A 63,928-nucleotide genomic window follows, 5' to 3' on the forward strand; every position below is an offset into this window, starting at 1 on the left:
GAAATGAAAAATGGTCCCTTATCTAAAAATACATTTCAGCCCGACGAAGATATACGGACCAACATACGGTCCGTATGTTTTATACGGTCCGTATGTTGGACCGTATATCTGGTCCAGTGAATCATGACTCTACGGGACTGGATCTACGGTTGGACATACGGTCCATAGATTTTATACGGCCGTATGTCCGGCCGTAGGTTGTCCGATTTTCCGAGAATCGTTTCGTCGACTCGTTTGATCTCCGATCCTTATGGAACCTTCTTAACACTTGTTCCTTACTTCAATACCATTCTAAGGGACGTTATAACTCTTCCTCAAAGGGTCATTAAGACATCATTAACTTAATACTCGTAATTCTTATCCGATACCCAACATATGACTCGCTTCTCTTAACAACTTTCTTTCCTTAACTCGGATGTCTTTGGAAATCTTAATTAGGATCGTCAAATACTATTTCTTACTTGCCCAAACCTCGTATACATCATACCCTCACCTTTGGAAGCGTTAAACCAATTACGAGGAGCAAAGCAAACATGTTGGGACAACAAGCACTCCAAGTGTCACCCGCATCAACTCCTGTTTTCGAATCTTCATCCCTAAAACGAAAAAGATCTCCTAACGATGCATTGGAGGGAGGAAGCAGTATTGCTGAAAAGATTAAGAAGACACTATCCCTACTTGATCTCTCTTGATTCAAGAACTCTGCCATGAAGGAAGATAATGATACTTCAAACGACAGATCCTCTCCACTCACACCACATGAAGTAAGACAATCAAAGATCAACTTATGCGACAATCCATGCTATTCTCCAACATCCCCAACAGTCATGCAAACGATAGTAACTAATGCTATGGAGGGTACACTAGCAAACTTGACAAAGGTGATTAACGGCTTGGCCAAGCATGTGCAAAATCAAGACGTTCAGATTGAAAAGTTGATGGATGGCTTAATGGAAGGAGAATCCAGCCACACACCTAGGAAGGGTCTCGAAGCACAAGAGACTTTGCGCAAAAGAAGCGCCGCCCACCAAGGAAAACCAATTTTTTCTAAAGGGATGATCCCACTTGACCGACTAAAGAAATTCATCGAAGGGACTATTAAGGAAAAATGCGATGTTACTGTCAACTCTTCTTTTATTTACGCAAAGCCGTACACTACAAGAATTGATAGCTTCAAGATGCCAGTCGTTATCAACTTCCTAAATTTAGCAGTTTGAGGGAAAAGGAAATCCAAAGCAGCATGTTGCACATTTTGTTGAAACATATAACAACACTGGGACTTCTGAAGACTATCTTGTCAAGCAGTTCATTCGCTTCAAACGGAATGCCTTTGACTGGTACATTGATCTTGAGCCTAATTCTATTGATAATTTAGAGCAACTGGAGCAGGAATTCCTCAATTGATTTTATAGCATAAGGAGTACTGTGAGCATGGTGGAACTTACAAGCACTCGCTAGAAGAAGGACAAACCAGTTATCGATTTCATCAATCAATGGAGAAATGCAAGTCTAAACTGCAAAGATATGCTCAACGAAGCTTCTAGGATAGAGATGTGCATCCAAGGAATTCACAGGGAACTTTGCTACATCTTGCAAGAATTCAAGCCAAAGTCCTTTGAAGAACTAGCTACTCGTACTCATGACATGGAGTTGAGACTGTCTTTCGCACAAAATCAAGTAATGCTTATCTAGGACCCTCACAAAGGAAAGGACAAGTAAGAACCAAAGAGATGGAGCAAGTTCGTTCCCAAGAGTGACAACAAAATACTCATGGACGTCAATGTCTCGCCTGTAAAGTTTACTACAAAGGTGCGCAAGAAGCAAAGTATGAAAGAAACTTTCTTTCAAGACAACACAAGCCGAAAGTCGGCCTTGAAGGAGATGCAAGTGAGAGAATACCCCTTCCTGGATTCTGATGTCCCTGAAATTTTTGATGAACTACTTGAACTAAAACTCATTCAGTTACCAGTGATGAAATGATCCAATGAAGCTAGAAGAACAAACGACCCAAACTATTAAAAGGATCATCAGCTTATGGGTCATCCTCTTGAGAAGTTCTTTGTCTTCACGGACAAAGTTATGCAGTTGGCTAATGAAAGAAAGATTCCACTTGATGATGAGAAGGCAAGTTCAAATAAAGTCTTTATCACCTTTGATTCTCTCGATCCGATCCAAAAATGCAGCTTTGAATAACATGAATAAGGATCATTGGAGGAAGATAAAACTCAAGTTAGTGAAGTCGATGATGAAGGTTGGATTCTGGTGACTAGGCGGAGATGCTAAAAAATAAGTCCACAAAAAGAATCATCTAAACAACCCACTAGGAAGAGGATGGTTAGAAAACCAAGGAAGCAAAAATCAATTGAGCATCTGAAGAAAGCGAAATTAGAGGTGAACTACCAACAGGAACCATGACGTCCCATGACGTTGGAGGAATTCCTACCAATTTGGTTCTGTACTAAGACTGCTCGAGACAATATCGAGATGTCATGCTTCAATACCGATGAAGAAGAAGCAAAGAATGAAAGCCTATCAACGTTTTCTCCATCTTCATCTGAAAAGCCAGCTGAATCTTCTTTCCAAGAAGTACACACATGTGATGCAAAAATCACATTCACGGATGACGATCTTCTACTTAGCTAAATTCTACACAATCGTCCTTTATATATGGTAGGCCATGCACTCGAAAAGAGGATAAATAGAATATTTATAGATAATAGATATGGAGTTAGCATTCTTCCTATTCGCATAATGAAGGAACTTGGCATCACAATAAAAGAACTTTCTAAAAGTCGTTTGATGATATAAGGATTCAATCAAGAGGGACAAATGGCCGGCCATAGGTGCTATCAAATTAGATATCATCATAGAAGATTTGCAATCAAGTGCATGGATGCATGTCATCGATGCAAAGACTTCATACAATATGTTGCTCGGCAGGCCATGGACACAAGAACAAAGTTGTCCCATCCTCCTACTATCAATGTTTGAAGAATCTCAAAGGAAGCATCGAAAAGAAGATAGCTGCTGATGATAAGGCATTTACTAAAGCTGAGTCACACGTCGTCTATTGAAAGTTCTACTTGAAGACTACATTTGAAGGAAGTAAAAGTTAACGATAACGTAATGACCAAGAGTGATAAGATCGGAACTAAAAGAGCTGAGGCAGCTGTTGGAAAAGTCAAAGCTGGTACTTAGGTGCCGTAATCCAGTCCGATTAAAGGTAGCATCGTGTCTTTGAAGAAGAAGGTAACTCCCATGCTCCGCTATTCCAAACGTGAAGAAAAAGGAAGGTTAATCATCCGACAATCAAGGAAATGTGCTAGGGGGATAACTCTTCCTATCAGATGAATTGATGCGATAAATTTGTCCTCAAAGCTGCTTGGAGATTTTGTGGCTTAGAATCCTCTGCAAAATATGGCACTCCTAACGAAACGTACGAATGAAGGCTTTGATCCAAATGCCTACAAACTATTCGTAAAGGCTGGGTACAACCCTAACTAGCCATCAAAGTTAGGGATATTTCCATCATGAGCTACCATGATGCAATTACGTGAAGGTTTGGGATACAAAAAACCTCTGCTAGTTAGCATCTCGATAAGAAGGGCAAGTGCCAACTACATCACTGTGAAAGATGAGTCCGCTGCTTCTAACAAAAGGCCTTCAGTGTTTGATCGACTAGGAAAGTCAACTGTAAAAACTTCTGTATTTGAGAGGTTAGGGCCATTGAAGATGAATAATACGAACAAGTTCCAAATAAATTCTCAAAGCGTAAAAACGCCCGCTTCGCCTATGTAACAACCCATTAGGTCGTTTTTATGATTTTACCTAATTTTTCCCAAACGACCCTTCCCTTAGATTTAGTTTGGCATTTTTAACTTGCGGAGATGGGTAGCATGATTATCGAGGCAATCAGATTAGTGTTGAAACGAAAAATCATAGTTTTGAGTTCTTAAGTTTAGTTTTGGGAAGAACTTTGACCAATAGTTGACTTTTGGGCAAATGTGTCCAAAATCAAATTCTAATAGTTCCGTTAGGTTTGGAACGTGATTTTTGAATTGCTAGAATAGTTGGTTTGGGTCCTGAGGCATTCGGGTGTATTTTGAGTCATTGGTTGGGATTATGAGAATTTATGATTTTAGAGTTGACCTTGTTCAACTCCAGGTCAAGACGACCTCTTTTGGAAATTCCGAGTGCGCGAGTAATTTCGTAGCATAATTTATGACTGAAATGCATATTTGGTTTGTATTTGGGAGTTCCGGGTGAGTTTCCGGTGTCAAAACCTATTCTGGAGAACACAAGAAAAATCTGGTGTTCAATTGTTGGTTTCCTTTTTTTGCGTTCGTGAAGAAAGGACCGCGATCATGAGTTGACCAAGGTGGTCAATGCAATCGCTGGTCCACTGTCGCATTCGCGAAGGGGAAAGGGTATAGCGGGGTCGAGCTCAGGCAGCGCGATCACAATGCCCATGTCGCGTTCAGGATTGTGGGGTCGGGTTAGGGCCGCGATCGTGAGCCTTGTCATGCATTTGCGAATAAGGGACGGGCTATGTCACGCCCCGAACCATGGCCTAGGTGTAACACGGTATGCGGTGCCTAACTGCATGTGACCGAGCGAACCCATAGGCTGGCTGAATCAACATGTGATATCAAAACATACTAAAATAAGTAAATAAGACTAACACATGTTGATCTACTAAAAATTCTAGCTGAAATATATTAAAATGCGAAAATACTGTTTAAGTCTAAAACATCTGAAATAAATGCCAATCAAGGCTAACACATTCAAGTCTGCTAATATCTGACTGACTGGACCATGTCTATGAAGCCTTTAAAGAATACTCGAAAGATAACTGTCTAAAATTGGAAAGACTGAAAGTTGAATAACGTCCCTAAGGAACTGGGCTCACCAATCGCTGATACGGGCACATCTTAACTAGCTGGATCGTCAACCTGCATATCGACATGCAGGCCTTCAAGCAATAAAAAGGGACATCAGTATTTGAATTGCACTGGTATGTAAAGCAACTGAAAGAAAGAAATATAGGTACTGAAACTGAAATTGATAACTCTAACTGAACTAAACAGCAAGGTAAGGATCTGAAGTACTCCCTGTTCTGAATGAAGAATAACCTGTATAACTATAACTATAAAATGTGGCCTAGGGCCCAAATAATGTACACAGAACTGTGGCCTCAAGATCAAGCAATACGTATGAGTAAACTGTGACCTAGGGCCCAAAAATTCAAATACAGGTGTTCAACGTTAAACAATTCATGATACTGAGACTGAGATATAACTGATAGCATGATAGCCAATAACTGATTATACACTAACTGAGACTTATGTGATGTCAATACACAAGTCCATAATGATTATGCACTAAGTTCATGATATTCAAAATGATAACCATGAACGAATTATGAAACTATATCCCTAGAAGATAGAAGTTCTACAACTATTCATGAAACTAGGGCTAAACTATATGCTGAGGCAATTTACTGATAAGTATGATGAACGAGGCATAGGGAGAATCATAAACATTCCCTAACGTAGATAGTTAGCCTTACATACCTGTATATGCTCCAAAACTTATAACTCCTCGTCTGAACTTTGAGAATAATCCCAAAACTTGTGTTTTAAACCTTAAACGTGGGTTTTCTTGAAAACCTTCGCTAGCTTAAGAATAATGATTAACTAATTAGGTTACGTAGCTATATGCTATAAGTGACTTGGAATGCTTAGAGGGTCTGCGTTCTAGGGTTCTTGAAATTGTTAAAATTGCTTTTCTAAACTAAAGTGCTGTATTTATACTGTTCACAGTCGAGTAAGTTGACGGTGCAACTCGACGGTGTCGTCTAGCTACTTGATGGTCTGAGTGCCCAGAGCACATCGACGGTTCGTCGACGTGTCGACGGTCCGTCGATGCAATCTTACTGTTGCAGTTTGAGAGAAGTACAGAGAGTTGACAATTGCAGTGCAACTCGATGGTGCACTTTGACAGGCCGTCGATGCACATCGACAGTCCGTCTTTCTAACCATCAAATTTCACTGTAGCATTGAGTCTGGTTTTTTTCCCCCGATTTAACTCTCTCTTTTGGTTCCCGAGGGTCCCTGAGTCATAGAGGCGGCTTAGTTTAAAGGTACGAGCTGTTACAATAGCTAGTGACCGCTGAGATATGTGCACACTAACTGACATAAACACATGAATGTTGAACTGAAAGGGATGAACTGAATTATCTACTGAACTGAATAACTACTGAACTGGCTGAATACTGGAAACGTGGAAACTATAGAAGGAAGGTTTGAAAAGGAAAGGTAAATTACCTTCAACGTTTTCTGTTGACTCTTCTAAGAGATGAGGATATCTGGACTTCATGTCCTCTTCGGCTTCGCATGTAGCTTCTTCAACTTTCTAATTTCTCCATAGTACCTTTACTGAGGCAATTTCTTTCGTTCGCAACTTATGAACCTGTCGATCTAGAATTGCCACTGGAACTTGTTCATAAGTCAAACTATCATTGACCGTTATGCTATCAGTCGGGACAACTAACGATGGGTCTCCCACACACTTTCTCAACATGGACACATGAAACACTGGATGCACAGAAATCAAGTCTTATGGCAACTCAAGCTAATAAGCCACTTGACTAACCCTTCGCAGGATACTGTACGGTCCATTATAGCAAGGACTAAGCTTCCGCTTCTTTCCAAATCTCATGACACCCTTCATAGGTGAGACCTTAAGAAACAGCCAATCATTAACTTGGAACTCTAAATCCCTTCGCATCATATCCATGTAAGACTTCTGACGGCTCTAGGCCATTTTAAAACACTCCTGAATTAACTTGATTTTCTTCATAGACTGATAGACCAAGTTTGGTCCTAACAACTCTGCTTTACCAACCTCAAACCACCCAATAGGTGATCTACACATTCGCCCATAAAGAGCTTCAAACGGTGCCATCCCAATACTAGCATGGTAGCTGTTATTGTAAGCAATCTCAATAAGAAGCAAGTGATCATCCCAATTACCTTTGAAATCAAGGATACATGCCCTCAACATGTCCTCAAGGGTCTTCCTGGCGCGCTCTACCTGGCGATCTGTCTGAGGGTGAAAAGCTGTACTGAGATTAACTTTTGTACCCAATCCTTTTTGAAAGGATCTCCAAAATTTTGTTATGAACTGGGCACCACGATCTGAAATAATAAACATTGGGGTCCCATGAAGTCTGACAATTTCATGAATATATAACTTGGCATAGTCCTCTATTGAATCTGTGGTCTTAACTGGCAAGAGGTGCGCTGACTTCGTAAGTCTGTACACAATCACCCAAATCGAGTCATGCCTCCTAGCTGAATGAGGTAGACCTGTTATGAAATCCATGTTTATCATCTCCCACTTCCAAACGGGAATATCAATAATCTGAGCCAAGCCACCAAGCCTCCGGTGTTTGGCTTTTACTTGCCGACAATTCGGACACTTAGCTGCAAAATCTGCTACGTTCTTTTTCATGTCGTTCCACCAATAAATCTCCTTAAGATTATGATACATTTTTGTGGAACCTGGGTGAATGGAAAACCTGGAATGTTGAGCTTCTGACATAATTCGCTCTCTGAGCTCATCTACATCTGGAACGCATAATCTGCCTCGGTATCTCAAGGTACCGTCATCTCCCCCTTGTTCAAAAGCCGTCATCTTATACTTGTGAATCCCCTCTTTGAGCTACAACAAGTAGGGATCATTATACTGCTTCTCTTTAACTTCAACGACTAAGAAGGAAAGGGCTCTATTATGAAAAACCACATTGCCATCCTCGGAGTCCAAAAGTCGAACTCCAAGACTAGCCAAATAGTGAACTTCATTGATCATAAATCTCTTATCTGTATCAACGTGAGCTAAAATTCCCATGGAACGCTGACTAAGAGCATCGACTACTACATTTGCCTTCTCTGGATGATAGAGAATATCCACATCATAGTCCTTAAGCAATTCGAGCTATCTTCTCTGCCTAAGATTCAACTCTTTTTGCTTGAAAATATACTGTAGGCTTTTATAATCGGTGAAAATATCCACATGCACTCCATACAAGTAGTGACGTCATATCTTAAGTGCCAAAACCACAGCTGCTAATTCTAGATCATAAGTCGGATAATTCTTTTCATGAGCCTTAAGCTGTCTAGATGCATAAGCCACAACTTTACCATGCTGCATTAAAACACATCCGAGACCAATTCCCGAAGCATCACAATAAACTACGAACCCTTCAGTTCCTTCTGGTAGTGTCAAAACTAGAGCAGAAGTTAATCTTTTCTTTGACCCCTTAAAACTCTGTTCACATGAATCTGACCATTAAAATTTAGCTCTCTTCTGAGTCAACTTAGTGAACGGAGCTGAGATAGAGGAAAATCACTCCACGAATCGCCTATAATTACCCAAGAAGCTTCTGATATCTGATGCTGAGGTGGGTCTGGGTCAATTCATAACAGCGACAACTTTATGAAAATTAACTTTAACGCCTTCGCCTGAAATGACATGGCCTAAGAATGCCACTGACTTTAGCGAAAACTCGCACTTTGAGAATTTTGCATAAAGGTCGCGATCCTTGAGTGACTGCAATACTATTCTGAGATGCTCTGCATGGTCAGCCTCACTACGGGAATATACCGTAATATCGTCAATAAATACAATGATGAATAAATTGAGATAAGGCTTGAAAACCCTGTTCATAAGATCCATGAAAGCTGTTGGCGCGTTCGTCAATCCGAAGGACATGACAAGAAATTCAAAATGACCATAGCGGGTTCTGAAAGCAGGTTTAGGAATATCAACTTCTTTAACCTTTAACTGATGGTAGCCTGATCTAGGTCATGTCTTAAAACTGAGCACCTTGAAGTTGATCAAATAAGTCCTCTATTCTGGGAAGTGGATACTTGTTCTTAATGGTGACCTTGTTCAACTGGCGATAGTCTATACACATACGCAAAATATTTCTTTCGAACTAACAAGACCGGTGCGCCCCAAGGTGAGACACTTGGCCTTATAAGCCCCTTGTCAAGAAGATCTTTTAACTGAACTATGAATTTTTTTAACTCTATCGAGGCCATTCTATACGGTGGAATAGATATCAGTTTAGTGCCGGAAAGTAGGTCAATCCCAAAGTCTAACTTCCCTATCAGGAGGAACTCTAGGTAGATCATCTGGTAAGACTTTTGGAAACTCACTGACAACCAGTACTGACTGGAGAGTCAGAGTCTGGCATCTGCATCCCTGACTCATACTAAGTGGTAAATACACCCCTTGGCAATCATCTTTCTGGCTCTAAGATAGGAAATAAATCTACCCTTAGGTACTGTTGAATTACCCTTCCATTCTATAAGTTCATGCGGAAAATCAAAGGTTACTATTTTGATTCTATAACCCACTGAGGTATAACAAGACTCTAACCAATTCATACCTATAATTAAATCAAAGTCTACTATCTCTAATTCTACTAAGTCTGCTATGGTACTGCGGCGGTAGATTAACACTGGACAACCCCTATAGATACGTCTAGCTATAACTGATTCTCCAATTGGTGTGGCTACTTCAAAGGGTTCTTGCAACTTTTTGGGTTCTATCCCAAATTTCTTAGCAATATAAGGGGTTACATAAGATAGAGTTGATCCTGAGTCCATAAGAGCAAAAACATTGAAGGTGAAGACTGTTAGCATACCTGTGACAATATCGCCACGAGTCGCTGTATCCTGACGTCCTGACAGTGCATACAGACGGTTATGACCATCGCCCGTATTTCCAGACATTGCTTCCCTATGCCCTTGCTGGGCTTGGGAATTTCAAGGAGCTGCTGAATTAGTGGATTGAACTACATTACCTCTGGTATTCTGTCTTGCTGATGGACAATCCCGCAGAAAGTGACCTGGCTGACCATACCCAAAACAACCATCCATGTCTGAACAACATACTCATGTGTGCTTCTTACCACAAGTGTTGCAAGTAGGGTGTTAGAAACCACGGTCGGTCACGCTATCTTGTGATTGTGAGCCTGCTATTCTGAAGTTTTGGCCTTTCTGATTAAACTTGGGCCTCTGAGATGGAGCACTAGCTATAGAAGGAGCAGGTCCTGATGACCTATTCTTAAAGAACTGTCGGTTTCTACCTCCTTGAGATCCTCCCTGATTGAAATTACCAGTAGACTTGGCTCTTTTGTTGAATTCTCTACCTTTCTGCTTCTGCAGGGCTTCTTCTTCCTTCAACCTCATCTCGTTACTTTGCACAAATGACAGTATATTGGAAATAGTCATCTTTTCATTTTGAGCGGCTGTATTGGCATCCCTATGCAATTTCGATTTAAGACCAAGTACAAACCTTCTAACCACGGCTCTCATATCAGGAACTATGTGAGGAGCATGTCTGGACAATGACACAAACTTGAGATAGTAGTCTTGAATAGTCATGTCATTCTGCCTTAGATTCTCAAACTCAATGGCCTTTGCTTCCCTGACTTCGATTTGCATGAAGTGCTTAATAAAAGCGTCTGCAAGTTCATCTCAAGTAGCAGGAAGTACATACTCCCCTCGGGACTGTTCCCATGTCTTATACCAAATATGGGCCATATCTTGTAGCTGGAAAGCTCCAAATTCCACTGCCTATGTATCATTAGCATGCATCATATGAAATACTTTCTGGAGTCCATCAATGAAATTCTGTGGGTCCTCATCCTTCTTAGACCCTGTGAATACTGGCGGCTTCATCCGTAGAAACTGCTGAGTCTTAGAGCTGTTCGACCCATTACTAGCACCTGGGCTAGGCGCCGTTTCTTGTCGCTGGGTGCCAAAATATGAGTGAGCAGCTGAATAGCTCCTCTAACATCCACGTCCGAAGCATTAAGAGGTGTAGCCGTAGCATTAGCTAGGGCGGCCATCTGAGCCTGAGTGTTCTCTTCTGTAGTTGTATCAACGGTAACCCTCTGGCTGGTAACTGTATTCGTCTTGTTGTACTTTCTTTTCAGATCCATTTTTGAAATACGTAATTCCTAAAAGTACTGCTCTAACTGCATGAACTAGAGTATGAAAGAAATGAAACATATCCTGAATGTCTTGGTGGTCAACTGTTTGTATGTGTGGGGCCCTCACACATATAAAGGCGACCCCACTAGATATAGCTTCATAGACTCTCTAAGACACTCGAACCTAGGGCTCAAATACCAAGCTCTGTCACTCCCCGAACTATGACTTAGGCGTAATACGAAACTCGATGGCTAACTTCATGTGACCAAGCAAACTCATAGGCTGGCTGAATCAACATGTGATATCAAAACATGCTAAGATTTGGAAATAAGACTAACACATGCTGATCTACTAAAAAGTCTGCCTGAAATATATTAAAATGCAAAAATATTGTTTAAGTCTAAAACATCTTAAGTAAATGCCAATCAAGGCTAACACATCAAAGTCTGCTAATATTTGACTGACTAGAACATGTCTATGAAGCCTCTAAAGAATACTGGAAAGATAACTGACTAAAACTGGAAAGACTGAAAGCCGGATAATGCCCTGGAGGAACTGGGGCTCACCAATCACTGATACGAGCATGTCCTAACTAACTGGATCGTCAACCTGTATATCGTTGCTTTCATCACGAGATGTAGGCCCTCAAGCAATAAAAAGGGACATCAGTATTTGAATTGCACTGGTATGTAAAGCAACTGAAAGAAAGAAATATAGGTACTGAAACTGAAACTGATAACTGTAACTGAACTAAACAGGAACGTAAGGATCTGAAGTACTCCCTGTTCTGAATGAAGAATCACCTGTATAACTGTAAATATAAACTGTGGACTAGGGCCCAAATAATGTGCACAAAACTGTAGCCTCAGGCCCAAGCAATATGTATGCGTAAACTGTGGCCTAGGGCCTAAAAATATAGATATAGGTGTTCAACATTAAACAATTCATGATACTGAGACTGAGATATAGCTGATAGTATGATAACTGTTTCTGATTATGGAACTTAAGACAATAACTGATTACTGAGACTCATGTGATGTCAATACACAAGTCCATAATGATTATGTACTAAGTTCATGATATTCAAAATGATAACCATGAATGAATTATGAAACTATATCCCTAGAAGATAGATGTTCTACAACTATTCATGAAACTAGGGCTAAACTATATTCTAAGGAAATTTACTGATAAGTATGATGAACGAGGCATAGGGAGAATCATAAACATTCCCTAACATAGATAGTTAGCCTCACAACCTGTATGGGCTCTAAAACTTGTAACTACTGGTCTGAACTTCGAGAATAATCCCAAAACTTGTGTCTTAAACCTTAAACGTGGGTTTTCTTGAAAACCCTAGGTTACGAACAATGATTAACTAATTAGGTTACATAGCTATATGCTAGAATTGACTTGGAAGGGCTTGGAATGCTTACCTTGTAACCTTGCACTGTTTGGGAGAGAAGGTCTGCGTTCTCGGGTTCTTGAAATTGTGAAAACTGCTTTTCTAAACTAAAGTGTTGTATTTATATTGTTCGTAGTCGGGTAAGTTGACGGCGCAACTCGGCGGTCTGAGTGACACAGTACATCGACGGTCGATATGTCGACAGTCCATCAATGTAACCGTACTGTTGCAGTTTGAGAGAAGTTCAGAGTATTGACAATTGTAGTGTAACTCGCGGTGCACTTTGACAGACCATCGATGCACATCGACGATCCGTCTTTCTTACTGTCAAATTTCGCTGTAGTACTGAGTTTTTTTCTTTCTCGACTTAACTCTCCCTTTTGGTTCCCGGGGGTCCCTGAGTCATAGATGCGACTTAGTTTAAAGGTATGATGTGTTATAGGCTGAAACTGTGATTTATATTCCAACTTGGGGATTAAACCCCATTTTCATATAATTCAAGTTCTAGAGCTCAGTTTTGGGAGAAATCAAGTGATAAGTTCAAGATTCATCTTGGGGTAAGTTTCTAACCACCTTCTAAGTATTTAGCCATGATTCCATCCATTAATTACTAATTCCATTCATGATTTAGGATTGTAGAATAAGGGATTTCCAAAGTTTGAGTTTAGGGATTTCCAAAGTTTGGGTTTAAGGGAAATCAATGAAACTGAAGGATCATTTGTGATTAGATAAATTTAAGTTAAATTTCCAGTTTTACCCTTGGCGCTCGGGTTTGGTTATTTTGGGTTCATTTTTAGGTTTCGAACTAACGTGTAGCAATATAGGCATTGTTAGATTCACGTGACTTTTTGAAGTACTATCTGGACTATGTTGAAATCGGTTTCACGATAAAATTACCTTTTTGACCTTCGGGGTTCGAGATGGGATTTTAGGTTGACTTTTTGGACCCGAATCCTTTTATGACATTATGGGTGTCCTTAGAATCATGTGTTAACATAGAATTCATATTTTGATAGACTTTGCTCGTTCGGAGGTGCTCCAAAATGGGAAGGCTCAGGTTTGAGTCTTCGTGGCTCCCGCTCGGCTTTCTAGGTAGGTTACGATTTACTCTTTTAGACTCCGATTGGAGAGAGTATTTAGTTCATAAAGATTGAAGGGGTATTGGGCGTCAAAGGGGGTCCCACCTTATTGTTTGTGGTGAACACTTGGTGGGTACCAATGTATTTGTTCGGGAAATTATTGCAAAGTAGATTCTTGTGGTGGGAAAGCATGATTAAGCCTATAGGCATTGGTTGTTGTGATAAATCCACTTAGGTTGGTACGGTTGTTGCTTATTTGGGCTATGATGGCCATGTTTGACTATTATGTGTACAATCTGATCCATTTGTGTTCACCACTCTATATTTGGTTTAAATCATGAAAATAGCATCATTCTTAACCATGAGTTGATATTATGTGCTTCGTGATGCATGCATGCTCATTCTGTATTTCATGACTTTGTTGGTATATGTTACTATGCGTATTGTACTCATCCATGCATACATGTATATTATATTCATTGGAGTGAGGCATCATATAAGATACGATATGGTCTGACGAGACCGAGAAAAAGGTAAGATTGATGTGTTTAAGCCTGAAGGAAAATTGTTCCAGTATGATGGTAAAAGTCGCGCGAATATGATATGATAAGATATGGTTCTCACCCAGTCTGAGGATACATGCCCGATGGAGTGGCGAGGAATATGGACCTCACGAGTTCCCATAAGTCATGACTAGACGGAATGACCACTAGCATCTGTGTACCGGGAAGTGTTATTGGCCAGTGCATATCTTTGCATTCTTGCATTTATCATGTCTTATTTCAACATGTTTTTCTTATCTGTTAATACTTCAAAAGTACTTACATGAGATATAACCGCCGAGTCTTATAAATGTTATGTGTTCAGTCTTTACGTGCTATGTGTGTATTTTCAATCATTGTTGGCCTATGATACCTATAGGGTATTAGTGGTTTTACTCATACTACACTTCTGCACTTTTTCTGGTGCAGATACCGAACCTTGTTCGAGTTCGAGACCTCATGGCTGATCCCGGGGCACAACATCTAAGAGTTTCAGGGTGAGCTACATGGCTGACTCGTGGCCTCTGGACTTCTTCTCTTTATTTACTTTTTGTCCTTTTCCCACAGACAATGTTATTTATCCTTTGGACCTATATCAAACTTATTAGCGTTTTTGTGCCATTTAGATCATGTTTTGGGTTGTAAAGACTAAATTACATTTTTGCACTTGCTTTTGTTTATATTTAGACTATTGGATAATGTTTGGAGCATTTATTTTTCGCTTTCCTTATAAATGATTTAACAAGTTGGGGATGGTTCCCCTACCGGTGGGACAATTTAGGTACCATCATAGCCCGTGAATTGGGTCGTAACAGCCTAGAACCTAGAGGGATTTTCGAAATTTGATTCTTTCTAGAATGAGGCGACAAACAAAACTTGTAGTTTTATGTGGGGAGGTACTAAAACCAAAGTGTCACACTGTAGTTTATACTAAGGAGTGTGACAAAGACGAGATAACTAAAAGAAAAGTGTAGGCTCTGCATATCATGTTACTACACAAAGTGATCAAGATAACTCATTTTAGATGGAGGTTGTCGAGATCCTGGAGGAATTTACTGGTGTTATCACATATATTTTAGTGAAAGAGATCCTCTAGATGAGATGCTAGAGAGGCTCCGCCAGAACTTGAAGAAGGGGTGGAGACCACGATAGACTCCTTGAACGAAGTTAATCTTGGTATTGATAAAGACCCAAGTCCCAGCTACCTAAGTGCTTTTCTATCAGTTGATGAAGAACATACTTACATGGAGATACTCAAAGAATATAGGTGTTGAAGGCTGCACTCTTACCAAATAGTATATGAGGGACCTGGTTGTGCACCAGTTCCCTTATGTAATGCAGTATGTAAAGAAGGCATGATTTTACCGTGGAAAACTCCTTGCTCAAGGGATTAAAAATCACGACCTACCCCAATAGGATTTCAACTCCACTACACGAGCATCTCATGTTACAACTCTATCGTAAGCTAGGAATTAACTCCCATAATCCCTTACCCTTACAATAACGCTTATGCAACCCTCACTCTTGACTACCCGTAGCCAAGCACACTAATACACCTAGACTTACCCCAGCCTAGTGTACTTTTCACCACAGTGACTAATTCTAGCCACACACTAATACAACTAAGCTAACTCTAACCTAGTGTACCACTCAAAAGCTTATGAAAGCAACATTGAGAATTTAAGACACCTATAAACAACTTCTTTTTGGAAGAGTAGTATAGGTTTGCAGTTTAAGCACCAACGAACAAAGACTTACAACAACATAAAGAACTTAGACTAAATTTACATCTAGATCAGGTTCTTCAGTTTTACAAGTGAATTGTTCTTGAGAGAACTTGAGAACTTCTGACGGCAAAGATTTGCTTGAATTTAGGTTAGGTTTTCAAGTCTACTCAATATGTTGCCATCATGTTGTATATATAGGAGGAGCATGTGAGATGGATAGAGACCACTTATTCACTTTGATATAAAGCATGGTCCAACTCACAGTTGTACTTGTGTGCAATGAGTGGATCGGCTTTACAGCTATGTCTGCTGACAATGCAAGGTGCACAGAGGGCAGATTACAGACCAGGTCTCTGTCTGGTTTTGAAACAGTTTGACAATCATCAAAACACGAATGCACTTAGGACTATCAATTTCCTATTTTTTGATGATGAAAAACTCATAGACTGATGTTCCCTCTAAGAACTAGCTTCCCACTTGTTCCCTCTGCGAAGCAGACCATCATTATTAAGGCACCTGCAACATGTTAGCAACGTAATACCTTTTTCAACTGGAAGACAAACATTGCCACAATATCATTACATATCAATCTTCCAGTTCTCCCCCTTTGTTCAGCACAATTCTTCGACATGTATTCCTCCTTTCAGCTCACTGTCTTCCCCCCTTACAATTCTACTTGCAGTGATAGTTCATTGCCTTATAATATCTTTGCCCTTTTGGCATCATTAAAAAGATTTAAGCACAGCCAGCAAGAAGTTTCGATATATTAACTCATAGCCACAGGGGTAACATAAGCATGAGTAAGATAGAGAAAAGCAAGCTAGCAATAATTCACAGGAACACAACAATATGCCCATAGAAAGATCAGCACAAGAGCTGATAGCAATCAATTCAGTGTACACAAATGATATTTAAACTGCAAATCTGCCAAAATTCAGAAAAATGTGACTTCAATTTTTATGCAAAAGGGATAGGGGCTCGGAAGGATTTTCTGGACAGTGTAGAGACTTGAAGAGGTTGAGCAAGTATAGGTCAATTGCTATGGCTTGACGATCCTTTATAATCTCATCTCATCTAATCCCTCTCTGTCCGTAGCTTCTCAATTTCTTCTTCTAGCTTGAAACCTGGTTCGGTTGGTCAGTCAGCCAGTTGGGCTTTTAGAAGGGCATTTTCCACCTTAAGTTGTTTGATCTCTGCATTTGCCGCTTCTTGAGCTTCAATTAGAATTGAGAAAGAGGATAGACTTCCAGCACTTGGTCCTTGTGGCACAAACTCACATTTTTTTAGGGTGTCCAGAGAGAACACATGGTCCTTAGTTCCCAAGGAGGCTCTACCACTTCTTACATTAAAGTGCGCAAGTATTTTCATTAAGAAACGTCCATATCGAAGACCAGGTCTGCTACGGTGACCGTAGATCATCCCTCCATCTTTACCAAAATGCCCTTGCTGACAAACTTGAAGGCTCATTGATGCTGATGCGTAAGCTCACTCTTTCAGAAACCAGTTGTTGCAAACCCTGCAGCTTGAACAATGTCTTTCTGGGATTCTAGAGATCTCTTATCTGCTACAACTCTCAGTCTCGCTGTCTTTACTCCCAAGATTTTTCCTAAGTGTCAACTTAGTGCGCACACACTCTGTCAGATTTACTGTTAGGGCTAAAGTATTATCAGAGCAGAGCAGATTCATATAGAATTCAACCACTTCTGCTTCATATAAACATGGTGGTGGTTAAGTAAAAAGATAGCTCCGCTCCTGGAATTTCACCACTTCCATCAAAACCTTCATTTCTGGCTCCTCTCTTAATCTTCGCATTTAAAAACTCTCCCAAGGAGAACCTTTTAATTTTGTAGGTTCTTTTTACTACTTCTCCTCTTGGAGGAATCTGGTGTTTGTGCTTCGACGGTTTGAGGAAGAGAATAGAGGGCAGGATGAGAAGGATGTCTTTTAAACAGGCTGAGAATAGAGGGCAGGATGAGAAAGATGTCTTTTAGTTGATGCTTTTGGAATAGGTGTAATAGAGGACAAGTAATTTGTTTAAGTGACGATTTGGCACAGATACTATTTTGAAAGATCTTGGAAGAGGAAAGAACCTATACTTTATTTGGCAATCGTACAATTTAAATACATTTATGAGTACTGAAAGGATTACTGACCTGAGATATAGATACTGAGTCTCTGGATGGTAATATGAATGTATGAACAATCACTGTAAACTGTGCATAATTGCTTGTGCTTAAGTTCTCCCGATCCTCCCATGTATGTATACCTGTAACGGTACAAAAATGGGTTAGATATAGCCAAAAAACACTTGCCAGCGATGTACCTAGCCTCCTTTTGTCACGACCCATTTTACTAGGACGTGCGGCACCTATCATTCCTACCGCAATAGGCGAACCCTTATCCCAATATAACCAATTTAAGTAACGGCGGAAGAATTAAATATAGAATAAGTCTCAAATCATCCATATAAGATAAAGTGCGAAAATACTAAATACAATCCCATAGATCTGGTCTGGTTATACAAGAGCACTAACTACATACTACGAGTCTAAAAGATGATAAATCCTCAAAATACAACTGTCTCGAAATAAGAGTAAGACAAGTAAGTAAAAGAGAGAACATCCGGGCAGCGGCCGTCGTCGTGCTCACCCTGGAATGACTCTATAGCAACCTCGTCAATCATTCCCGAGGGAAAAGAGTGGAACCTGTCTCATATTCTGCATCCATAAAAGAATGCAGTAAGTGCAGGTCAGTACAAACAACAGTACTGGTAGGCATCATCGGCCGACTAAGCATAGTTAACATAATTCAGAAAATAAAGCAGATAAGCAAATAAACCAGCCAAGCATGAGACAATATAATTGTAACCGAGTATCCGTCATCACCTATGTAAGCATCTAAACCCAAATAGGCCAAGTCTGAGTATATTCGATCCAATCCAATCCAATCACCACAATAGAATTATCACAATCCAATCATCACAACAAAATCATCACAATCCAATCATCACAATATCTCAATCAGTCATAATGCAATGTAGTGCAATAATGGTATGAATGCGATGCCATGCCATGCAAATGATAAATACACATGTACTCCGGACGGAAATATCGACGTCTCGGTAGCATAATTCAGCGTGACTCGCGAAGTCTAAGTGCCACCCGTCCCGGATCTTTGCCCAACAGACAGACGGGACCCTGGCTAATTGCTCACAAGGGGAGTCTCACCGGCACCACCCTGGGGGACCCTCGGAGTCCATGTACTAACAACAATTTTGGGATAACATCGGAATCGACCATGCAACAACGATGCCCGAATATAACCATCGGACATCGGCCTCCTCACAATCACTCAAAAAGAGTTTGTCAAATATCAGTTTCACAAATCAACGATTCCGGAATTGAACCTATGACATCGGCCTTCTCATAATCATTCAAGTAAAAGAGTTCATCAAATATCACTTTCATATAAACAACGATTCCGGAATGGATCTTCGGACATCGGCCTTTTCATAATCACTCAAGTAAAAGAGTTTATCAAAATATCAGTTTCGCTCAATCAACGATACCGGATCATCACTGGGTATCGGCCATGCATGAATAATATGAGAAATGCGTGCAATGCATATGTCAAATATCAACAATCAGGTTTAATATCACAAGTACCACAACGAGGTACGCCAACAGCGCATCACATCGCAATACCAACAATAGGTGTGCCAATATATATCAAGTCAAGTACCAACAGTGGGTACGCCAACATATATCAATAACTCAAGTACCAACAGTGGGTACGCCAACATATATCAAGTCAAGTACCAACAGTGGGTACGCAACATATATCAATAACTCAAGTACCAACAATGGGTACGCCAACATATATCGGGCACAAATACTAAAAACAGGTATGTCAATTCTATCTAAACAGAATTTGTCAATTCTATCTAAACATAATTTGTCAATTCTATCTAAACAGAATTCGATATCTACCAACTACTCATGGCATCAAGCCAACACAATTGAACAATCAAGCACACATAACGGGGTGGCTAGTCCCAACACATATCAGGGCCCAACCTAAGGCAATATCCATCCCAACTTCATACCCGAAGGTTCATATGCTGTCTCTGACATTATAATCTAAATATATGATTCGCTATACGAAGTCTCACCAAAGGTAAGCCATAACCTACCTGGATTGCCGAACCGCAACACCAACAACTCACTCCTTTGCCTTGCCCTTCCACTGAACCTTAGAACCAAATTAGTCTAAGCATAATTGAATTCTATATTAGAAATTATGAAGAATGATACTAATATGCTAATATTTCAATTCGGTCAATTCTAACCCTATAAATTGGGGAAACGGGCCCACAAAGGCAAAACGGGAGTTTCACGGGCAAAATACCAAATTACGTACTAGATGATCATAACTCAACCTCTAATTGCTAAATTAACTCATAGATTTACCCAATTTCGAATTTGAAGTAAAACCCCCAATTTGGGTATAAACCCTAACCCTTTGATTCAAGAATTCAACACTAATAATGGGAGATATATGATTAACAACCTTAGATACATCATAATCTAGCATAAACCCAATCAATTTCATCATTAATAAGCCTAGATAGAAAATCCATCAAAACCCACTTTCATGAAAAACCCTAATTTCTTACTTTAGAAATCATGGATTAAAGCTTAAACTAAGGGAATGAATCAAAAGAAAATACTTAGATTATGGTTAGACCTTACCCATGGAAGAAACTTGAAGAACATCCTTGAATTCTCCCAAACCCAAGCTTTCAAGATGAGAGAAACCAAAACAACATTAAATAGCAAAAATTCCCAGCTGTTCTGCCTCGTTTCTGGTGCCAAACGATCTTAAAACTTGCTTTTGATGCCTCCAATGGATTCCTTGTGAAATTCCAGTCAAGTTAGGCTTTTGAATCACCTCATTTGGCCTTCAAATGAGTGAGATATGGCTGTTTCAATTTTTGGAAGAACTCAAAAACTTAAAGAACGATCTCAGTGGTAATTTCGTAATTTTCATCAAAACACACCAGAAAATCTGCACATCAAATTTTTAGTAAAATGCCCATATCTCCCTTATACGATGGCGAAACGCGTCGATTCTTGTTGCTCCAGTTCTAAAATTACGATACGGATCTAACGGTTCAATCAAAACACAAATCAAAGCTCGTTAGCTCATTATGGTACCCTTTTTGCTCAAAACGACGTCGAAACCAAAAATGAACACCATACAACCCAAACACATCCGGAACTCATCGGAATCTAACCAAAATTTGTGGACAAGTCAAAAATCATCATACGAACCTGCTCGAACACTCAAAACATCCAAACGGGACCGTCTTGACCCGATGTTGACCGTGGTCAACTCCAAATCATACCAAAAGCTAGTTTCTCAACCAACCACCCAAATCACACCCGAACCTCTCGGGAATCGAACCAACAACTCGACTAAGCCATAAATGACATTCTAGACCTAATGGAACTGTCGAAATTCGATTACGGGCATGTTTACCCAAAAGTCAACTTTTGGTCAAACTTCTCAAACTTAAGCCTTCAAAATTCCAAAACTTAGATTTTCTTCTTCGATATTCATCCGATCACCTCGGGAATGGAGTCATCCATCCCTACAAGTCATAAACATCACAACAAAGCTAACAGAAACATCAAATCTCGAATCCATGTCTAATTTTTCCTGTGACCATCTTTTCACCATAAATAGTCATATTAAACATTAACCGACTTAATTGCCAAAAACCAACCAGACGAACTCTAAAATTAGCGCTGTCAATTTCCACAGATCATAACTAATATTTCAAATCTAACAGAATCTTCAGATTGACAATTAAAGCACGTTTTCCCAAAGTAAACAATTTATCCAAATAATTGAATGCCGAAATTTTCAAAGTGAAACCTTCTCTCGAAGTGAACCAAATGATATTCGTTTGACTTCAAATTTGTCTAGCAAGTCAAAATAATCATAGCGGAGCTTTTGGAATAGACGACACACAAACTAGAGTACCGGTTCTCAAAACGACTGACTGGGTCGTTACACCTTTATAGCCATTGAGAGATCCCTTCCTGCTCAACAAAAATAACCAAAAAAAAAAAAAAAAAAAAAAACTCATCTCCAAACGACACCCATCATGCTATAAGGGATTTTAAAAGGGACCTTTTGGCCTCAGTTTTGCATCTTGGAGCTGTCCCGATTTATCAATTCATGTTGACTGCTCCTTCTATCTCCCACCCCTTTAGACGATGTCAGTAGTTGGATTTGGGAACCCAAACTAGCTTGGGCCCTTTGTAGTATTAGAAAGGATGGATTAAAGTTCTTCTGGACCACTCGGGCAGCATGTTCCTTTTCTTACTTCGAGATCTTTTTTTTTAAGGACCTGTTCCTTTCTTTCTCGTTCCTTTTTTGACAAGGTTTCTTTTTGATTGAACAGCTTCAGTCCTTGTTTCAAAGACTTCTCGGTGGTGATCAGCTTTTCCACTGTGTGTATGCCCAATTTTTCATACTGAAAAGATGATTGTTGTGAAGATTGTAGGGCGCTTTCTCCTCCACAAAGCTAGGCCCTCTTTTGCTGTTTCCATTAGTCTCATTTCTGGAAGTAAATTCATTAGACAACCGGATCCATTTGAGAGTTTTATCAAGATCGAAACTTAACCCTTTCTAAGTCGTTCTTGAGCTGCTCATTCTTTTTAGTTTCAGCAGAGAGGTTCAACTTTAATTTCTTCAGCTCCTCTTCATGCTCTGAGAAGGTCTTGCTTGCTTCTCCTCTTCTTTTGAAGGAGATTTCCTCATCTTTTCTCACTTGACCTTCGAATAAGATATTTTGTTGGTTTGTCTCATGAACTTGATTCTTCATATATTTAGCTAACATATGCAAGTCCTCCCTATCCAGTTCTATTTCATCAAGTGTAAGATTTAACTCCTGTGTCTCTGCGATCAAGGCGTGATACGCATTAGTCAACATGCCTGATAGTGACAGAGTTTACTTTGAGAGTAAATTTTCAAATTTCTCTTTATATCGAAGAAATTTACCTCTTTGTTCTCATCATCATCATCATCCGTGTCAGATTCAGCCATGAGTTCAAGTTCTGACTTATGCTCAGTTGTTCCATAATCAATTACCATCATGGACAATTCTTCTTTGTCATTTTCACTCTCAGGATCACTTGAGGAGTCTCCCCAGGCTGCAAGTTCTTACTTCATAATATCATTAGCGGGCTCTTTCCTTCTTAAACTCCGGTCGGGGACCTGATCCCTCTTTGCAGTCCTGTCATAACTGTCCTGCTTATTTTGAGGATAGTCTTTCATGAAATGATCAGGTTTCCCACATATATGACAGCAATAGTCATTTCTCTTGAAGTTTCTACTAAAGCCTCCTGTTCTGGGAAAATATCCACTTCTTTTGATCATTTTGTGAAATCTCTATGTGAGATAGGCCATTTCTTACTCTTCATCACTTGAGTCTCCTCTTGCAGTTTTGAAAACTAGGCTCTTTTCCTTCTTCACCTAATTCTTTTTTGCCTTCTTCATGATTATCTTTATTTTACGAGTCTTAAGGTTCCCAATAATCTCATCGACTGTCAATTTGTTGAGATCCTTAGCCTCACAGATAACATTTACCTTGCTATCCCAGGAATCAGGTAATACACTAAGCAATTTTCTTACCAGCTTAGTGGTTGTGATGACTTCTCCGAGAGAGTGGACCTCATTGATTATGGAGGTGAATCTAGTGTGCATCTCATGAATAGATTTACTCTCTTTCATTTTGAATATCTCGTACTCTGTGGTGAGCATGTCAATCTTGAAATTTTTTACCTAAGTTATTCCTTCATGGGCAGTTTGAAGAGCTTCCCGTATCTCTTTGGCTGATGAACAAGCTGAGACTCGATTGTACTCATCCGGTCCTATTCCACACACGAGAATCTTCTTAGCTTTATTATTTTTTTAACTGTTTTTTCTGCCAACTTCGTTGTATTCCTTTCTCGTTTTGACGGTGGCCTTTTTACCGTCTTCACTTGTGTGAACTGGAATGAAGGGACCATCACATATGACATCCCAAAGCTCTAAGTCTTCAGTCATGATGAAATCATGCATCCTAGTCTTCCACCGCCCATAGTACTTTCCATTAAATCTGGGAGGTCTGGTGAAAGACTGTCCTTCTTCCATATTTGGTAGGGCTGCCATTTTTCAGATTCTTTCTAGTTATTAACCTTTTAGAAAGAACCCGCTCTGACACCACTTGTTGTCGGTTGTGCGCTCACCAAAAAATATATGAGGGACTTGGTTGTGTACCAGTTCCCTTATGCAATGCAGCAAGTAAATAAGGCACGATTTTACTGTGAAAAACTCCTTGCTCAGGGGATTAAAAATCACGACCTACCTTAGCAGGATTTCAACTCCATTACACGAGCAACTCAGGTTACAACTCTATCGTAAGCTAGGAATTAACTCCCATAAACCTTTACCCTTACGATAATGCTTATGAAACCCTCACTCTTGACTACCCCTGGCCAAGCACACTAATACACCTAGACTTACTCCAGCCTAGTGTTACCACTCAAAGGCACCCTTTGAGACTTTCACCGCAGTGACTAACTCTAGCCACATACTAATATAACTAAGCTAACTCTAGCCTAGTGTACCACTCAAGAGCTTATGGAAGCAACCTTGAGAATTTAAGACATCTACAAACAACTTCTTTTTGGAAGAGTAGGTTTACAGTTTAAGCACCAACGAACAAAGACTTACAACAATATAAAGAACTTAGACTAAATCTGCGTCTGGATCAGGTTCTTCAGTTTTGCAAATGGCTTGTTCTTAAGAGAACTTGTGGCGGCAAAGATTTGCTCGATTTTAGATTTGGTTTTCAAGTCTACTCAATATGTTGCCATCATGTTGTATATTTAGTAGGATCATGTGGGATGGATAGAGACCACTTATTCACTTTAACCTAAAGCATAGGCCAACTCACAACTGTACTTGTGTGTAGTAAGTGGCTCGGCTTTATAGCTATCTCTGCCGACAATGCAAGGTGCACAAAGAACAGATTACAGACCGGGTCTATGTCTGGTTTTGAAACATTTTGAAAATCATCAAAATACAAATGCACTTGGGACTATCAATAGGGATGTTTTTTCTTAGAGTTATAAAGAGATGCCTGGATCAGATCTCAAAGTAGCAGTCCATCATCAGGCAGTCAAGAATGGTGCTCATCTTGTTAAGCAGGCTCAGAGGCACTTCCTACCAGAGTTGGTACTCTTGATTGAAATTGAAGTCAACAAACTCATTGAGGTTGAATTTGTTTGTGAAGTTAAATACCCTACGTGGATTTCGAGTATCGTTCCCGTGAAGAAGAAAACTTGCCAAAATCTAGTATTGTTGACTTTAGGGATCTCAACAACGCATGCCCTAAAGATAATTTCCCGCTTTGCATCCAAGCGTTGATGGCTGATGCTACCACTAGTTATGACGTAATGTCTTTCATGGACGCTTCATCCAACTATAACCAAATTCACATGGCATAAAAATAAAATAAAATGAAGAGCTTACTGCATTTTGTACAACCAAGGGTATTTATTGTTGCATTAGAAAACTTCTTAATTAACAACACAAACATTTGCTTATGGTTGATTAATTGATTCTAGGACTTTTAAATAGACAAAAGAATAAAAAAGGAAAAGACATTCTAAAAGATTTTCAGGTTTCTTTGAGGAGTCAAAATAGGATTTTGGCTCATGGGAGAAAACCTCTCAGGAAATTGGTATAAAAGTTATATGAGGAAAAGGTAAAGGAAGAACTTTACCTTTGAAATATTTGTGGCTTCCTATCAAGTCCTTAATGCATTTCAAGTGTGTTACAAAATTTTGTAATTCCCTTGTATCAAAATCAAATTTTGTGGATACCTATGGATGTCGTTCTATGAATCGTCCTGGTGGAACAAAATTATTTGTGTGCGAAGGGAAGCTTTTTATGTTGTTGAGCAAAAGGAAGATGGAAACTCCTCCCTTATCCCTATAGAGAATTTTTGATAAACTCTACGATCGCCCTGGCACTACTTGTTGGAGAATGTCAACGATTTGTTTTGCTTCTGGAAGTTCCTAGTGCAACTGGTTGCAATTTGAAATCCCAGTACAAGAGAAGTGAGATTTCTTCCGCATCTAGATTTAGATGTCTCTCAGAATAATTGCTACTATTTGCTAGGTTATGAACCAGAAGAAAAAGAAGTATAAAGTTCTTTTGATGACATCGACATCTGAATTTGAACAAGGGTACTACACAAGAAATTGGATTTTCACTTCAGGCATAGATGAAACATGGAGAGAGAAACAAGGGCTGAATTTTATTCGTTCACAGATGAAGTTTGCATTGGAGGAGTCGTCTATATGTTGATACTTATACTTTTGATTCACTTCCTATCCTACATAGTGTAGTTGCATTTGATGTTAGAGTGGAGAATTTCAGAATCATCACATGGTATTCTTATGATCGCGATGCAATGAAGTATCAACTAATAGAATTGAAAGGCAAATTAGCAGTCCTAGATTATAATTTTTTTTAATAGATGAGACATTGTAACAGTATGGATCTCAAAATGTACTCAACATGGAGAAGGGAGATGCACATCACCATTGGGATTTCCCTTAGTATAGGTAATGACAAGGTTTAGTTATGATAGATTTTTGTGGTCCCACACAAAGCATGACAGATATAATGTATTTGGTGCCAAGTTAAAATCAAATTTTATCTCCTACTTATCTTATGATATAATAAGAAAGAAGTGGAGAAAATATAAAATCCATGGACTTCCTAAAAAGATGACCATCGAAGGGATTTATAGTTATGTGGAAAGTATTTTCCCATTGGATTTTTTTTTTTTCAATAATATCCATCTAAGTTTTTAGTCATTCGGCATCTAAAGTCCGCTGACTACATTTAGTGTCGTGCCATTCTTTCTGTTGCTCGCTTTTGTACTTTTATTTTTTCAATTGCATAGAGTGGAGTGCTTATAGAATGAATTTAAGTTACATACATTTACATTCAACCATCTAGTTAGTGTAATTCTTCTACGGTGATCTTGACTTATTCTTGAATAAGAAGTTCACCTTTTTGCAACTATCTAAAGGTCTTCTTTTAGTTTTGGTTTGGATTTAAATTATTTTCTTACTAGAGGATTTTCTGTTTTCATTCCATGAAACCGAGAGCACCAATTTATTAGGCTGCACCTACAATACACACTGCCTCTGTGGCTAGAGGGTGGCCTCATTAGAGGCAGAGCATATATATATATATATATATATATATATATATATATATATATATATATATATATATATATATATATATATATAATAGATGTTGAATTTCTCGACTTCTTCCTTGTAGTGCCAATCGTGATTCTGCCACTGAACCTCACGTTAGAACATTTCAATGTATTCAATGTATTCATAGTAATTTTACATGTACTATCAAAACGTACGGTGGAATATAGTTGAAATTCTCTCCCTCTCCACACACCCTACACAAATATGAAGTTGAAAAGCAGAAGCATCTTACAATACTAGTTCAATTCTGGTAACATTAGGCTATTTAGTTATCCCGAGAAAACAGTGAAAATCCAAGCTTCAAATGTTTCCACATTGAAGACCAATATGATCAATATAGATGGAAAATGCAAACAACAAGCACATAGGCACAATCCTTTACAGGCTTCCACAAAGAAAAATTATTTCAGGTGAACATTACAATTTCCTAAAGTCTGTTTTACTCGACCACGCAGAGTCTGCCAGAGCAATGAGATATTATTGATACAATTCTAATACAGGGTTCTATTAGAATTGTAAAAAATCATCTTACTGACCATGTTTTGATCTCACCAGCACTGAAATTATCATAGTAGAAGCTTGTGAAACACAGCTAATAGACAAGCAGTAGACATGGCCAACCAAGCAACCCAATTTTTTTTTCTGGACAAAGCAAACCAATAATGAACAAAGATTAAAGAAAATTCGTATCACTAACCGGTGCCAGCGCTAATATTAGCTTGCGTATACTTCTTATCTTGAATACAACCAATAGACAAAAGAAAACCCCAGATTTACAAATTAGAAACCTCTCCAGTAATCACATTTTTCACTTTAAGTCATCCCAAAAGCCTATTCCTCCCATAGGCCTCAACAACCATAGAGTTCCGAAGCACCTCTATCGTAGAGTTACTAAACCCCATATTTTGCTGTATTTTCAAGGCCCTAAACTCAAACCTACTATGAATTATGTATACTTTGGATCACTACAAAAAAATTGGCAATTTGCGGAGGTTGAAAGTTGCAATTCGCGGGAATTTTAACCTCTGCTATTTGCTAAAGGAGGCTAAAACCTCCGCGAATTGTAACTTTCAACCTCCACAAATTATCCATTTTTTTGTAGTGGATAGAGACGGAGCGTATTTTATCTCTAAGTGTTCAAACCAGTATTTTGGTAAAATGAATTTCTGTTTCAAAAAACATAAAAATCTAAAAAAAATATTAAGGACAAAAGTAAATGGAACAGAAATTTTCAAGCGCACAAGTTTCTTGTGTGTCCTTAAGAAATCTAATACCCTCACATTTTCCAAGGTTAATTGATTAATTCCTCTCAGGATACAATGGAAAACTGTTTTGAAATAGCGGCAATGCAAATTGCAGAACTTCAGTGAACTCAAATGGCGGCAGCAAATCACAGTTGACACTTACGTTTTAGCTTTTGAAACCAATGCAGAATGCAAGTGTGAGAGGAGAGTAAAAGAAGATAATTTTTAGTAGTTGAAAACTGAGGCAAAGCCTCGGAATTAGTCATACATTTGGGTATAAATAGGTGTAGAGATGTCTGTTTATCAAAAGTAGTGTTTGTTCGAATATAATCTATTACAGTTAGAAATTAAATAGTCCGCAAAGTTTATAATTAAAATTCCGTGCAAAAATTATCAAGAAAAAATAAATAACGAAATTTAGAAATAAATTTGGTCCAAAAAGATTATCAGTTAATCAGATCATGACCAAGTCCAAAGCCAAAGCCCAAGCCGAAGCTAAGCCGAGCGACGATGATAGCACGAGGGGACACTCTCTTCTCAACTCTTCAAGAGCTAGAATAAGTGATTCTACATATAAGCACAAACGAAGTGCTTTCCCTCACCAATGTGGTATAAAGTGCCTTTGCACAAATTTATGAAATTTGTTTGAATTTGATTTCCCTCCATTTTATTTCGCACCATTTCCCAATTCACACTAAACTCATCTTTCAAGCTCATGTCTTTAAAGCTCAACAATCCCCCACATGAATGGGGAATGACTATATGATGCATAAAAAAACTATGTGATTTGCAAGCACGGATTAACCGCATCTAGATAAGTAGGTTTCCCTTTGAACTTTCTGTAGTGAACATATGTTGGATATAATCGGTCAATCGATAGTATTGATATCTTTGAACCGTCTAATTTTGGCCTATACCTAGATAACCACATGTCTCCTTGAAGCGCTTACGCTTCACACTTACATAGGTGATTCCTAAACGTGTAATCCTGTAGACAAACTATTTGATATGCCCTGTATCAAATTTAGAAACCATTAAAAGACTTAATGGTTTATCATTGTTACTGAACATTGGCTTCATTATGAGAATGGACAAAAAATTTTGTTTGACAATGTTGAACCGTCAATCAAAACTTCGTGTGGTCTTATTGAACCTAGATCTTGAAATCTCTAGTCTTCTAGGTAGAGTTACCGCCATGTTGACTTGTCCTCGAACATAGTCCCATTCCCTTTGATGATGTCTCAATTGCTTCTCTAGCTAGGCCTTTTGTAAATGGATCCGATACATTATCGTTTGACCTTGTATAGTCAATTGTGATAATTCCACTAGAGAGTAGTTATGGTATTGTGTCTTCGTTGTCTGTAATGAGATTTTCCGTTATACATGATGCTCTCAGACCTTCTGATTGCCTCTTAACTATCACAATGTATGCATGTAGGTGCCAAAGGTTTGGGCAAAATTAGAATATCTTCGAAGAAATTCCGGAGCGATTCAGCATCTTCATTGGCTTTGTCTAAAGCTATGAACTCAGACTTCATTGTAGAGTGACAGATACATGTCTGTTTGGATGACTTTTAAAACTGCTCCTCTGTCAAATGGTGAAAACGTATCCACTTGTGGATTTAGTTTCAGCTAATTCGTTAATCTAATTTGCGTCACAATATCCCTCTATTATTGCGGGTTACGATTTGTAGTGCAAAAGCATGTCTTGGGTGTATTGTAAATACCCCAAAACTCATTTCATTGGTACCCAATCAGTTTGGTCAGGATTACTTGTGTATCAGATTAATTTACTTATCACGCAAGCTATATCTGGTCGTGTGCAACTCATGATGTACATCAAACTTCCTAACGCTCGAGCACACTCCAATTGAGACTTACTTTGACCTTTATTTCTCACAAGATTATGGTTTAAGTCAATTATATTTCTTGCTACCTTGAAGTCCAAATATTTGAACTTTTCAGGTACCATTTTCGCGTAATGAAATTGAGACAATGCTAGACCTTGAGGAGTTCTGTGGATTTTGATTCCTAAAATAAATCATCAACTCCTAATCTTTCATATCAAACTTTCAAGAAAGCATACGCTTAGTAGCCTTTATGTCGGCTGTCACGATCCAATTTAGAATCGTGCGGGTACCTACCATTCCCACCTCGGTAGGCGAACTCTCAATCAAATAATACATTTTCCAAGTAAAGAACAAATTCATTATCTTCAATATGTGAATAATTAACAGCAGAAATCAAATCAATATTAACCCAAATAGCGAGGGGATACTCTCTTCTCAATTCTTTAAGAGCTAGAAGAAGTGATTCTATATCTAAGCATATAAGAAGTGTTTTCCCTCACCAATGTGGCACAAAGTGCCTTTACACAGATGAAATTTGTTTGAATCTGATTTTCCTCCATTTTATTTTCCACCATTTTCCAATTCACACTACACTCATCTTTAAAGCTCTTGTATTTAAAGCTCAATAGTGTGCTGGTTGATGTCACCATGTTACTCGTCTTATCCATCTCAAGAAATAGTGAATTGGATGTTACTTCTTCCACACGTATCATGACGTAGCCTTGCATTCCCTCTGCCAAAATATTTGATTCAGGTAGCCCTTGCATCCAATAGGGAATTGAGTAAATATAGGTTGATTATCTCCTGGCTTTGGCATGATTAGACAGATATTTTGCCGGATGTTCACCCATATTGTCATTGAGTCGGGAGTAAAGGATAGCGTCACAGAGACTATATTAGGTGTCATAGAATTAGGACAAATGGATGGCATCGTAAGGGGAGTTTTTAAATTTATAAAATTAAGACCAAACGATTTCATCACAGAAGATATCTTTGGTCTTACAAAATTAAAAAAGGGAAGATGGCATTACTTCATTTTTATTTTTTATTTTTTAAAAGGAAAAAAAAAAAAAAAGGGATGGCATTACAGGAGGGATATAAGATAGAAGAATGTCCATAGACGGTGTAGCCTGAGAGTTTAAAGATTCATGCATTCGAATTATAATTGCTTCAAAGAAGGTGAAATTTAACTGAGAAAAATTTAGGTGACACCTTAGCATAGGATTCTTGAACATGCTCGGGAGATTAGAGATGAATATATCTAGAATACATCCCCCAATTCCGCCATAAATCCCTCTCAAGAACTGATAGCTAAAAAAATCCCGAGAATGCCCAAAAAATTCTAAGTTACTTTTGGAATTTGTTTCAGCAATCAATTCTCCAGGGGATCTGTAGCAGAATGGTGGAATGTATTCTACGATATATTCAGCTCTAATTACTCCAAGCATGCCCAAGAATCCTATGCTGAGGTTTCACCTAGAAGTTTTCTTAGTTAAATACCACTTTCTTTAAAGCAATTATAACTTGATTGTTTGAGTTTTTAAATTCTCAGGCTACACAATCTATAGCGATTGTGCTAACCTTATATCCCTTAGGGCTCGTTTGGTATGATGGATAGAGAAAAATAGTCCTGGGATAAAAATTAGTACCGCATTATCCCACGTTTGGTTGGAAAAAAAACTCTGGACAACTAATCCCGGGAGTAACTACTCCCGGGATTAGTGTGTTTTTTTATCCCACCTTGAGGGTGGAATAACTAATCCCGGGATAACTTATCCCGCGATTAGTTATCCCGGGATAAGCTGTTTCCAACCAAACGAGCCCTTAGTTCATGCCCAAGAATATACTATGCATTTTCTAGACATTCTTCTATATATGCATTTTCTGGACATTCCTACTTTTACTCCAGGACGTTTCCATTGGTTAGACTAAAAAGAAACCTCTAATTGTGAGATTTCATTCTTATAATTCTTAATGCTGATATAACCAGCAAGTGTTGGGTTTACTTTAGAGCCAGATTAAGTGTAACAACAACTAATCCTTAATCCTAACTGGTTGATATCGCCTACATGAAAACCAACAACTTCTTGCAATCAGAAGACCTGTCAAATGGCACAAGCAAGAAAACCTAATGAAGTCTCTCTTTGTGCCACTCTTATTCAAACGACATGCATCAGAAAATGGTAGCCAAAGGAATCGACAAAAAGTTCATTGACCTTCAATCTTTATACTGCATGAAAGAAAATCAAAGTAAAAATGTTCAATTAGAATAATTTACTTGCTTTAGCTTGTCTGATCTTGGACCACCTTATTTGAAGACATGCTTCAGCATAAGAGGTTTCTTTTGAATTTTGTTGCAAGTATCACCAAGCTGTTGCTCAATCACCAAGGAAGAGAAAACATAAGAGATTATGAGATGTTTCTGTTCAATGAATAAATCTTTATATGTAGGATTTTCCTATAGAATCAATAAAATTACTTACTTTCCAGTCTTTTTAATTCGCGACTTTGGTTATTGTAGGAGTATAAAGGTTGAGGAGGTGAAGGGAGCTGTTCGTAGGATGCGCAGGGGAAGAGCAATCGGACTGACGAGATTCTGGGGGAATTTGGAAGGATGCAAGCGAGGTAGGCTTGGAGTGGGCCAGGCTTGGGTTGTTTAATGTCATTTTCAAGACAGCGAAGATACCGAAAGAATGGAGGTGGAGTACAATGATCCCCGCGTACAAGAACAAGGGAGACATTCAAAGCTGCAACAACTATAGAGGTATCAAGTTGCTAAGTCACACTATGAAAGTGTGGGAAAGGGTGGTGGAAATGAGGGTGAGGAGAGGTGTGTACATTTCAGAGAACCGGTTTGGATTCGTGCGGGCGCTCGACTACGAAGCCATTCATATTGTAAGGAGATTAGTGGAGAAAGCGTAGGGAGCGGAAAGGGACTTGCGCATGGTATTCGTTGACCTAGAAAAGGCCTACGACAAAGTGGCAAGAGAGGTCCTATGGAGATGCTTGGAGGCTAAAGGTGTACTTGGTGTACATTAGAGCGATAAAGGACATGTATGATGGAGCTAAGACCGGGGGTAAGGACGGTAGGAGGAGACTCGGAGCCTTACTGTTACGATGGGGTTGCGTCGGGGATCGCTCTGCTTGTTTCTATTCGCCTTGGTGATGGATGAATTGACGCGAAAAATACAAGGTGAGGTGCCTTGCTGTATGTTGTTCGCGGATGACATAGTCCTGATTGACGAGACTCGCAACGGAGTTAACGATAAGCTGGAGGGCTGGAGACAGTCGTTGGAGTCTAAAGGATTTAAGTTGAGTAGGACCAAGACAGAATACTTGGAGTGTAGGTTCAGTGGCGCACCATGTGAGGCTGACGAGGAAGTGAGGCTGGGTACCCAGGCCATTCAAAAGAAAGAAAGTTTCAAGTATCTTGGGTCTATTATACAGGGAGATGGGGCTATCGACGACGATATTTCACATCGTATTAGTGCAGGGTGGATGAAATGGAGGCTTGCCTCCGGAGTGCTGTGTGATAAGAAAGTGCCACCAAAACTTAAAGGCAAGTTCTACAAAGTGGTGGTTAGACCGACTTTATTATACGGAGCGAAGTGTTGGCCAGTCAAGAGATGTCACGTTCAGAAGATAAAAGTCGCGAAAATGTGAATGCTACGGTGGATGTGTGGGCACACTAGGAGGGATAGAATTAGGAATGAAGATATTCGACACAAGGTGGGAGTGGCATCGGTGGAGGACAAGATGCGGGAAGCGAAGCTGAGATAGTTTGGACATGTGAAGAGGAGAGACACAGATGCTCCAGTGCGGAGGTGTGAGAGGTTGGCTATGGACGATTTTAGGAGAGGTACGGGGAGGCCGAAGAAGTATTGGGGGAGAGGTGATTAGACGAGGATATGGCACGAGTTTCACCGAGGACATGACCTTAGATAGGAGGTTGTGGAGGACTCGGATTAGGATAGAAGGCTAGGTGGCTTATCCTTTCACCATAGTAGTTGCGGTTTTGCTCATTTGTTTATTGCCATTTTGATTTCTGCATTTGAGTCTTGCTTATATTTGTTGGGCGAGTTTGTACTTTGATTATCTTATTTATCTATAATAGTTAATGCTCTTTTCTTTCCGGACTGTTCTACCATGACTTTCTCGCTTTTGTTATTCTTTGTTATTCCTTGTTTTCATATTATTTTCGATATGCTTGGCCCTATCTGACCTTTTGTCTTGTTTTCCTCTCTTTTCCTCACTTGAGCCGAGGGTCTTTCGGAAACAGTTGCCCTACCTTTCAAGGTGGGGGTTAGGTCTGCGTATACTCTACTCTCCCCAGACCCCACATGATGGGATTATACTAGGCTTGTTGTTGTTGTTGTTGTAATAGGAAAGTAAGGAACTTCTATTAGTGTAAGACCTTGAGTTGAATTGATTTAGACTTTTATAGGAGTCGGTTTTGTCTTGCCCCTTCCTCTTATTAGCCAATAGGTTTGGAACCTTATAAAATTGGCTGCTTGCTGCTCTATGAATAAAATCATCAACAAACCATTTGCTTATTCCTTTTTCTCCTTTCTTTAACCTAGAAAGAAGAAAGAAATCAGACTTGTAGGTCTGATGCTTCAATCACATCGAGCTTAAGCCCTTTTGGGGAGTTTCTTAAAGAGGGACCTCATGTAAGTAAAGGGAATAAGGTTTGATCCTACTCATGCAGATTCTGTAACTTTTCCAAGAAAGAGAAGTTTTCACACATGTTGTTATCTAAACTTGTTGCAAATGAAATCATGTGACTCGCCTTATCCATCCCTACAAATAGTAAATTGAACATCACTTTGTCAGCAGGTATAAGGCAGCCTTACTCTTGCAGTCTCTCAGTCAAAAAGTATGATTCAAGCTGCCCTTACATCATTGGATCAAATAGGGAACTGAGTAAACACGGGTTGGATATCTCCTAGCTTTGGCATGAGTAGATAGATACTTTTCAGCATGTTTACCCCCACTATTGGCATAGAGTTAGGTCTAAAGTAGAGCATCACATGAATTATATTAGGTAGCACATAGTTTGGACAAAAGCATCACAAAATAGATTACTTCTATAAAATTAGGACCAAAGAGTTGCAACACTGGAGAGATATTTGTTATTACAGAGTTAGCTTCCACTATCAATTCTCCGAAGGGACTTCAAGCGAAATGGTATGATGTATTCTACGATATATTCATTTCACATGATGTATTCTACGATATATTCACCTTTAATCCCCCCGAGCATGCCAAGAGACCTATGATGAGGTGTTACCTAAACTTTTAAGCCAAATTCATTTTTTCCGAGGCAATTATAATCTGAATGCATGATTTATTAAATTCTCCGGCTACAAACACTATAGGAGATGTGCTACCTTATGTCCCTTCTATAATGCCATCCTATGTTCCTAATTTTGCAAGACCAGGAGTCTTATGTGATGCAATCATTTGGTCCTAATTTTTCTTGTCCTAACTACGTGACACATAATATATTTCATGCAATGTCTTCCTCTAGTCCTAACTCTATGCCAATAGGGGTGAAAATCTAGCAAAATGTCTATGCCAAAGCCAGGAGATAACTAACCCATGTTCATATAGTTTCCTATTAGATCAATTGTTCAAGTGGTGAAAGGGAAACCTAGATCAAATTTTTTTGCTGAGAGAATGCAAGAGCAATGCCATCTTATGACACCTGAGGATGAAGTGACCTCAAATTTACTATTCTTTGAAACGAGTAAGGCTAGTCGCATGGTGCCATCAGCCAACATACTTCCTCTCTTCTTCTCATGCCCAACATCAGCCAACACACTTCCCTTGTGATGAAAGTGGAAACACAAAATCTTGCTTCTAGTATGAGGGCCAAAAATAAAAAAGATGCCTGCCAAGAAATAAGAATTGAAGCATCATTTATTGTGATACTAGATGAAGGTAATCCCTGCATAGCACGAGCCCGACATGTTAGGTATTGTGTAGAGCTTTTTTTTTTTTCAAGTGTTCTGGAGTCAATAGGATAGTGGTCCTAGATATGAAAATAGAGGATCATAACCAGAAGGTGGCTCAATACCGACATAAAAAACACGCATGCTATTTGCTATCTAGTCAACCACAAATAACTATTATAACCAGTTATTATCGATGCAATACCCACCAATATAGGAAATGTGTCTCTTCAAACACATTCTGACCCATCTTTCCTTTTTGAGTATCTGCTAGAGTCCAGCTCAATTGTCTCTCTTGTTATATCGGAACCAATAACATAATGAAGAGAACAACATATAAAATAGGGTTTTATATCTCCCTTAAAAGACAGGTAAAAACCAATCATCCATGTAAATATAAACATGTGAGATGAAATATGGATAAGAGGAGCACTCTCAAATACCCAATTGTTTATGGCAATTTGAGATATGAACTATAATAGTTTTAGCCCTGTTTCTCAATACTTCTTGCAAATTTTTGATAAACTACATATAAAGGGCACACTAATACTTTTGGAATTGTATTTTATAATACGCTAGTAGCTAAAGATTTGACACCTATGATATAGAGTAAAAGATCACATATTTTCAAACATTTTTACCGATTTTTTTTTTCTTTTTCTTTTTGGCAAAAACATTTACTCTTCCTATTCCAGATTGAATGATCACTTTTTTTATGGGCTGTCTAGCAAGTCACAATGATACCCACTTAACTTAGAACTGCAGTCAAACTACTTTCATATATCTCATACAAAAGTAATGTAAAAACTATATTTTCTTTTCTATATGAAACATTATGTTAGTAAATAGGTTAACTTACAAACGGGTCTCTTGATTAGGGATAGGGATCACTCCATTAAGATTTAGTTACAATAAATGATTAAGAATATTTGAATTTTTTTACTGTTTTCACTAATTATTTCCAAGAAATTAAAGGAAGTAATGATATACATCTTGAATCCAGCAAAAACTGAAGATTAAATCTGGTGTCCCTCTTTTTAACCATTCATGGATTTTAAATGATCATGTATAGCTCTAAATATACTTTATTATGTTCCTCCTCAGCATTAGACCAAAGCAGGAAAATGTTTAATGAATATGAGATTTGTACGTACATACGTGGACAGGGGCGGAGCCAGCTTATATCCAGGGTCCGAACCCCCTCGGCGAAAAATTATAGTGTATTTTCAAACTTAAAATTATTTTATTTTGTATATATAGTAGGTGTTGAACCCCCTGACTTCTTCGTATATTTACCTTTTAGAATTTTTGAACCCCTGGATGAAAATCCTGGCTCCGCCACTGTACGTGGACATGTTAAGGAAAGGATTTAAGGGGCAAGATAATCAGTTAATACTTAAGCTTGAAGCATAATTACAACTCCATCACACACTCTATCACAACAAGGTTCTATTTTCAAGGCAGTAATCTTAGGGGATTTTTACCTAAGTCTCACAACATTTTGTGCTGTGGTTTTGTAGATTCATGTTTGTCTCCTTTAGCTTTCGAATTCAGAAAGTTAATTAAACTTTTCTAACTTGAAGAAAACATTTAGCAGGCACTACCTGTGGTTTAAGTAGAACAAACAGATAGCCACTACACTCCATAACATCTTAGAAGTGTTCCTCAAAGAAGAGATATGGAGAAAAGACAGACTTGGTGGTGAGGCATCTAAAAGAATGAATATTGAGAGCAGAATTAAATCAAGGCACCGAAACTGTATGAGTGCTTACTTTTCTTGCTGTATAGCGAGACTGTGATGAACTCATCCAGGCTAACACTATCCTCATTCGCAGCTAGTTTGACTAGCTCCACTTTCTAGAAAGTAGAATAAACCAACGCGTAATCTTTCAACTTATATAGGAAAAACCTACAATGTGTTTACTTATTAATAATTTACAGATTCCTATGTTGGTTTAAGGGCTTCTAGAAATGCAATTTTGTTAGGTTGCATATGATCATTAATGATTTGAATAGTTATACATACAGGTATAATCTGATCTGCCTGGGAATCATTTCTTATGACAGACAATCAAGGAATCTAGATGAGAAATTTAAATCCAAAAACATGTGGTGTGAAAGAGTTGATAAGAACTACAAGTATATTTAAGATGACCTCGAGATCACCTTCTTAGATGCTAGTTCATTTCCGTATGGAGCAACCAAACCAGAGAGCCAGTCAACAAAAGTTCTCCATTTTCATTGTAGTCCTGCATAGAACAACAATTCTTCAAATTCTAGAGTAATCTGAATATCTGATTCTTATCGCCTATCTAATTTTAGTATCAAATGAATCTCCTTTGTAACATAAAAACGTCCTTAGTAAATTCCTATTTTGTTTTATTTGATTCTGTACTGTAGAATGTTTTATGAAATTACAAACCACAAATCATAGGTAGAAATGTCTAGAAAATGATGAAGAAACATTAACAATGAGACTTAAATGGAGAAATAAAACTCTCCTAATAATATTGCACAACTCTGAGAGCAACTATTAAAATGTAGGGCCTGTTCAGGCATAAACCACTATAGGAGACAGGGAACCAACCCCTAATGAAATAGAGAGAAGGCATATATACATCGAAATGGCTCAACATTGCAGAGTTGTAGTACACCCCTAATGATATAGTAAATCCCTAAAGTCAAAGTAGTATGAGAAAGTAAGAGAACATATTTTGCGTTAGCATGTTCTGTATCGTTTTAACGATATAGTAAATCCCTAAAGTCAAAGTAGTTTGAGAAAGTAAGAGAACATATTTTGCGTTAGCATGTTTTGTATCATTACTACTCCGAGTAGAACATGTATAGATAGGTAAAGAGTAGTTCAAAAGTATAAGATAATGCTCTATATGGTTTGGATATTCTTACCTGAGAACATCACTTATAGTTTCTGAATGGCTTACTCATTTTAATTCATAAATGCAACAAAGAATTTGTCTAAGAAAATATATGAAGTATAAAAGTATGCAAACTTACATAGTTTCTGCCACACGAGTGTTAATGTAGGTCAAATCAGCCGGAATAATCTTAGCAAGACCAAAGTCTGAAATCTTTGGGGTCAGGTCTCTGTCAAGACTGATGTTAGTTGTTTTAATATCTATATGAACTATATAAGGCTGGACTTCACATAGGAACGAAAGTACTCGTGCAACACCAATGCATATTTTAATTCGTGTTTTCCAGCTAAACTGGAGGCTACTATGGGCACCACCTGAGAGTAAACAAACTTTAGTATCCATGCAACAAGTACAAACCTAAGAAAAGTTGAAAAAATTTAAAATAACAAAGGACTTCTACTCACCAAGTAGTGTTTCGGAAAAACAATTAATTCCCAGGTAGCCAGACCAATATTCTATGCTCTATACTTGAGATCACCTTTATTTCTGTCAATACTCCCTTACACATTGTTTTGATTCAAAAGAAAGTGCCTTAATAGAATCCAATCTTCCATCTTTTAGGCTCCACTAACAACAGAATATAATGTTAGCTTATTAATTTAATGGAATTGAAAAATCTGAAAATCAATTTGTAGATAATAGAAATACCTTGTAAACATAATCAAACCCTCCTTTCCTACTTTGTTTACAGGGAAAAAATCTTTGATTGCGGCGCACAATTCCTTATAGCTGTACACCCTTCCATTCTCAATGATTGAAATTAATGCAACAATTCTAAATTTAGGAAGGAATCTTAACATGTCTTGAATGATAGCAACAACTTGAATCATTTTATATGACAGTGGTTTTACGGGTCATCTTGCACGCAGCTCAATTATTCTACCAGGAACTATTGAAATATTCTAAAGAAAAAGCAGGGGGAATAAGCATGATCATACTGAACATCGAGACAAGCCTTCATCGCACTAACTCTGCAAACAAAATTTATGACTTTGATTCGTCAGGTTTTCTTTAAGACCTAGGAATTAAATTTGCATTAATTTATTTGTACCCATAGAGAAATTAATCAAAAGATCTATCAAGAAACAGTTATCCAAGATCATGCATTGGAGTATCTATTTCTAGGCATGCATGTGCAAATCAGAAAAAATCTAGCACACATATAAAAATCTAGCAAAAAGTACCAACAAAGAAGTGCACTAACAAAAGATTAGTTGAAGAAAGAACTTACAGAAGAACAACCGCCATAGAATCAGAAGTAGCAGAACAAGAAGATAAACAACGTTCAATGTAAGTAAAGACAACTAAAAATTGTTACCTACCCCTGTGAATTAACACATTCATGGTTGGAAAAACATAGAAAACACAAATAATATCTGTCTAACCGTCTCCACACTTCTTTGATAGAATTGTACACCCACTATAGGTAGTAATGGTGATACAAATTTACCCATAAAGCAAGAGATATTTACAGAATACCCTTCGTCGTACTACCCTTCGTCGTACTACAACTCTCACTTATTATATAGTTCAAATTATGCAAATTATCTGATGGAGTATAGGCTTGAACTTGCATTTATTTCTTAACAAAGCAAAATGTGATACTTAATGGTTTTAACAAAAACAGAACATGAGCTCCTTTGCTAACTTTTAATAGTTCTTTTACATACTCTGTAACAAAGCTCTTGAATTATGGGAGACTGACAAAAAGGTTTTAATCACGTTGTACTATAACACGGTAGTTGAGACACACTAAGAAGTCATGGGAAAGATAAATGCTATGGGTGTGAAGGATATTGTTCTTCCTTCTCTGTACGTGGGTTACCCCTTGATTGGATAATTATTCTTATTTAAAAGTAGAAAAATAGCAATATAGGATTTTTAAAAGATGAGTTCACTACTAAAGAAAGGAGGAAAAAAAATTGCTTCAAGTGGGGATTGATCTTTGAACTTCTAGGTAACTAACTTAGCTTTTAACCAAGTGCATCACAAAGCCATTTGTAGCATGTGTTCCAAAAGGTAATATTAGTTATATTTTAAGAATTATACACATAATATACCGAGTTTAGTCGGGTGACCATGTGTTCACGTTACCCTTTTTTACCCCCTAAATTCGCCACTCAGTTGATTCCCCCTACTATATATGTTGCTCCCTAACGCACACGCAAGTATACGCGATCGTACAAGTAATATAGGATTTTTAAGTCCAGATATCGATCCCACAGAGACTTATAATTAACTATTTATCAAATTAAACTAATGCTAATTATCTAAACAAGAAATAAAATCTCAAGATTATATTTATAAACTAACTAAAAATAAAAGAAAGCAAATAATGAACTTCAACCAAGAAAGAGCAAATTTTTATCGGAGAAGAGATAGATCTAGGGCTATGACCACTAATAATCCAGTTGAGTCTTCAAATCGTTCTACCTATGGGTTACTAGTTGACGGGTTAATTATAACTTTATGATATTCTCTCGAACTACTCACAAGCCTGTAGATGCTACTATAACGCCTATATCTCTATGGTCGTCAGAGGTAACAAGAACACATTTATTTCTCCGTATTCAACTAAGTAGGGCTAAAGGGTATATCTCTATCCTCGATAAGCGAAACGATTAAATCGAACAAACTCTATTTATTCTTATTACGTACGTGAATTCCCTTTCTCAAGTCCAATTCCCGCACCACAGATAGTGTTCAATTAGTGATCAAGTAATCAAACAATTAAGACCAAGAATAAATAAATAACCCAAAGATAGAAAATCAATAGATAGAAACGATAATCAAACGACAACTTTCATGTTTGTGTCAAAGCCCTAGAACTAAAGAGTTTAGCTCCACATAGACATGGAGGAAAAACAACAAATCATCCGAATAAAAATATCAAAATAAGTATTACAGAGAAGAGAAGGTAAAACCCTGTAAATACGGCCTCCACGGCGGCTCCAAGCTCTCTCTAGGTCCAAAGTTATGAACTAAGGGTTTTAAGCTATCCCAAGTTATGTAAAAACCTTATAGAATATATTTTTTTTTTGAGTCCGGAGCCAAAATGGCTTCTTTTTACAGCCATTCCACAAAAATGGTATGTCTTTTTTTTTTTAAACCAAAATGGGCATTTCGTGCAATGTTGCACGAAATGCAACAAATTTATATTTTTTTTATTTCGTTTTTTATATTAAAAACGAAATTAAAAAAATATATAAAAATTTGTTGCATTTCGTGCAATGTTGCACGAAATGCAACAAATTTATATTTTTTTTTAATTTCGTTTTTAATATAAAAAACCGACTATATTTGGTTTGGTTTTGGTTTCAAGTCTTAAAAAACCGAAAAAAACCGAACCAAACCGACTTTATATATTATGTTAAAAATTAAATTTGTATATATATGTGTATGTATTTTAATTTTTTTATGAAAACATTACAATTTATATTATGTTTTTATACTCTTGGGCCATGCTTTTGAATTAAACTAATTGGTCGTTTGGGGTGGTCTTTAAATTTTGCCCCTCATATTTGAAATCTTTAAATTTTGCCCTTCGGCTAAAACTCATAGGTTCCAGGTTCGAACCCACACGCAAATCAAAAATTTAAAAAAAATTCGCAAGGCGAGTTAAATTTCGCTATGCCCCCAACGGCATACACTTGTGAAGGAATTACCAAAGTTATGCCGGACCGGCATACTTATGCCTTATGGGCGGACTTGGCATAAGTATGCGGGTCCGGCATAACTTTGATAATTCCTTCACAAAGTTATGCGGAGTCCCGGCATAATAGTTTGCCCATTAAATTTTGCCTTATAAGGCAAACTTTTAGTTATACCTTAAGGAAAACTTACGCCTTATGGGGCATACTTTTAGTTATGTTTTATGGGACACACTTTTAGCTAAGGCATTACTAAAAGTTTCCCTTGAAAAGTTAAAAAAATATATATATATATATTCAAGGGAAGAGTACGCCCCCTCCGGCGGACTTTTAGTTATGTTCAACTAAAAGTCGCGGCCGGACTTAAACACAACTAAAAGTCTGCCGGAGGGAGACTTTTACTTTTAAACACAACTAAAAGTACGAACTTTTTACTTAAACACAACTAAAAGTACGCGGACTTTTAGACTTTTGTGTGTTTAAGTAAAAGTCTGCCCCCTCCGGCAGACTTTTAGTTGAACATAACTAAAAGTCTGCCGGAGGGGGCAGACTTTCCCTTGAAGCATATATATATATATTTTTTTAACTTTCCCATCCCCATATGCCACCTACAAATATCAGTGATTAACTAATGCGGCAGACTAAGTAAGAGGGCAAACAGGTATATTAGTGGAAAACGAAAGGGAGAATATGTAATAAATAATAACGAAATATGAATTCAAAGTCCGCTAATCTCCTAAAATATCTTTGTTGAAAAATGTCAAAGTATCTGCCTTAAAAGTGTGTGCACTAACCATAGTACTTTCATTATAGCGACAGATAGTCCTCTATTTTGTTGTTCGATTTTTCGTTTTCTTCTTTCATGTTTTGTTTTAGATACTTCATAGCAACAAATGCCACATCAACATTTCGCTCCATTGTTTCAGATTACCCTGGTGATGCGGTTCTTGTGTCAATTCGGGTAGGTGGCGTTTGTTGCTTCTTTTGAATAGAGTCTAAGATACATATTAAAATGCCATGGTCAAGGCTGGCCATGTAAACACCATAAGGGTTCTGCATGTTAGACAAATAAGAACAAGAGACGACAAATCTAGTAAACCACTAAAATGATATTTTTACTGCTCCTTTGTTCTAATAATCATGTTTAAAAAAAGATTAAAAATATTTATTAAAAAAAGATTATGTTTAAGTAAAAGTCTGCCCCCTCCGGCAGACTTTTAGTTGTGTTTAAGTAAAAGTACGCCGGGAGGGGGCGGACTTTTAGTTGTGTTAACTAAAAATCTGCCGGAGAAACGTACTTTCCCTTGAAGCATATATATATATATTTTTTTAACTTTCCCATCCCCATATGCCACCTACAAATATCAGTGATTAACTAATGCGGCAGACTAAGTAAGAGGGCAAACAGGTATATTAGTGGAAAACAGAAAGGGAGAATATGTAATAAATAATAACGAAATATGAATTCAGGTCCGCTAATCTCCTAAAATATGCTGTTGAAAAATGTCAAAGTATACGCCTTAAAAGTGTGTGCACTAACCATAGTACTTTCATTATAGCGACGAGATAGTCCTCTATTTTGTTGTTCGATTTTTCGTTTTCTTCTTTCATGTTTTGTTTTAGATACTTCATAGCAACAAATGCCACATCAACATTTCGCTCCATTGTTTCCGATTACTACAGTGATGCGGTTCTTGTGTCAATTCAGGTAGGTGGCGTTTGTTGCTTCTTTTGAATAGAGTCTAAGATACATATTAAAATGCCATGGTCAAGGCTGGCCATGTAAACACCATAAGGGTTCTGCATGTTAGACAAATAAGAAAAAGAGACGACAAATCTAGTAAACCACTAAAATGATATTTTTACTGCTCCTTTGTTCTAATAATCATGTTTAAAAAAAGATTAAAAATATTTATTAAAAAAAGATTATGTTTAAGTAAAATCGCACATAAGAGACTTTTCCTTTACTTAACACAACTAAAGGTACGCGGAGGGCGGACTTTTAGTTGTGTTAAAAAAATCTATGAGGGGCTGACTTTTTAGTTGTGTTTAAGTAAAAGTCGCCCCCCCTCGGCGGACTTTTAGTTGAACATAACTAAAAAGTCTGCCGGAGGGGGCAGACTTTCCCTTGAAGCATATATATATATATTTTTTTAACTTTTCAAGGGAAACTTTTAGTAATGCCTTAGCTAAAAGTGTGTCCCATAAAACATAACTAAAAGTATGCCCCATAAGGCGTAAGTTTTCCTTAAGGTATAACTAAAAGTTTGCCTTATATGGCAAAATTTAATGGGCAAACTATTATGCGGACCGCATAACTTTATGAAGGAATTATCAAAGTTATCGGACCGCATACTTATGCCAAGTACGCCCATAAGGCATAAGTATGCCGGTCCGCATAACTTTGGTAATTCCTTCAAAGTGTATGCCGTTGGGGGCATAGCGAAATTTAACTCGCCTTGCGAATTTTTTTTTTAAATTTTTGATTGCGTGTGGGTTCGAACACCGGAACCTATGAGTTTTAGAAGGGCAAAATTTAAAGATTTCAAATATGAGGGGCAAAATTTAAAGACCACCAAACGAAGGGCAGTCGCGAATTGCCCCAATTAGTTTAATTCAAAAGCATGGCCCAAGAGTATAAAAACATAATATAAATTGTAATGTTTTCATAAAAAAATTAAAATACATACACATATATATACAAATTTAATTTTTAACATAATATATAAAGTCGGTTTGGTTCGGTTTTTTTCGGTTTTTTTTTTTAAGACTTGAAACCAAAACCAAACCAAATATAGTCGGTTTTTTATATTAAAAACGAAATTAAAAAAAATATATAAATTTGTTGCATTTCGTGCAACATTGCACGAAATGCAACAAATTTTTATTTTTTTTTAATTTCGTTTTTTATATTAAAAACGAAATAAAAAAAAATATAAATTTGTTGCATTTCGTGCAACATTGCACGAAATGCCCATTTTGGTTTAAAAAAAAAAAAGACATACCATTTTTGTGGAATGGCTGTAAAAAGAAGCCATTTTGGCTCCGGACTCTATTTATAGGGTACCAAAATGCCTGGGGTTTTAAAAACCAAATCCAAATGGGACCGGAAAAAATGCGCAGCAGCCAGGAAAAGATTAGAGGCGTGTTTTCCTTGCGATCTCACCGCGTCGCCAACTGTCCAGGTATATTTCCAATCCCCTTTGCAGTCAAACTTCAATTGCATTACTCCCTCCTTTGCCACATAGACAAGCGTTAATTGTCACAAAATCATGCAATCTTTCCCCTTATTTAATTTCCACATGTTAGCATACTTCAATAGTTCAATTGTTCCTTTTTGCACTTCTGCCACGTAGACAACTCGTAGTGCACTTCTTTAAGCTGCTTGCTTCAATTCAAATCAATTTGCACTTGTTGCCTTTAAAATATTTTCTTCATTCAACCATTAGATCATGTATTAATGATTAGTTCATCACGCCTCTATTCCTTCTCGCAACTTCACGCGTTTCCTTCGATTTGCTCCAAATTTCTTCAATCTTCATACCACTTTATTCCTACATAATAGTAAGCACAAAGAAATATAATTATACTCCAAAAAAATTAAAAGTACTAAAATGTGAGGTAAACAATGAATAAATATATGCATTTTAGACCGAACATCAATATACAACTCCAAACGCGACAAGAGTGCTTAGTCCCCCCACAAAAAAGATTCATTCCCCTTCTCTTCTCGAAGAAGGGTAATTTTTCCTATGAGAACAACACTCTTCTTGCAAAAGCTCGCTATATTTTACATCAAATTCAATTTTTATGAGTCTGATCAAGTATGTCATTTTTTTAACCACTTATCTAAATTATAGGCATACTCCTTATCGTCCCCCTTTTTTGGGTGAGGTGATGTTTCTCTTATCGCATAATTCATTTTCGTCTCCATGCGAAGCTGAAGTGATCACGTGGATGCCTTAAAATTAGTGTTTGGAAAACCTGTTTCTACAAGAAGGTAAAGCTTTCATTTGCTTTTCCTTCTATAGTTTTATTTCCTTTTAGTTTTCTTCTTCAAATACGAGACAACTAGGGGAAAAAAAAGATCTAAGGAAAAAACTTTTATTTTCTTTGGACACTTTGTCGTAAAACTACCGAAAAAAAGGGTCCAATCCTTATTTTTATTTTTTTGGGTTAACACTCTTCCCTTATGGAGTATTATCAGATTTTAGTTGATTCACATATTTCTTTTTTGAATACGTTTTGTGTTAGTTTATCTTTCTGTTCAGGTAGAGTATACAACAGCAACAACATACCCAATGTAATCCCACCAAATAGAGTTCAGTTAAAGGGAGTATATGTTGAAGAATTTTGCTTCGAAGCACGGTACAAATTGCTTGCACTAATCAGATATCATCTCCTGGGGGCAAGTTGAAGTGGGAAAAGAAACTAATTCAAAATTGTGTTTTAGCTTCTGCATTTCTAATGAGTATTAAATATGGATTGTCCGTTCTGGCATAATTGTTCCCCATTGTAAAAATAGGTGTTTTGCAAGTTATTCAAGTCGAGTGACAAGCTTCTGGCAGTATAGGAGAAGGAAGCCACAAAATTTGCTGGTCCAAATGATGACATGGACCACCCAATTCAAGGTAATTAGTTTTAGGCTCTCTTTGAATTGCTTGATCAGCTAGCAATAGTGTTGGAGATAATGTAAAGCTGTTGATTAGGAAATAATGCTCTTCCTACAGTCCCAGAGAAAGCAAATGACTTAACTGATGATAAGGGGCCTCCTAGCTGTGATTTGCATCCTCTGCCTGAAACTGATCAAGGCACCAGCTCTTGTTCACAATTGCTTGATCAGATTTGGAGCTTTGACAAAGCGGTTACATACTTTTTGCCTCAGCATGACCAGGGAACTATTGTTCCCGCTCAACATGTTGAGAGAAGTACAGTTACTGGTCAATAGAGAGCAACAACCAATGGGGTTAGAAATAAGCGCAAGCCTGATTCACATTCACTACTTACATCTAATCAAGACTTTAGGATGCCAAATGCAAAATCTCAGCACAGGGACTCATAAACACAGATATCACATGTTTGCATTATGTGACTGATGTGCCGTGAAATTATGGCACATCTAATGCTTTTAACTCTAAGTTTTACTTGTTTTTGAGTAAGTTTGTGTTAGTTTGATGTGTTTTGCAGGTATTTCGATGTTAGAATGCTCGATAAGAGAAAAACAAGGAAATCAATTGTTCTGTACTGATATACTCTAAGTACGGACTGTCAACATGTCAACGGTCCATCGTTTTGGATCGTAGAATTGCAAAGAAAGTTCCTGCAGCCAAGGAAGCTCGACAACATGTAGAGTTGGATGATTGATGGGCCGTCAACATGTTCGACAGTCCGTCGAGTTACCTTATTGACATAGTTCCTGCAAAGTGTAAAGTGCATCAGACCGTCGACTTGCACCGTCGACATGATCGATGGTCGTCGAAGTGCAGAGACGGTTAAAGTCTTGCGAGTTGAAAATATGTCATCAGATCATCGTCAAGCACGTCGACATATCGACAACCGTCGAAGCACAACGATGACCCGTCAAGTTGCAAGCCAACCTGGAACAGGATTGGGATTAATTATTCCGAGTTTAACTTGTATAAATACTTGTTTAGGTTTTATTTTTTAGATATATGGAGTTTTAGACTTGTAGTAATTACTTTTGGGTTTTTAGTGCAATTGAAGATTTCCAGACAATTACATTCGTTTACTTTCAAGTTTTATTCGTAAGTTCAATACAAAATTCAATTATGCAATCTTCAACCTTTTATTGTTTTCTTGTCGCTATGAGTAGCTAAAAACCTTTACTAAGGTTGTAAACCCAAGGATGGGTGTTTTGTGATTGGGGATTGTGATTGATATACGCATAATGGATTGTTAGGGTTTATTTGTTCTTCGTTTTCATCATATAGTTAGTGGTTGCAAACATTAGCTAATGCCATAAACTTTAGTTTATTTGGGAAAATAACTAGGGTTCGGTAAGAATAAATAACAAGAACTCAAGACTTTAAACCTTGTTTAATAAATTCACTTAGGAATAAGAGGAATTTACTTGGCAGAATTAATCGTTTTTCATGCATACTTTCTTATCTTTGGAAAAAGCATAGAAAGAAGTAATCTTTTCATATTGGAAACAGTCTAGATTCACATAGAGGTTAAGTGCATCCATACAAATGATCCATTAGAAGTATATCAAGATCGAGACCTATGATCATGCACTTATTTGACGGGGACACAACCTTGGATCTTTTTTCTCATATATTTACAACTTTAAATTTCTAGTCACTTTAAATTAGTCCACAAACCGAACAACTATAAAACCCTTTTTCTGGAATACACCAGGACCGCAAGATTAGTATAATACTTCTTTAATAAACTTTTCACACTATATTCTCTGTGGGATTCGACCCAACCTTGTTGGGTTACTATATTTGACATCGTCTGCTTTACGCTATTAAAAAGTGTAATTTGAGCATATCAGTGACACGCTGTTTTAGTAGCTCTACAAAGTTGAACATAAGTGTTACATTGAAGGTGCAATTTTGTGACTGTAACCAAAACATATATCAAGTTTATAATGACGACTAGAGTAGGTTGTGGATGGATGATGGTGGCAAAGTGGATCAATTCCCCCTTTTTAGTTGCCCTTAATCCAATTTCATGAAAGTCATCGGTTACAAATACAAAATAGTACGGAGAATATTTTGGTTATTGTTTTTGTTTTCGATTTGGGAGGTTCTTCCTTTTGTCTTTCTTTTACATGAAATGTTTGAGAAGGTGAGGAGTGGGGAAAAAGGGAACGATGTCTGTGTTTTTCTATCAAGTCCAGTTAAGGCTGTTACTTGCAGTAACCACACCATTGTTAGGTTTTTCATTTTTGGGGTATGTATAACAATGGTGTCTAATAATCTTTGCTTGACACCATTGTTAGGTTTATGTGTCCTTGTACAAGTATTTTCGGGCAGAGGAGAAGGAAGACTAGTAGGCTAAGATGTTGCATTTAGCATCACGAAGTCTTGATCAGATGCAAGAAGTGAATGTGAATCACGCTTGCGCTTATTTCTAACCACGTTATTTGTTTCTTTCTGTCGATCAGTAACTATACTTCTCTCAATATATTTAGCGGGAACAATAGTTCCCTAGTCATGCTGAGGCAAAGAGTCTGTAACCATTTTGTCAAAGCTCCAAATCTGATCATGAAATTGTGAACAACAATTGGTGCATTGATTAGTTTCAGGAAGAGGATGCAAATCATAGCTACGAGGCCCCTTATGATCAGTTAAGTCATTTGCTTTATCTGGGACCACAAGAAGAGCATTATTTCCTGATTAACAGCTTTACATTGTCTCCATCAATGTTGTTAGCTGATCAAGTAATTCAAAGAGTGCCTCAAAACTAATTAACTTGAATTGTGTGGTGCATGTCATCATTTGGACCAGCAAATTTGGTGACTTCCTTCTCTGCCACTGACAGGAGCTTGTCACTCCACTTGAATAACTTGCAAAATACCCACTTTTACAATGGGAAACAATTAGTAGCAGAAAGGACAATCCATATTTAATCTTCATTAGAAATGCAGAAGCTAAAACACAATTTCGAATTAGTTTCTTTTCCCACTTCTACGCCAACTCTGTGAAGAGTAGTTGCGAGCACAATATGTTCCACAATTGTAATTTAAAATCTGGGCACATCAGCTTCTTGGAAACCGACTTCATATAAATGAAACAGGTAAATGCCATATCCGCTATGTAATTATAACAAGATATATCAATTGAAGTACATCCAATTCTAGTTTCTTATACTTGGTGTGAAGAAAGGTCTCTCTTGAAGTTTGAGTGATTGTGTTGTTGGCATAGTGTTAAAGGCTATGCATCCATCAAATAGTATATGGAGGAATCTGATTGTGTACCACTTCCCTCATACAGGGTGGTACGAGAATAACACAAGAATTTTTTACGTGGAAAACTCCTTTCTCAAGGGATTAAAAATGACGACCTACCCCAGAAGGATTTCAACTCCACTAACCGAGCAACTTCAAATTACAATCGACTGTAAGCTAGGAATTAACTCCCATAACCCCTCGCCCTTACAATAGCCCAATCGTAATCTTCACACTTGACTACCTCTAGCCAAGCAAACTATACACCGAGACTAACTCTAGCCAAGTCTACCACTCAAAGGCACCCTTTGAGAATTCAACACTGTGACTAACTCTAGCCACCTACATCCTAATATACCTAGACTAACTCTAGCCTATTGTACCACTCAAGAGCTTGTGGAAGCAACCTTGAGAATTTAGAACACCTACAACTAACTTCCGTTTAGAGAAGAGTAAGTTTACAATTTAGCACAAAAGGATAAGGACTTAACAACCTAAGGACCTAAAGAATCTTCAGTTCTGGATCTGGTCCTTCGGCTTGTTCAGGCTTTATTCTTGGGGAACACCTTGAGAGGTGGAGACTTGCACTTAGGATGGAGCAATTTGATTTGTGCAAGAATGATCCTTCTTTTGGAAGATGCTGTCGTTATATGCAAGGAGGGAGGGAGAGAGAGAGAGAGAGAGAGAGAGAGAGAGAGAGAGAGAGAGAGAGAGAGATGAGAAGTGACCACTCATGAAATCTGGGCCATTAATCAAACGGCCTTGCTGAGGTATACAGCTGCATTGTACTATTCAGCAGCACATTTTGTTTGTGGATTTGGACTTTCAACACTTTAGTGACCAAGACCTTTATCTGGAGGAACCTGGTCCCTCATATGTTCTTCAAGCAAGTTGTAAGTATTGGCCACACTGACAGTAGCTCTACAGCTGCACCGTTGGCTGAGCAGGCTAGAGACCTGATTCCTCCTTCTGAATCAACATATCTGGTCTCTGATATATAAGCAAATCCTGTAGGTTTTTGATCCTTCACAGAGCATGTTAGAATAGCAACATATGAGATATCATAAGGTTAACCTTTGGTGTTGTGATCTACCTTTCTTGTGAAGTTTGAGACCTCTCGTTCTAACTTTTAAAATTCACTCTTTATGTCACTGATTGTCCTTCATTTTTGAAGTGAGGCAGGAGCTTGTCCAAGAATCAATTTGTGATTTTCCTGATTTTGGTAGTTTTGTGGATTATCCATCAAATCATTATACAAGTGCTTCTATCCTGTGAAAAAATAACTATACAATGTGGATTTCGTCCTAGAAATCCACAAAATCTATACCACCGGTCGGTCAGCTAATATCCCTTGCAACACAAGAAGAAAAAAGAGTGATCGAGCAATTTAAATCGAATTGATTTATATAACATTTGCTAGCACCTGCCAAAAATTAAAAGAAGCACATTAATTCTCAGTATAAAGGATTTTGTTTTGAAGAATTACACATCCAGCATGGAAACAGTTCATTTCCAATTCATTCAAGATGTTATACGTAATATAAATTTAACTAACAAATATGGAAGAATTTGATATTTCTGTAGTAGGATGCAATAGTATGTTTATTCAATCCACCTTGTGTTGGCGCGGCGGGAGGTAGACCACGAGATACGCATGAAAACAGTATAAACACAAATCCAAGAAGTTTGATTAAATCATGTCAACTTACAGAGTAAACTCTTATCCATGCTAACTCATTCCTTAAATCTGCAACAAATTCTTGTCCCTCATGGGCAAATCTATCTGAAGATAATTTCTGTTTCTACTTTTGCTTCTTAATTTAAATAGGAATTTGTGCCCACGGATCCAGGTTGTCGTCGGCCTGTTTCAGGTCACACAAGTGATATATAAACACTTTCTTAGAGAACCAAAGAGAACATGATGCTATTCATTTAGGGCCTATAGTCAATGGCAGAGCCAAGAATTCAAGTAAGGGAATTCAAAAAAAAAAAAAAAAAGGTTCTTATCAGGGGATTCAATATCTGTGGATCCGCCCCTGCCTACGCCTACAATCTCGATACCAACTATGTTCACAACTGTTTAAGAAATTCAATTTAGCAACTTAGGAAGGTCTTAGAACCAATGGTGAATGAATAAGTTTTTACCAGACTTAGACATACATACATCACGGTGGAATGACTAACTAGTTATCAGATAAAACTAACATAAAACTTCATATACCTGTTAGTGTTGTTAAAGGCTAACTTAAAGCGCGCTAAAGCCCTGAACCTCGGTGAAGCCCAGCTTGCGCGCTTCGCTTTTCTTAATGACGCTTTAGTGTAGGCGTCAAAGTGTTAAGGCGTGTGCACCTTTAGTAATAGGCTCTGCCTTAAAGGGAACATATATATATATATATATATATATATATATATATCTATAGTTTTTCCATTCTTTTGTCCAAATAATTATTGTTTGTATTTACAGTTTGTATTGTATTACTTTTCTTTTTTCAGACTGCTTTTTCATGCTTTATTTAGTAATTTGCCTTGACTTCTTTACTTCTATTATTTCTTTTTCCGGACTGCTTTGGTTTGCTTTTCTTTGAGCCAATGTTCTATCAAAAACAATCTCTCTGCGTCCCATGGTAGGGGTAATGTCTGCGCACACTCTACCCTCGCCATACCCTACTCGTGGGATTACTCTGGGTGTAGTTGTTGTTGTATTGTATTACTTTTCTATTATTATTTTTTCTCCATTCACGTTTTTCTTTGCTAAATCCCACACTTTAATTGTGCTCTGTGTTTAAATCTCCAACAGAATTTGAGCTTTTTTGCACCTTTCACTCACTACTCTAACAACTGTTATGACATTATTATCTTTTTTCACACTGGTGTTCGGATAAAGCTTACATACACTTAGACTATTTTACTGTGTACCTAGTACCTCCCGCCAACATAGGTACTATGTAACTCCCTTCACTAAGACTCAACCAAAGTGGGAAGAAATTACCTAGCATTTTTTGTCTCTTCGTGAACTCAAATCCTAATCTTCCCATATTTTCACTTACTTTATTGACCGCTAGGTTACACACTTGGTGTAGAAATTATGAAAGTGTAACATTGCTTGATTTTCATATTATAGATCTAAACTCGACTATTTAATATCCTTTCATCTTGCAAATATTATAATGTAGTAACTTAGAATTTCATGCTACACGTTTAGTAAGAGCACTTGACTAAAAAAAAATATTTTAGTCCCAAATTTCTACCATTGTGGTCTCAATCGCACTAATCACAACTACCGTCCTTATATAAAACTAATCACAACTAATGTCATCTGAATACCTTTCTTTTCTTTTACTCCAAACTAATACTAGCGTTAATGTTTGAATGTATATTATTTTTCATAGGATTTTGTGAAAAATAATCAAGAAAGCATGATTAGGAAACTATGAGACGTTAATGAGGCGAATCCAGAAATTAAACTCCATAGGCTCTATCTTTAAGGTTCGTAGCATTGAACCATTGTCTTTTTGAAATTATGGATTTAGACATACTATTCATCGCAATTTTAGTAGATCTTACACATTTTGCGTCGAAAGTACTAGGTGCAAATGAACCCAACATCGCAACACTGCATCCGCCTCTTATGGAAAGTCACACTTGCTATTAACACCAAGTCTTCAAACAACCTTGTGCAACAACCACCCATCCATTAGAAAATAGAATGAGATTTGAGCCTTTATTGGTTAAGCATTTATGATAACTTGTGGAATTGAGAAAAGATTTCTACTTTATATTATGTATCTCTTTACTTTTATGCTCTATCTTATGACGATTATTAGGGAAAGAGAAAGGAAGTCACAAATGTAATATTTCTATTTAGTTTATACATACCCTAACACTACTTGTACCAAGTCGGACCCTTCTAGCAATAAATTGTTGAAATTGGAATTACCTAGGTAGAAGGAGTTTAGACTACTTGCAAAGACAAAGATTAAAATATGTTCGCTTTATAGGAAGCTACTTGAAGAATATAGAAGTCGATTTCGGACATGTTATGATGGCAAGATCAGCTAAGTCTCATAGTGTTATTAAGGGCCATTGCTTCGCCGCTTAAAGCGATAAAGCAATCCAAGCGAGGAGTTATTGCTTCATAAGCAAAATCATGCGCTTCAAATGATGACGCGCAAAATAATCCTAACCTTAAGTGGACAATTTTTGGCTCAACTATGAGGAGTTGGACCAATACCAACTTTATTATACATTAAATTCATACATGTTTGGTACTTTTTAATTTTCCATAACTTGTGCGCTTTACTTCATTATGTATCTCTTTCCTTTTATGCTCTATCTTATGACGATTATTAGGGAAAGACAAAGGAAGCTATAAATGGAATATTTCTATTTAGTTTATAACATCCTCTAATACTACTTGTACCAAGTCGGACCCCTCTAGTAATAACTTGTTGAAATTGGAATAACCTAGGTAGAAGGGTTTTAGACTACTTGCAAAGACAGAGAGTAGTTAAAATATGTTCGCTTTATAGGAAGCTACTTGAAGAATATAGAAGTAGATCAAGGTAAAGAGAAACGACTTTCAGACATGTTATGATGACAAGATCAGCTGAGTCTCATAGTGTTATTAAGGGTTATTGCTTTGCCGCTTAAAGCCATAAAGCAAGCCCAACGAGGTGTTATCGCTTGATGAGCTAAGCCATGTGCTTTAGAGAAGTGTGTGCTTCAAATAATGACGCGCAAAATAATCCCAATGATAAGCGGTCAATTTTTGGCTTAACTATGAGGAGTTGGATCAATAGCAGCTTTATTATAGCATTAAATTCATACATGTTTGGTATTTTTTTTGTATTCCATAACTTGCACTTTACTTCAAAGAAGTGTGCGCTTCAGTTCTCGCTTTTTGCTTCAAGCCCATAGATCTTGTTGCTTTTTTGTGCTTTTCGCTTTTGAAAACATTGGAGCCTCATGGTCTAAGCTTGCTTGACAGTGTGATCACTACATCAACAATGATGAAAGTGGGCCAATCAGACTGGTGTTTTCATATGGAAGACTTCTTGCTCAAAGCGCATGTTAGCTATTATAAATCAAGACTTTCCTAATCATTCATCCTTTTCTTTTTAAGAAAGTATTTCATATTCTCCTTTGAGGAAAGGCGGTGAATTAGTATAATTTTTAATACTTTAACAACAATGTATTTGTTTTCCGAGCTTAAATAGGATGGACTAGTAGGTGTTAAGGAATTCAAAAGTAATTAAACAAAGAATCTTTTCCCCTTTACCAACTTAGAAATTCCCTTCCTCTTTAACTCTCCCTCCTATCCACCGTAACAATGACAATGAGATGTAGTCTCCCCTACTTGGAGATTAACAAATATAGTCTTACCTTTTCCCCTTCATCCCGCCTTATGTCATTTGAATATCGCAATGCACAAACTTTCCCAAACCTAAGCACTCTACTCTTGCGGTAGTCTCCAGAGACCAAACAGAAATAAATCGCATGTTAGAAAATCTTTAACAGAAAAGATCAACTGTAAGAAGGGGATCCTTGGAGAAACAATAAAGTTGACTCTGTAACAATAAAGTTGTCTCTGTAACAATAAAGTTGTCACGGATTCAAGTCGAGGAATCAGCCACCGATGCTTGCATCAGGGTAGCTGTCTACATTACACCCCTTTAGGGTACGACCCTTCTCCAAACCCTGCGTGAATGTGGAATGCTTCATCACCAGGCTGGCCTTATCATTTTGACACTAAATTTGTAGATCTGATTGACTAGACTTCTCGCTAATCTAAGAAATGCTTATTCACGACCTAGAAAGAATGCTATCTACTATAAGCCTAATAATAGACTTGGGTTCAAGTGCCATTAGTATAATGTTTCTTCAAAACATCAATGACCAATTTATCTAATACTATTTGGAGTCTAATTGTAAAAGCTTAACTATCATTATCAGTGTTCAAGGTCGCTAATATATGAATACCAAATGTAATCCTCAAAACCTTAACTAAGGCACTGCACTTCAGCTTGTGCACTATAATGATATTACCATATTTCCCACTTGTAGGAGAAGTAACAAGATGGTTCTTGAAGAACTATTTCTCCCCAATTTTCGTGTTGATTAATATGCAACAGCCATTTAATAATTGGGAGAAAGAAACAACATCTAATGTTCTTACACTTATGATCAAGTATTCATGAGTAAGGCTCAGATTACAAAAAAAAGTTAAGTGCTTAAAATGATCAAAAATTTCATCTGTCTTTTCTCATGGCTATAGTCTACATGTACTGTATAATAACTAATGAATTATAAGCTTTCTCGAGTTATCACCTTCTTAATATCATGCCAAGAGGAAGATCCAGAAACCGCGAGATCTTGATATGATTAAGGAGTTTGCTGCATCATAGAGCAAAAGCCAATGGAAGAGCCTGATAGGAAGATCAGCAGAGAATCTGATATGAGCTTCTGCTATAATAGAGAACTATTTAGTTGTCCTTGAGGGCTAATAAAAGACAATTAGCTCACCCAACAGCATTAATGTTTTCATGCACTAACAAAAGTTGACATTCTTTTTTCCTGGTTCAAAATGCATTCTTTGATAAGCAATTCTTTTAGGATGTGTTTGGTATGACGGAAAATGTTTTCCTATTTTCCTTGTTTGGTTGCACTAAATATCTTGGGAAAACGGTTTCCTCTGGAAAATGTGTTCCTCAATATAGGAGAAAATGGACGAACATGTTTTGCTTAAAAGTTTGAGGGAAAACATTTCTAGGATCAATGAAAACACAGCAACACATCCCAAACCCAACCTCCGCACTATCCACCCACCCTACCTACCCCCCGGCTTAAACACCCCTGCCTATCCCATCACTACCTACCCCCTTACCCCTCCTGCCTCCCCCCCCCCCCCCCCACCACCAAAAAACAAAACCCCCCAAACCACCAGAAGTTGAACTCTGAATTTAAACCTCATAGTGTTTTGCTTTGAATAAATGAAAATGTTCTTAAAATGACATTTTCCAACTTGCGTACCAAACACAAAAAAATGAGTAGGAAAATCACTTATTTTCTGGAAAAAAAATGTTGAAAAACATTTTCCGTAATACCAACACACCCTTATTCACTTCTGTAATGACCAAATAATCCAGGCTGCAGATACATTCAATTATGTATGAGAGATCTTGTATACTCCAACGAAACCCCATCTTAGCAGAAATATTTCGTAGCCTTAAAGTATTTGATGTTCATGATTAGGCATACAATGCACATACAACAAAGAGCTCATTTTGCACAAAGTAGTTAAGAGTTCTAGAAAGTATGCAACTGATCCTCCAACGAAGAAGTTTTTCTTGCAGAATTTACTATCTTAATGCATGTTAAGTCGACATATAAGAGTAGTAATTACTTAGGTGATCTCACATGTGTTATCAAGACCAAAGACAAAAGATTATAAAGCATAAACGCAAAGTATTTAAAACCAATACAAAACGAACCTGCTTCAGAGGGTTCTTCTGGCCATGGAAGCATAGCACTTTTAGGGGTATCGGGATTTGGTTCCATCTGCATAGTTCGTTCGTGGAAGGAATAAAACCTTGTCAGTTGTGTCACGACTTTTTTAAAAAACAATCTGCTGTTTTCTCGGAAATGTAAACATACTTTGGCCTCCAACTGTTGAGGCATATTTGGAATCTGCTCCATTGGGAGGCTGTATGACACATACATCAAAAGGAGTTAGATATCTTCTGATTCACGAACTTCAACAACCAAATTGATGTTTTCACTATGCCATATTAGTAATAACTACAGTCAAACATCTCTATAACAATGTCGTTTATTCAGATATTTTTTGGTGCTATGGCGAAATGTTGTTATAGAAAACATATAATATAACATAACATGAAAGACTGGTTCCACAGAAAATATGGATGTAATAGTGAAATGTTGTTGTAGAGGATGGTTGTTATAATTTATAAAGAGGTCTGACGGTAGTTATCTAGAAAGATTAACCTAGAGAATTAGATAAATTCAATTTTACGGTCATAATTGTGTTCCACAAACCCAACAGAAACGTGATTTTGTTCAAGAACAATGCAGAACAGATATAACATGAAATTAAGTGAACAAGGCAAACACGATAAAATACATCAAGTGCGGGAAAGTTGGTCCGTATTAGCAATAAACATAAAATGTTGTTACCTAGAATCAGTTACAAATGGCACCCTCTGACATGGAAGATCCGTCTCAAGAGACTTTAAATTAGATGTCAATTAGATGTCACTTCATTGTAGGGTGTCAAAAGATGACATTTATCTTGCGATCTCTCAGGTCTAAAGGCCGGCACCAGAGTAGATATATTATGTGCCTATAGTTGGAACAAAAGAGTGGCATCATTAGGGTGGCAAAATTAGCCCATGAAAACATGACCCGTCAACTAAACCCAAATTGACCCATGAAACCTTGTAGAGATATTTTCAAAAAGGCTTTTTTTTTTTTTTTTTTTGGATATGTTATATATATCCATAATAAAGAAAAATAATAATTTTATTAGGTACATAAAAACTAAAAAAGAACAACCAAAGAAATTAAAACTTAGTAAGAATCGGACGGGGTGGGTTATGACCCGCACTTTAACCCATTTTAGCCCTACCCATTTCAGCCCAAGTAACTTTCTATTAACTCGGCCCAAATCTAGCCCAATCCACCCATTTAACACCCCTAATTATAATCTATAAAATTAGGTCGGTTGACTTTAGGTATCTTCGGGGATAATTTTATCTTTTGGGATTTTCGTCGGTTCCATTAGCTTCAAAACGTCGAATATAGGCTGGTTGAGTGTTTGGTTCAGTTCCTGAGGGTCTTGAGGGGCATTTTGGTCTTTTGGTTAGAAAGTTGGTTTTCGTCCATTCGGGGTTGACTTGGTCAACGAAACCTCATTTGAGAATTTTGAGTTGCTGCTAAGTTCGTAGTGCGTTTTTACATGCGTCTGCATATTTGGTTTGTGTTGGGGAGGTTCCGGGAGAGTCTCGGGATTTGGGGGAATGAGAGTCAAGAACCAAATTTTTTGGTTTCTGGTGTATTCGCATGTGCGAGATGGTCCCGCCCCTGCAGACACGCTCCAGCAAATGGAGGCTCACTCGAGTGAGAGGGTCCCGCCCATGCGGACATGCTCCAGTGAATGGACGCTCGCAGGAGCGAGACTCAATTAATCTAGGCTCGGACTGCCCCTGCGAAGAATTTCCTGCAGGAGCGCATGCGCCGCAGCGAACCTGGTTCAGCCGGTGCGAGCCAAGATATTTTGTGAGGACTTCACTGAGGTGAGGAATTGTCCGCCGGTGCGTGTGCACAGGGGCAAACTTAAGTTAGCAGGAGCGTGAGTCACTGTATAGAATGTAGTCTTTAGTGTGTTCTTTCTTTAGAATCCCACTCGAAAACCCCTAAGTTTGAGAGTATTATTAGAGGAGAATTGAAGGCAATTCAAGGAGGAATCATTGGGTAAGTGTCCAAACTTGGTTTTATGATTATTTCAATGATTTAGATCTTTAATCCATGCTTAGAATGTTGAAATTTAGAGATTTATGGAAGGGTTTTGGGAACCTAAATTGAGAATTGGGAATTGATCAATTGAGCATGAATTAGCAGTTGTTTATGGATGATATTTCGTATATAAGTTATGTGAAGCATAAGGATCATGATTTTCGGCTCAATTTACCGATTTTCCCTTTTGGGTTCGGAATCCTAATTTTAGGACTTATTTCGGGGATTTTGGATTATATAGCAATATGAATATTGTTGGACTCGTGTTCTAACATACATTTCTTATTTTATTAGACTTTGTTTGTTTGGAGATTTCTCGGAGTGGCAAGGGCGTCATGACTCGAGATTCGGCTTACCAGGCATGTTGAGACCTTGAACTCTTTCTCGAATGTGTGTGTATTGGCTTAAATGAACCTAATAAGAGGGATTTGGGGTGAATTAAGGGTTTCCAATACTTGTGAGGTGACGAGCACTTGTATCAGATACCGGTCATCGTGTTTGGGTATTTGTCCGATTTTAATTGTATAGTTGGTCTGAATGCCATGACTAGGCACTAGTTAATAGAATAGTACGATCCTTTGAGATCCATGATTGGGGACCAATGCCAGTACTTTATGTCTTTTATCATTATTATTGCCTGTCTTGACTGTTCGTGTGCATATCACTCATACATATATCCTCGTTGAAATGAAAAGCAATAAAAAGGTGAAGCCTTTATGGTATTATGAACATGAGAATGGATTCCATGCTTTTATACTATGAGAATGGATTCCATGCTTTTATACTTGTTCTTGACTTAATACATGCCATATTCCTACTTTACATGTGTTCATGCATATGATATATGATTGTGAGCCCAATGGGATCATGTTCTGGACGAGTGATGAGGTTGGCATATTATATTGGCACTTGAGCCCGGTTGACTATGAGACAGGTTATTGAGATATGATATGATTGAGGCCGTGATCTGAGGAAACTACTGGAGCGACAATATATGGGCCCCATGAGCCCCCCATGGCTCATGATTCGTTAATATTCAAACGTGTGTATATCGGGAAGTGGAAACAAAGGCCTTGCATTGCATTTGCATATCATTCGTCCATTTTCTACATTGTTATTGTGATTATTGGGATTTGTTGGCCTAATCTTGAAATCTATCTGTTATGTAGGTTTAGCTATTATTATGCTTTTCTTATACTCAGAATAATAGAGGATAAGTGTGGTAATAACGTCTTAGACCAACCTTCGTTTTCGTTCTGGACAGGGTTGGTCAACGATACATGCTGAGTACCAGTTGTTTATTATACTCACGCTACACTTTCTGCACCTTTCTTTTGCGTGATGACTCGATCCCTAGCACTAGTAGTCCGCAACTACCAAGTTCCCTGTTAGAGTTGTTCGTTGAGATCCGAGGTGAGCTCCATGGCTTCTGGATAGCTCTGGATTTCTCCTTATCTTTATTTCACTGTCTTCCCTATTTTAGACAGCTTATGATGTATTAGACTCTTAGTACTCTTAGTTGGTCCTTGTATTATGGTGACATAAGATTTTGGGTTTTTTATTGTAATAACTACATAGTAATTTATTCGAGATTTATTAAGACTTATGAAATGATTTGTATGCTTTGTTTTCGCAATTAGAATTTGCTTTAATTATAGTTGTGTTGGCTTAATAGTGAAGTGGGACTAGTGCCATCACGACTTCAGATTTTGGATCGTGACAAATTGGTATCAGAGCCCTAGGTTAATCGATCTTACCAATATCTATTAGAGTCTCGCGGATAGGTGCGAAGAGCTCTGTACTTATCCTCGGGAGACTATAGGACATTTAGGAAAATTCACATCTTTGATTCTTTCATGCATATTTGCTTCTAATGTGTTCTAAGATTTCTCACAAATGGGGAGGATATAGTCAGCCGCTGTAGGTGGTCAGGGTCCTGCATCAGCAACCATACCTGCTCCTCAAGCTTCTAGGAGAGGTAGGGGATGATGTAGAGGTCGAGGCCAGACTGGAGCCCATATTGCTAGAGCGCCTGCAGCTGCTTATAATCCTGCCCGTAAGGCGTCTCCCGAGTCAGAGGGTGGTGACCAGGTCAAGGGTAAGGTACCTGTGGAGATACCGAGTCCGGCTCTCCCAGTTCCCACCGTTGCAGCATTTGCTCAGGATGCTATGGCTCGCCTTTTGAGTAACTTTGATTGGATATCTTAGGAAGTCAAGATTTAGACTATTTTTGAGGGATCCCAAACTCGGGTAGGAGCACAGAATCTCACATAGGTAGCCGTAGGTTTCAGGACTCAAGGAGCGCGGCCAGCCACTGTTGTGGCTCCTCAGGCAATTTGGGCCCCAGGTGCAGGTGTTGTTACTCCAAGCATAGCTTTTCCGAGTATTGTTACATAGCCAACGATTCAACCTACTATGACTGTTGATGAGTAAAAGAGATGGGATAAGCTTGACAGGATGAAGCCGCAGACTTATGGTGGACATCCAGATGCTGATGCTTATGAGTTCTTGGTTAGCTGCCACGAGAGATTGGACACCGTTGGACCAGTGGAGTCTAATGGTGTGGGGTTTGTGGTGATACAGATGATTGGCCTCACCAAGTAGTGCTGGAGGGTATTCTTGGAGACTAGGCCTATTGGATCGTTTCCACTCACTTAGGAGGAATTTTCGAGTGTTTTCTTAGAGAAGTAGGTCCCTTTCAGGTTGAGTGAGAACAGGCGTGAGAGGTTTAATCATTTGGAGCCGGGTTCTGTGAGTCTTACTGAGTACGAGATGAAGTTACATGCCTTGTCCCGTCATGCTTTGACTATTCTACCTGATGAGGCCAAAAGGATCTTCAAGTTCATTCTAGGTTTATCGTATCATCTCAAGGTTGTTCTTGCTATGTTTCGTCGCTCTTTGCAAGAAATTTCAAGGTTGTTGGTCAAGGCGGGTACGGTGGTCATTTAAGACCCTTAGGCGCGTGTGGATTGGGGGATAGGTCTGTGAAGAGGCCTCGTTCTTCTAATGGTTTTAGAAGTTCCTTTTCTGAAAGTCGTGATCACTATAGTGGAGGACATCATCCTCAAAGACAACCAACTACCCACGTGCCTATACTATCTATGCGGAACTTCGCTCGTAGCGTGCGGATATAGCCAGTACGTAGCTCTCACCATCATATCCCGCTAGGTCGTGTGGTTATTCAAGCGCCCGCCTAGCAACCCGTGGTGGATGCTTTGAGCGCGACTCAGTATGCACTATGCCGGAATTTCCCGCAGTTCGACAGGTGGTTCACACCCCGCTCCCGCTTTTACTTCCGAGGCCAACTATTCGGCCCATCGCAAGGTAGTTTTCGTGAGCGGCAGAGGGAGTTCTCATTCGGCAGAGTAGGCACCAGACCGGGCCCATGGAGCGGTTTAGATTCCCGCATCGCGGCGAGCCAGTACATTGCGCATTTTCGGCACTCGCAGGCGCAGGTCTGACATCGTGTCGCAGTACTATTTTCTCTTATCATCACTGTGTTTTGCCTTATTTGATCTGGTTCTACTTATTCATATGTGTTTATTTACTTTGCATCCGGTCTAGATATGATGTGTGAGTCTCTTGATGTTCTCGTTAATGTTTCTACTCCAGTGGGAGAGTCCGTAGTTTCTGGATCAGGTGTACCGATCCTGTGTAGTCACTATGATGGGTTATGAGACTTGGGTTGATTTGATGATTCTAGATATGATCGATTTTGCGGGT

The 63,928-nt window shown here is 38.1% G+C and overlaps 2 long non-coding RNA genes across 2 annotated transcripts; both read right to left on the reverse strand.

Annotated features, from left to right (window-relative positions):
* Positions 1 to 37,520: 37,520 nt before the first annotated feature.
* Positions 37,521 to 58,251, reverse strand: LOC132044558 (uncharacterized). Its single transcript, XR_009412217.1, has 5 exons — positions 58,165 to 58,251; positions 57,002 to 57,136; positions 39,511 to 39,673; positions 39,186 to 39,420; positions 37,521 to 38,419 (listed from the first exon to the last, which is right to left on the reverse strand). It is a non-coding gene; the product is annotated as an uncharacterized LOC132044558 (long non-coding RNA).
* LOC132044559 (uncharacterized) lies at positions 54,253 to 55,765 on the reverse strand. The gene is made up of 2 exons (XR_009412218.1): positions 55,139 to 55,765; positions 54,253 to 54,611 (listed from the first exon to the last, which is right to left on the reverse strand). It is a non-coding gene; the product is annotated as an uncharacterized LOC132044559 (long non-coding RNA).
* Positions 58,252 to 63,928: the final 5,677 nt, after the last annotated feature.

This window comes from Lycium ferocissimum, unplaced genomic scaffold (assembly GCF_029784015.1).
Source record: "Lycium ferocissimum isolate CSIRO_LF1 unplaced genomic scaffold, AGI_CSIRO_Lferr_CH_V1 ctg4786, whole genome shotgun sequence".
NCBI lineage: Eukaryota > Viridiplantae > Streptophyta > Magnoliopsida > Solanales > Solanaceae > Lycium > Lycium ferocissimum.